Below are 71,829 nucleotides of genomic sequence, written 5' to 3' on the forward strand. Positions count from 1 at the left end.
AGCAACAAAAACATGAAAACCCAAAATCCCAACAGACACCAAAGCAGCCCAAACACCTGACCCACACTCTCTAATATTGGTTTTATCTTCAATAAAGCCTGGATAATGGAGAGACTTTTCAAGTGAATTCGATGTGCTGTAGACAGGGGGCTGCTGGTTTTACTTACAGACATTTAGAACCCCAGCTCTCACAGATTTCAAGGGACATGCACACACACACACACACACACAGATATATATATAAATCTGGCCCAGTATTATGATTAAACAAACAGCCAAATTCCTTTAAAACATTACTGTAAGCAGTTTTTCAGAACCTGAAAAACTGAGGTGCACAAGGAGCTGCACCTCTGAATTTAGGGTACGTCGCTATTTCTTTTCAACCACCTTGCAGCAAACCTTCCTCTCAGCAAGCGGAATTCCGGACCTGGCAGTCTATCACATGATCACACGGGCTTTTCTTTTTGTCATAAAATATTTGTTCCTTCTACCCAAGACCTTTTTGCAGGAACTCCCTGATCCCAGGCTTGTCTAAGAGCAGTTGAGTGCTGAACCTGCAGTTCTATTCTCCTCCTGTGGCTGCTTTATCTCCTGTTCCAGATAGACTTTTATCTCCATTGATGCTGCTCTCAGTGAGGAGCTGTTCCTTCACAGACTGACGTGTTCACATCCTCAAGGAGAGCTCTCAGTATGAGACTTGTTCCCTTCTGAATGAAGGATAATGCCATTTTTCAGGGCTGTACTTCAGCCACTCTCTCAGAACAGCACACTCATTTCTAGACTCACAGAAGAGCTGTCTCAGCTCCTTATGCTGCTGTGTGGAGATGGTCCCTTCCTGAATCCTGTGTGACGTGTAGTTGTGCCCTACAGACAGATCTCGTACAGCCAAACATTAATCATTGCAGTTCTTTGGTGTTTTGTGTGCCCTGGCAGGGTCCTGGCAGCCAAACCCCTGCTGGCAACCCCAATTCCCTGAGCTGCACTGACCCTGGAGCAGCCCAAACACCCGACAAACACTCTCCAACATTGATTTTATCTTTCATAAAGCCTGGATGATGGAAAGTCTTCGAGTGAATTCCATGTTCTGTATTCAAAGGATAAGTTCACAGATCACAGAATCCCAGACTGGTTTGGGTTGGAAGGGACCTTAAAGTCTGTCCTGTTCCACCCCCTGCCATGGGCAGGGGCACCTTCCACTATCCCAGGGTACTCCAAGCCGTGTCCAACCTGGCCTTGGACACTGCCAGGGATCCAGGGGCAGCCACAGCTTCTCTGGGCACCCTGTGCCAGGGCCTCACCACCCTCACAGCCAAGAACCTCTCCTCAATATCCCATCTATCCCTGCCCTCTGGCAGTGGGAAGCCATTCCCCCTTGTCCTGTCACTCCAGGCCCTTGTCCCCAGTCCCTCTCCAGCTCTCTTGGGGCCCCTTTAGGCACTGGAAGGGGCTCTGAGGTCTCCCTGGATCCTTCTCTTCTCCAGGTGAACACCCCCAGCTCTCCCAGCCTGGCTCCAGAGCAGAGGGGCTCCAGCCCTTGGAGCATCTTTGTAGCACCTGAACAGGTGGAACCAAAGCTCTGCCTCTTCTTTGGGTGAGTTACTGGTGCTGTGTGACCACACTGGGCTGTTCTGATGCTCCCAGTGTACAACACACACAGGGCACATCCCATGGACTAAAGGTGGCACAGCAGGTACAATCTCAGGGCCTTGGCAGACGGTATAGGCAGGCTTTAGATCAGAGTTCTCAGCCTCAAATCCACAGGTAGGGTAACTTAATTTCCTTTTTGTCCTGTTTTACGATTAAACTAATGTAGAGGCCCTAAACTATTCTTATTAAATAAAAAATTAGGATCTGATCAATCCAGGGAGGTTTGATGTACTTGGTTGCTACATTATAAAAATAAATAAAATAAAGAAAAGCAGCAGAATGAGGTGAGATAGACCTTTTTCCTGTTCTGGCTTAGCCTGTGGGAATCTGGGGTGCACAAAAGGAGGGGTGAAAGGGGCACCTCACCCTCCCAGACTCTGAGCATGTTCTGCCCTCGTCACCCTCCAAGGATGAGGAATGTGCAAAGGGCACCACAGCAGAGCCCACCCCAAAGAGAACAAACCTCTCTCTTGTTTTGTTTAAGAGAAGTCAAACCCTGATTTCATGAAGTTTGAGTATCAACATGGGGATGAAACCCAAGGGCAGGGTCTGTCATGGCAGGCACTGTCACCTCTTCCAGCCTCCAGCAGGAAATCCTCCAGCAGTCCTGGGCTGCAGGCACAGGTCAACCATGGACTGGGATTTCCATTTCTTGAAAAATTTCAAGCAACAATGTGGTCATTTCCAAAAACTTGCACTCCAATTCTACTGCATTCAATAATCCTGATAATAAATGCTGTTGTTGGGACCCCAAAGGTCTCCTCTGACCTCCCTGAGTCCCCAAAGTGCCAACGTTCCATTGGTCCTGTACAGAATCACCATGCTGAACTTAACTGCATCCCATTTCCTCTGGCACTTTTTGATAAACAGCCATTTCTTCAATGGAAAAAAATAAAGGGGACTCAGAGAAACTTCCGTAATGATTCAGTTGCATCAGACACTGTGCCAGCTCCATTTCCAGCTCCAGCTCCAGTTTGTCTGTCTGTCCCCTCTGAAAGGAAGTTATTACAGAGCAGTGTTTTTCCCCAGCTCAGACTGTTATCTCAGCATTGCACAAAGATTCTTCCAAGCAAAAAGAGAAAAAAAAACCCCAGTTCTCAAAGCATCCTTTTGGTACTAAAATAAAAAGGACCAGTTATACCATAGAAGCAGAGACACGACTCATGTACACAGGCTCAAGGCTCTCCCCCACCCCAGCACTTTCAGACAGATCATTTGGGCCAGGCTGAAGATTCTCTTAACAGTTAAAAATGAATGTTTAAAAAAAAAAACCAAACCAAACCCCTGTGGGATCGAATTCCTGCACAGTTCTGATCCCACCTACAGACCCTCCACATCACCATCAGCCACAGATACTCCAAGGCTCTGCCCTACCCCAGTGACTCTGTGCAGTTCTGCCCATGGGAAAGGGGTAAAACCAGCAGGGAAAAAACTTACCAGCAATTTCCTCCTGGAATGATGAGTGGAGGGAACACCAAGCCCACCACAGTTCTGGTGAGGACAAGCTGTCATATGGAGAGTGCTCTCCCTGACACAAAGATCTCCAGCCCTCCCGTCCCCCAGGGCTCCAGAAATTCCACCTCTGGCAGGCCTTGGAAGCACATTCCTGCCACCAGGCCATTTCCAGCTGTGCTCTGCAGCAGTGATTGCTCCCCAAGGGATTTCGGGTGCAACCCCCTGTGAGAAGTGCCTTGTGGGCCTGAACACCCAAGCTCTGCTGCTCACAGGCCCAGTCTCCTCCGCCAGCACGGTGGTGCCACACCTGCAGTGCCCCAGCTACAGGCCCTGAACAGCCTTTGGGAGAACTGGACCCAGTCCAGAAATCTCCTTATTCCTCAGGCTTCTGGGCTAACTGCAGGCAGGAGCAGCTGAAGGGAGTCCAGCCACAGGCAGAGCAGAGCTTGCTGTGGCCACCAGCCTGGGCTGTGCAGAGCCAGCTCCCGGTGGGCCACAGGGAAGGTCACGGTGGCCACCAGCCCGGGCAGTGGGGAGAGTCTCTCCTTTGTTGCAGCTGGGCAGGGCTGGCAGGAGAAGCTGCTCCACACCTTTGCCTCTCGTGTGAATCCCCATTGCTGCCCCTGCCAAGCCCCAAATTGTACCTTCAGTTCTTCATGCGCTCAACCTGCAAATAATTTCAGCTTTGGAAAAGCTTTGCAAAAACCTTGGAAAAGCTTTTTTTTTTTTTTCTTTTTGGTGTAACATTTTGACCTCCCTCCTCCTTCCAAACCTGAACAGACGAGAAACACCACAGCTTCTGCATTGCTTCTTTGGAAGGTGAATTTTTCTTGGCTAAGAGAACCCATCAATGCAGCGTGGATTCAGAGGGAAATAAAACAGCATTTCAAACTCTCTAAAAACACCAACATTTAATTTTATAACATAACCAGGGGTTTATTCCACAATATAAACTGCAACATTTGATACAAGCTACCCAAAAAAGGAGAAAGCCAAAATACAGCTGTGGCAATTACTTTACAGATTTTTTTTTTTTTTCCTGTCTTCTACATCACAGGGCCCTCAGTGACACTAGGATCTAACATTTGCTGTCTGTACATCAACCAATGCTAGAAGCAACACGCTGTTCAATTGTCATTCCAGTCACTGAAACCAGACATAGAAGTTATTGCTCAGATAAATAAACCTAGTCTACGAAAAACAAAGTGGAAAAAAACTAAAGTCTCCAAAGAGTTAACAGAGTAAACAGGGATTTCCTCAAAAGAGGATTATTGGAGAATTCAAGGTGCAGGGGTTTTTTTTGTTTGTTTTTGCACCCAAACCAAGCTGAATTAAATACGCCGGTAAATCCCAGAGGTAACTGAATGCTGTACAATAAAGGTGCATGTGTCAAATGCCTTCCCAATCGGTGGAAACCCCTGCAAACAGTCAGCATCTCAAACCTCAACAACCACAAACAGATCAAGGGAAAATACAAAAGTGTCAAAAATTGTTTTGAGTTCTGGAAAATGATCCCATAAGGATAGAAGTAGCACCATTTGCAATCTGGTTCTTAAACCAGCCCCTGTGGCTTAACTGGAAAACTGGGAACCTTCTTTACTCGAGTCCTGAAGGGTTTATGGGGGTTTTACTTCCGGTACTGGGCGTCCTTGCCGGCGCAGCTGGCGCAGATGTAATCCTCCTTCTCCGCCATCTCGGGGGAGATGCCCACACACACCTGGTGGAACCACTGGTTGCAGCTGCCGTCGCACTGGACCCAGTCGACCTGGTGAAGAGCAGACACAGGGGTCAGAGCCAGGCCAGGCAAAGTCCCCCTCACTTGTGGGTCATCCAGGGGCTCCTGGTCTATTTACATGAGAAACGTCCTGTTCCACAGCTGGCTGGTGCTGGACATTCACTGTGCTCCCTGCTCTCTGGGGCTGTGGGCAGGGCACATCCTCCCTTATCTCCCCACTGCTTTCTCACCTATCACAGACTCAGCCGCCCCTCTTCTCTATTTCCAGCGTGGATGGGCCTGAGCAGAGCCCCAGGCACTGCCCCCACCCACAGAGCCCATCCACACCTGTATCCCAAGAGCAGCGATGGACACAGTGTTTGCATGGCCCCACCTGCCCCTTCCCATTGTGTGCAGATGTTCTGATGCCACACGGCTGCTCCAGGGCAGGTGGGGTCAGTCCTGCCCATCCCAGCTGCACAGACATTGGCCCTGGGTTAGCCAGGGCCTCCCACTCCCCTCAAGAACAACTTTTCTGCAGTCAAACAGTCCCAGGGCAGCTCCCTGTCCCAGATCCCAGCACTCGGAACGCCACGCTGGGTCTGCCCCTCCTGACCTCATCCCCCTCGGGCTGGAGGCAGTTCACAGCTGGGCAGATGGCATCCTCATCCTCAGAGTCCTCCTGCTCCGAGAACGACGTGTCTGAGGGCAGCAGGTGGCTGTCGCTGGAACGCTGCAGCTCCAGGAGCCGCTCCCGCTCTCTCTCCAGTTTGTTACTGCACAGATCCTTTGAGTGACTCAGTTTCAGTTTCTTCTTTTTGGGTGTTCTCATCTTTTTTACTCTTGCTCTCTTCTCACCACAGAAGCTCTCTCTCTCAAAACGCCGCTTCAGTTTTCTCTCCATGTAACTAATCCCATCCTTTTTTCCTCGGCAACACTCATTCTATGGGAAAGACATTTTGGCAAGGTTGGAAGTATGCAGCTAACACCCATTATCCTGTTATTCCATACCCTGATTTTAGGCATAGGTTTAAGTACAACTGCAGTCTTTGACAGTGCTGCTTTTTCAGTAGCCTGAGATGTGTAAGAGGAGCCAAAGGCAGGGCCAGGCCCCAGGGACAGAACTTGGAGAGAAAACCATCCTCATGTCCTGCCTCTGAGCCCACAGCTTCCACAGCAGCTCCCTAGGAAAGCCTCAACACAGGTCAAGAGTCAAGTGTTCAAGGCCAGGATGGGACTTGGAACAACCTGGGCTAGTGAAAGGTATCCCTGCCCATGGCAAGGGGTGGAACAAAATGAGCTTCCAACCCAAACCAGTCTGGATTCTGCAATTCTATGAAATCAGGACAGATGATTTAAAGTACAGAGACTGACCATAAACACATACCTAAATTTCAAAAATGTATTAGGCCACATACTGTATTCAATAATCTGTAACTAATTTCTTATCAACTTCTTGACTCCTTTGAACACGGAAAATGTATTTTAATGGAAGTGCAGGCACACACACAAACCCCTGTAAAGCCCATGGGCTGAGGCAGAGCCCTTTCCCAGGGTGCCCCAGCTCAGTGCTGCTGTTGGACACTTGCCTTCTCATTTGTGGCTGTGCTGGGTGACTTCTGCTCTGGCTGCAGGGCAGGGCTCTGCTTCGTGAACAGGGTCTGGTACAGCTCCTGGATCTCGGGCAGAGAAACCTGCAGCAGCTGGGCTTCCATCATCAGCTCGTCCAGCTCGGTGCTAATGACTAGTGTGAAAGACAAGGAGACACAGCAGGAATTTTTCAGTGCCAGCACCAACAAGAACTGCACAGACAATGAAAAATCGCTGGTAGCACAGTAAAAAATGGTGAAAGACTTTAAATCTGCAACTGTATGAGTTAGTTCTTATCTGCTCCCTCTTGACTGCTCGTTTTTAACAGCAGGGTTAAAAGGAAAGATGAAGGCTTGCACTGTGGCTCAGCACCCTGCCATGCTCCCATTCCCTGCTGGTTCAAGGATAAGGCATTGCCATCATTCCTGGCAACTTCTCCTGCTTCGGGAGCCACAGGAGTGTGACAATCCCCTCACTACCTAATGAGTGGGGGGTAAGATGAACAAACTGAGTGAGATCTGTACAGGAAGCCATGAGAGGAGAGGATGTGAGGCGGAGAGGATGAGCCTGGTGACAAGGTCCTGCTCTATTGTCACTACCTCCTGCTGCTACTGGCTCCAAAGCTCATGTGGGGCTCTGAAACAGTCCCAGCTGGGGAGGCCAAAATCTTTGTATAAAGAACAGCTTATTAATTCAGAATAACTCAAATATGAAAAATAAACCTGGTGACACAAAGAACTGCCTTGTTTGATGTGAACTGTAACATTCCACTGAAATGGCTTTACTAACACCAGTACAGACCGAGCTGCACAGACATGAAGGTAAGTCTAGACTTGTGTCCCTGGAGCATTATGCATCAGGAGGGAAGAAATAGTAAATAACTTCTGTCACAGTCATAAAATGATGCGATTCACAGCTTGTCTGTTAGTCCAACCCACTGAGTCTGAGGTGAGGATGGTCCAGAGCCTGTGCTGAGTGACCCCAGCAGAGCAGAGCCCCACAGGGCTGGGGCAGCCCCAGTCTCTGACAGCTGGACAGTTGTGCTGCAGCAAAGCTCACATGGACTTGTGTCCTGTGGATTAAGTACCCCATGGCCTCCAGCACCACATCCCTGCTGTTCCCATCCACCTCCTACACTTCCCGTGGCCTCTCCCCTTTCCTTCCCCCTTCTGCAGCTCGGCTGGGGCACAGCCTGGGGCAGCTGTTCCTGTGGGAAGGGGCCAGCTCTCCTGATTCCTCTTGTCCCATTGTGCCACACCTTTTCACTACATATGGGAAATTTCTACCCTTGAGCAATGCACCCCTCTGCCAAAGCTGGACACTGAGCTCCAAAACTGCTGAGGAGATGGAGAAACCAACAGTCACAAGCCTGCTCAGCCATCTCCTGGTGACCAGGACACCCTCCCTCCTCCCCCAAACATAGGGAAAAAAAAGGAGGGAGCAGGGAGAAACCCCACAAAGCAAAGTGAAGATTACATACCATGAAGTGGGATGCAGTGCTGTCCTGTAGAGAATGGAGAATGCAAATAGACAGTTCTGTTATCCCAGTCATGAGGCATGGAGAATGACATTGCTCCAATTGTCTGTGACACCTAGAGAACAAAATGCAGACAGTTTCACTCAATGTGGAGTTTGAAGTGTGGAATAACTGTGATAGGATCAATACTTGTTTCTCTTACAGCTACTGGAATCTTGTATCTCACTGCTCTGGTCCAAAGACTGCAGCCCTGCCCTGCCTGGGCACAGACACGCCGACAGCAAAGCCTGCACCTCCTGACACTGCCAGAGGCACCTCACCAGGAGCCTTCCACAACACCCTCTGCCTCACTAACGCAAGTGCCTGGGCCCCTTGCAGAATATGGCTCTCCTCAATTCCCACTGCTGCTCTCAAGGGAATTTTTCAAACTCACCCACATTCCTCACTTTGGCCAGTGTCAAGCAGCCCAACTCCAGTGGTTATTGGAAGAGCTTCTTGTGGGGAAATGAGTGTTGAATTAGCCCAGATGACAGGGAAAACAGAACTGGGACAGGACAGGACAGCCATGGTGAGACACTGGCTTCACCAGAAAACCACCTCAAATGCATGGAGACAGAAGTTTCAGCTCACACCTGTGCTGAGGTACGCTGGGGCCTGGCTCAGAAGGGTCCCCGGCTCAGGCACACTGAGGGACCCAGGCAGAGGCACACGGTCAGATCCTCTTCCACCGAGCTTCCCAGGGACCCCTGATTTGGGAAATGCAGTCACAGGGACCTGGACTAGCTCAGCCAGATACACCCTGATTTGGAAGGTTTACTGACTTAAGGTCCAGACCCCTCAAAAATGGTTACACTGCTCTGGGTGGGAGAAACCTCACAGCTCCACGCTGAGCTACTATCATCATGCTAATAAAACTAAACTCACTGTTTCAATTTCTGGCCCAACCATCAACTTATATTTCCAAAATATTGGCCAGTTCTTTTCAGCTACACTAGCTGATCTAGCAAAAGGATACTTTCAGACCTAAATAACCAGAAAAAATCTCTTAAATACCTAAACATATTTTCATTTCTGTATCCTGACTTTCCTGCTTGAAAAATTTGGTCACCACAAGCCATTGGCACAGCTGGGTGAATGAGAAGCAGCTGCAACACCCCATCAGGCACGTGTGGCATGGTTTTTGTTTTAACATAAGTGAATGTGAAAACAGAAACACAACCTAACTGTAACCAGACTAGACTGGCAAAACTAAGGTGCTTCAAAATGTAAATAAAGTATACGCCATTTTGGGGTGTTTCATGCTCTTTATACAACACAGAGCTTTGATTTCTGGTATTCTTCTGCATTTGTTATCTCAGGAAAATTGTTTAACTCCTGTCCTTCTTTGTGCTCTTTGCTGAAAGATCTTCACTGAAAAAAGACAAACTCCCTCACTACCCCACCTGAAACAGCTGATGCGGCTAAACCCAGCAATATGAGCAGAATATTCAGCCTGGGAGGTCTAGTGGAAGTGAGGAGAAGCAGCAAAGGATGAAGACACTTTGTTGCAAACAACCTTGTCTGAGAGCCAAGCCGGTAATGCACAGGACAGTTTGTGCCTCTGTCGGTTAATTCTCAACACTTAAACCCCTATTTGAATACTTGTAGGAGCAGAATATAAAGACCAACTGAATAGTGAACACTCCAGAAACAATAACTCAGCAGCTCTGTCATTAGTGGTGTCACAGCAGAACACAGGAGCTGGAAGAGGAGAGGGGAAAACAGGCTCTTTGGGAGGAATTGTTCCTGGACTCCAGCAGAAGGGAACACGAAGCTGCTGCTGGGGCACACACACATCCTGGCTGAGGGGCACAGCAGGACCCAGCTCCTGAGAGCTCCAAAGCAGGAACAAACCCTCTGTGTTGTCGGGATTTGTAGGGAGCTACAGCAGACCCAAACCCGGAGCAGTGCTAGCCCCTGTCCTCGCCGACCCTGCGCTCCCCGTGCCAGGAAGCCCAGCCTCGGCCCCGCCTCACCTTGTTTGTCTCTGGCAGCTGGCCCGCCGAGGCTTGCCACCTGCTGTACAGTAATCCTGAGCCAACTTTGTCCTGGATGCGTTTTAGATTCCCTGAATACAACATTTGTTGTGCTCTGTGCTGCCAGTTCACAGTTCTCTCGATCATGTAGCGCAGGGCATCCCCCTCGGGCAGCCGCACGCGGATGCGCTGCAGGGACGCCAGCAGCGGCAGGATCTTCTCCAGAGGCGGCTTCTCGGAGCGGTGGCAGTGCGGGCACAGCCACACGCGCAGTCCCGGCGCAGCGCCGGGCACCGGCACGCAGCCGGTGTGGAAGAAGCCCCTGCAGAGCTCACACTGGATCATGGGAGCAGCCGGCTCCTTCTGGCACAGACACACTTTGAGCTCGGCGTCCTCCTCGCTTGACAACACCTTCACCTCGTTGGCTGCTCGCAGGGCACGCAGCGCCTCCATCTCCCTCAGCCGGGCTTCTCCCAGCGTGGCCATCTGAAAGGGAGTCAAAGGATGGCATCTCCAAGGGAACACTGCTTGTTACAAACAGGGTGCCCTCTGCTCTGTCACACTTCAGACACGCCAGCCTTCAGGGCTTTAAGTGTTGGAATGAAGCAGGGATGGGGATGTGAAGTGGTGGGGATGGAAGGGAAGCAATCAGGATTGGAGGAGCAGCAGTAGGGGATGTGCAGTGGTGTGACTTCAGTTCCCTTCCATTTTCTCATGAGGCCCTGAGATAAAAAGCTTATCCCTTTGTAAAATAATAGCTCCTAACCCCCTCTGTGTTCCGAGCTTTTGTGTTCTGTACTACAAAAATACAGTCTGCCTTTAAGCAGCTCAGATCCTGAAGTGCAAGTCTGGATTGCAGACACTGCTCTGGGAATATGTCTCTTAACAGTCTGACTCTGGGTACTCAGAAAAGCTTCCTGGGCCATTTTCACAAATGTGAATGTACCTCTGACCCCCACCTTGTACACACTTGCCCAGTGCTCAGGGCCACGCCCTGACCTATGAACTTGCTCTGGGGATTGTGAACAGCAGGCAAAGTTCAGGTGTACCCTGGATGTGCTGTTTGCCCTCTCTGCAGATGCTCCTGATCCTTTTTTCAGGAATCTTTAGCATTAGCTCCTATAAAGACAGCAATACATTCCAGTTGCATAAAGGCTGTTCAAACCAGCTGCAACTAATTAATTCTACGCATTTTATAATGTACGTAAACATACCAAGAGAGTTTATAAATACATACAAAGTGGTTATTTCCCACATCATGGCTTTCAAGCATAATTCCTGGACTAAAATCAGCTCTCGAAAAATGAGACAGCTCTGTCCATCCTGGGCAGACATGGGACTGGGGCACAGCACATTCCGACGTGCGCACAGGTGCTGAGCTGGGCTGGCAGTGTCCAAGACTCACTGTGGGAAGGTTCTGGTTCCCCTTGTGTGACAGAAGCAAACCCTGCCACACTGAATGACTTCCCTTTCCTGGGTGCAGCCCCTGGGTCTCCTTAGCCAGGGGTGCTGGAGTCACAGAGGGCTGGGTGTGACCCAGGGCCCAGCCCGTCCCCACAGTGCCACAGGGACACGACAGGGACACTGCTCCGGCTCTGGGGTCCAGACAAGAGAGGCCAACACCAAAGCACTGAATGTACAAGCTTCGAGTAATTGCCATAGGTTAAAACTTAGATGTCCCACAATTAATGACAATGAAGGCCCACCCAGCGAGCCCCTACTGCATCTCATTAGCCACCATAGGCCATCATTACCTGGCCAAGGTGGAGGTTCTGCACCAGGTCTGCTGGAATGAAGCCCTTCCCCACCAGCAACTGAGTCTGCTCCACCCAGAGCCGTGTTTTAGTGACTCCACAAAGCATGAGGTTTTCTTTAATTATTTAGAGTGCTTGTTTCAATTATAAATGGTGCTGGATTATTGTGTTCTTTGAAAGGATCAGACTTGGGCAAACCCTATCCCATTTTTAATAAGGTTTAGGTATGGTAAGGGAAAACAGGTCTCCATTTTTTGTTTTTCTGTGCTTTGTTCAGCTACAGGCACTGCCTGGCAAACTGTGAGGCTGCTTCATGCACAAAACAACACATGCTGTTTCCACTGAAAGCAATTTTAGGAAGTCTGAAGCGAACACAGAAAAGTGCAGTCCCAGAAGTCCTTCTGCAGAGCAGCACAGCAAGAACAGGGTGGAAGCCACACTCCTGCACAGGAGGCAAACAGAAACAAGGATTCAAGGAACTCAGAAGAAATTCCAGTTAGGAAAGATCTGACCACATACCGCGGACGCAGTGTCCTTGCTCTCGGAGAGCGCTCGCTCCAGGTCGCTCAGCGTCTCCAGCTTAGTGCTTTTCTTCTTGCCACTTGGCACTGGCTCCTTCAGCTTCTTCTGCTTCCTCTTCAGACTGAGCATTCCGATGTCACACCAGGGACACAATACCTGAGGGACAGAACAGCAGTGTCCCACCTGCAGCAGTGTTACACCTGCACTGTTCTTAATGCACCTTCCTGCCTGGATGCAGCCACAGGCAACTGATGAGAACTAGGGTTCCTGCAGTTATTCCATCAAAGATCTGAGGGATTAGGATGAGGTTATCTGGAAGGCAGGGAGAGCTGGAAGGCTGGAACTTCAATTTTGTGAAATGGCCAGACCCGAACAACCCTTGCGTTTCACCCAGACTGCTGGTACAGAGAGACAACCTCCACAGGACTGAAACTGCAAACCCTGGAAAAGAGCAGAGATTCCGGGGGCTGCCTTACATTCCTGTCTGTCCCAGCAGGAGAGGGCTCAGAGGGCCTCAGTGCAGGGCAGAGTGTACATTGCTCAAGGACTGCAGGTGTGACACGGCTACAGCCACAGCTCCAGAGGGCAGCACACACAGCCCCAGCCTCGCCCCTGGCACACCTGAACCTGAGGAGGATGGAGCAGGTAGGAACCTGCTCACCTGCAGCTTGGCCTGATGCACTGGAGTTAATCCAGTGCCGCAGATTTGTCACTATTCCCATATTCGTATGGAAAATGTTAGACACTGGCACTGCCTGCTCTCACTAGCCACTGATTAAGGGAAAAAATAGCTAAATCTTAAGCATTTAAAAAGTTTAAAACTATTATTAAAAGTATAGGTCACTAACAAAAGTTGTTATTACAATAGTTCATGTAATCCTAAAGCAGTTCTGCCAATCTACTGAATATTTACTGCTCCTTCCTGAGCGCACACTGAGTCCGTGTGCCTGCGCCGCGACCGATCCCCAATCCATGCCTCCTACCTCCAGGAGGGAATACGGGGAGTTCTCGCACAGGAACGTGTTTGCTGCACACTCCTTCCACGCCTGCACTTCGGCCACCAGGGCCTCCAGCCTGGGCAGGTAATCCAGGTGCACTGGGATGGACCGGCCTCTCGTGACGAGCTCCGCCAGCGTGTCCAGCACGGGCACACGGCCCCCGACCTGCCGGGTTGGAAATGAGGAAATGCTGGATGCACCCAAGACACAGCTTGTACAAATGAATTTAATGCTCAGACAGCTCAGTGACCTGCACTATCGGTCCAACATTTGTGCTGCACTTACTCATTGATTATCCAGACAAAACTAAGAACACATTTAGGGGCTGGGAAGCAAGAATACACTTGCCAAATGACCCTTTAAAAAGAAAACAGAACAAAACAAGAGTGCCAACAATATAAGCAGCCTCCCACTCTCACACTTTGCATTCACAGCAGGAAACGGAAATAATTCTGAAATCATAAAATCATAGAGTTATTAACATTGAAAAAAGATCTCCAAGATCAATTTCAGTCATTAAACCAGCATTGTCAAAGCCACCACTAAACCATGTCCCCAAGTGTCACATCCCCATACCTTTTAAATCCCTCCAGGGATGGCGACTCTACCCTGGGCAGGCTGTGCCAGGGCCTGACCACTCCTTTCAGCGAAGAAATTTTCCCCAATAGCCAACCTGAACCTCCCCAGGTGCAACTTGAGGCAGTTTCCTCTCATCCTGTCCTTTGTTGCCTGGGAGAAACCTCTGATTCCCCCAGCTCCAGCCTCCTTTGAGGTACTGCAGGGAGCTACAGCACCAGAAGACAAGTGCCAGACCAAGAGTGAGAACCACCTCCAGTATCCCGTGTGCCCCTCGGGAGCAAGCTCTGGCCATTCCCTTGGCACCCCACACCTCGGGCAATGCAGGTACCACACACCCAGAAGTAAAGTAGCACAAGAAGTAATTCCAGAGGTAATTTCTAGAACAGGCAGTGATGTAGGACTGGGGAACTATTCACCAAAACAACCCCAGCATCTCTAGCAACTTCCAAGTCCAATTAATTTCTGGGCATAGGGCAGCAATATGGGATACACCAAGAACTTCCTGCGAGCCACAGTGACCACAGGCATTTAACAAAACTTTCACAGAACTGAAGCAAGAATTCTTGGCACAGACAGAACTAGTTTCCCATATTCAAGAGGCAGAATTTTAGAGTCCAGACCAAGAAATTAGCAAACGCCAAGAAAAAAAATCACTCAAGTGCTTTCAAGACAGCCCTCAAGTGGAAGTTAGTATTACATGAATTTTATTCCTTCAAAATATTTAAGTATGGGAAAATTAGTTTTTTTAATAAAAGCTCAAAGTAACTTTTTATTAAAAGCCCGATTTAGGCCAGAGGGGCCTGAAAATACCCCTAAGTTAGATCAGAAAAAAAATGAGGACAAATGCAAATATTTGGCAACTTATACCAAAATGTGAAATCAGGGCTATCCCCAGTGCCACCCTGGTTTGATCTGGGCAGTCCCACTGACCCCTGGCTTGAGCATTTGCAAGGCTGAGCCAGGAACTACATCTGTATCACCACTCTGTACCTCAGTGTAGTACACAAAAATGTGATTAACAGGGAGCTGTTACTGAGCAACTGAGTAAAAGTGACCTGAAGGTGAAGTTCCATAATGCAGTAACTTTCTAACTTTAGATTTTTGCTAATAGCTCTTTTATAGATTTTATTGCAGGCAGTTAGCTGCAAAGGTGAAGGAATACAGATCAGAAAGAGAAGCAGGAATCAGGGAAGTGAGAAGCAGGGCAGTGAGCGTAACCAATGTCCCACAGCGGGTGCTCAGAATCAGTGTGACACCGGAGCATGCATGGGGTGTGGGGTGACTCTGGTGACATGAGCAGGGTCACTGTCCCTCCCCAGCAGCCAGGCTCACGTACCTGCAGAGCCTCCACCTCCTGCAGCCAGTCCTTGGCCTTCTGCACTGCGTCCTTCAGCGCTGCTCCATTTGGGAGGTAGGCTGGGATCTCCTCCAGTTCCTTCACTGCTGCTGCCAGGCTGCTCAGGGACTGCCGGGGCCTGGGGGAACACAACAGCCCAGAAGTGAGATGCTGCTTACTGAGGGGCTCTTCCACTCAGCTGGGTTATTAAAATCAGAGGGCCACACCAAATAATGATGTTACATTCAGTACTGGCTGCACCCAGCAGAGCTGGGGCGTCAGGAGCAGGGCAGGTTTAGAAATATCTGTTTGCTTACTCTGGACTCCTGCTAGAAATGTTCTCACATTTGGACTTAAGGAAGGTTTACCTTTTATTAACTTTTGAATGACAAACACCCACCAAACCCCAGACAAGCACCAGCTGAGAGAGTCTGCATTAGGTTAAAAACCTGAAATTGGGTTTTCTGTATTTCCCAGTTTGATTCTGAGGTTTTAGAGCATTACGAACACAACACAGCTGCCTATCGAATGTTAAACCCAAGCTTAGTCAGCAAAGTGCTATATGAAGTTATCTTAAAACACTGTGGTTAGTAGGGGGTAAGAAACACTCCAATACTCCAACTATGACAAAATTCAAAAAAAAAAAAGAATCTTGAGGGAAGAAACCTGGAACATAAGTTTGTGCCACCTTCCTAAATTTTAAGTACACTGGGCTCTTCCCTGTTTTACTTTATAAATCAGAAGGTAAAAACCACAAGAAAATTTTTCTTAGTAAGGATGTATTTGGCTTGTTTCCTTCCTCCCTGCACCAACTAATCTGGAAAAATCTCCTCCTTGTTAGTTAGAAATAGTCCTACATGGATCCCTATGGACTATGAAATTTTACCCACTGGTGGTACCTATCTGAGCTTTATCTGGACACGTGTCCTCCAGCCCGACAGCGGGGAGGGGAAGGTGCAAAAGAAGGAAGAGGCATCTTAAACCCCTTCCCTGTGGCAAAAGGAGAATTTGCACAAGATGGTCGAGCAACACACTCGCTGCAAGGCAACCGTGACGCCTGAAACCACTCCATCCCTCATGCCCCTCCGCCAGCCCTGTCCCTTCTGGCTGCCACAAGCTTTGCCTTCATGCTGGGAACTGGATGAACAAAGGGGAGCCCCTCCAGGAGTCAGGGCATTTCCATCTGAAACAACTCATGGAACTACAAAATACAACACTAAGATGTAGCTCTACCTGGCCTTTATCAGGTTCCTGGCTTTGTCATCCCAGTGCTCGGACATGGTGAGGAGCTCCTGCAGCTTGGCCATCGCCTTCTCAACGGCCGGGTAGGGCGCGAGCCCCACCCCGGAGTCTATGAGGCGCCTCATGTCATCCAGAGTGAGGGAGCTCTGCTCTGAGCAGGCCAGCTGCACGTCCTCCAGCCAGCGGGCCTGCTCCAGCCGTGTCCGCAGCTCCGCCAGCTGGGGCAGGTCCACGTCGAAGTCGAAGCTGACGTCCAGCAGCTCCTGCAGCTCTGCAGCACTGGGCATCTCTTCGGAAAGGAGCTTTTGGCTTTGCTGTTGGAAAGCTTCCACACGGTCAAGGAGATCCTGAAATACACAAATGCAACAATAAATCAGATGAAAGTCCTCTGCTAAGTCACTTAACCATGGAAGCGCAGGGTTAATGACGGGAGCACAGGGTCCTGGCAAACCCCCCACTGCAACACACGCAGTGCACAGGGCAAATTATCCCGAGGGCAGGAACACTGCAGTAGTGTCTTCAACACACAGTACTGGGCCAGCACCTTGTCATATGTAACATGGCCACAAGCTTGAGTATCCCAGAACAAGGCAATTCCAGTCCCAGAGGCGTCAGACAGAGGGCTCGAGGAACAGAAAGGATGTAAAGGGAAATTGAGTGTTCCCATGGGTGCTGCTGTCTGGCTTTGTTTTGGAATGGTTCAGGCAGCTGAGGAACAGCAAGGTGAGCATTATGAAGGCTTTGAAAAACACTGGGAAGGGCACAGAGGTTCAGGGGTTCATTCTTGCTGTACTGCTACGGCTTTTGAGCTGCACCCTATGGTCTCAGTGAGCCACAGGCATTTTACTCTCTCATGCAGGGCAACACCTTCTCTCTCTCCAGGCACTCAGCAGCTCATTACCCCAAAAGGTATCTCTGGGGCTGTTTGCACTTTCCCCAGGACAAAGCACAGTCATCCAGAGCAATCCCACAGTGAAGGCTGGGATTATTCTGTACGAAGCAACCCGCCAGTACTCCCAGTGCTGCCTGAAATGCTGTTCCTGCAGGAAGTTCTTCCCTCACAGCTGACACCTTGGCATTTTGCCAGTGAGGCTGTTTCCCATGGTGGGCAACCTCCCCCAGGATGGAATAAAACATTTTTTAGAGACAGACTGAATTGTGAACCCATCTCCAGTAATGTTGGTCATTTATATTAACGGCCTAATTTGCACAACTACATATAATTGAGGCTTGTTGAGGATGATACAAAGGAACACCCCGACCATATGTGTTTGTTATTTTCCTGTTCAGGAATGCCAGATGGAGAGGAACTGTTTGCATGTCTGGCATTTCCAAATTTCTGCTTTTCAACCACCAAGAAAACTTCACAGCTTCAGTGCTATAAACAAATAACTGTAAATAGGACTGTATCAAATCTGATCCACACACTGCAGGGCTGATAAAGCTTCCAAAGCAGCAGTCAAAGCTGAGTTGAACTGGTTTATTCCCACTCATTTACATGGCACTGTCTGGTGTCTCAGTGCTGGGTGGATACTTGAGGCACAGTTCAAGAGCTGGACACAGCCATCTCCTGGTTTCAAGTGTCACAAATATGCAAAGCCCTTCTCCTTTAAGACAGGAATTGCAGATGCACAGATTTTTTTTTTTTTAATTGCCCCTCAGTGTGATATGGAACATTTTGGCAAATTCTGAAACAAGATTTTGAATTGCTTTCAGTTTGCCTGAGGGCTGATCATCTGGGGAGCACAGAACCAGCACAGCTGGTGGTTGTGGGATCCACAGTGACCTGACTCCTGCCAGCAGCAGGTACTCTGATAGAGAGAGGATTTGGGCAGCCTGGGCTGGGTTTGGCTGGAGTTATCTGGGGGGTTTCCTGGAATGTGGCTTGAGAGCACAAAGAGGGATCTAATTACAAGACTGAGAAAGCTGATTCTGGGTTAACGAAGGAAAGTGGTTAAGAACGATAGAGCTGTCCCCTCAGAGCAGTGGGGAGTTTGAAGGCTCTCAGATTAACCTGGCTTTACTCGTAAGAGCAGACCAGTTAACTGACCCCAAACTCTTAACTTGTAGTTACCAAGGTCATCCTGCTCCTCCTCCTGCAATCCTTCATACAACATGAATGGTTTGATTTGCCTGTGCAGTATAAAACTCTGCTGACCACGAACAGCAGCTGCTCAGAGCTCCTTTCTTCAGCATCCCATGTGCACAAGTCAGCCCAGCCTGCCAGTGCCCAGGTATTAATTCTTGGAGCAAACAGTGACATGGCAGATGAATGCAGTGCAAACCCATCACTCTGTAAATGGTCCTGGCTCCCTTCCCGAGGCTTTCCCAGGTTACCTTGAGCAGTGGTGTCTGGCTGAGGACACAGGGCAGGGCATAGAGCTGCCTCACGAACAGCCGCAGCTCGTTCACCGTCAGCTGGTTCTGACACTTCCCTCCCCCGGAGCGGTACCTGCAATGACACCGTTCAGCTTTCTTGGTTAGCACTGAAAAACATAAAAACCAAAACTCTCAACATCGAGGCCAGGCTGGACAGGGATTGGAGCAACCTGCTCTAGTGGAAGGTGTCCCTGCGGGGAGTGGAACAAGATGAGGTTTAAGGTCCCTTCCCACCCAACCCATTCTGTGATTTTTTGATTCCCTGACATCTGCTTACGATTTCGTGTCAGCCAGGCCTTCTTCAGGAATAAGAGAATATTCACAAGCACCCAAGCAGCCCAGGGCTCACACACATGGGAAACCTCAGTCTGCCACTGCAGAACGAGCTATTGTTGAAACACTCATATTAAACAGGATTCTGGAACAACTACTCAGCCTTGGAAGGGCACTGGTTATTATGGAAAAAAATTAAGCTTTTTTTCCAGAACACAAAGCAACTGTGGATAAACTATTCAGTTATGTTGCAGTAGCTATTGTAGTCAGCTCTGCCCATGCCCACACCAAAAGAGAACAAATCCCAGTTCTGAATGGGTTTTATATTGACAGGTTGTGTAGGCACTTCTGAAAAATCCTCTCTACACTGAAATCAGCGTTTTTATTTTTATCTAAAAGCTTTGTATCAAATGAGTGGCTTATAAGTGTTAACAAATTGCCCAATATTAAAAGCTTTCTAAACTCAAGCCAGTATTAATGAGGTCTGAGAACCCTGAACAGAAAAGGAAAGATCCCTTACAATGCTGGCTCCAATTGAATCCACAGCACGTTATTTATACAAAAGAGGAGAACAGCCCAGCAGGATATGCCAGCATGACTGGAATGTGAACACTATAAAATAAATTTTAATTTACCATTCCGTGTTAAAAATAGGTATTTTTAACGGATACACAGGATCTCACTGGGAGTTCCAAACCCCAGTCAGCTGAACAATAAAATGAATTCAAAGCCTCAGGTACAACACAGGTTTCTTTACAGTCTGCTTTGTTCTACTGGTTTTTGAGGAAGCCCTACAGTCTCTTCCAAGAAAAGGCACAAGTTTTGAAATACATAAATATTTATGTACATATACACACACACATCTAAATGGCAAAGCTGACACAAGATGTTTTGAAAACCAGAAATTACATGAGCCTAAGAAAAGCCATTGACAGAAGCCCAACCCATGTCCATCCAGGGTTATTAATCACAAAGGTCTCCAAGCACAAATTCTCAGAGACTCTAAGGAACAGAGAAGGAAGGGAAAAAGACAGGAAAAACATGGCAACAGGGCAGGAACACTGCTGCCTTCCACTGCCAGGAGAACGCGGGCCACACTGGACTCTGGCCCCATTCAGATGTTCACAGAACATCTCCCAACCAGCATCTGTGAGGGTTTAATCCCTCAGCACCCAGAGGAAATAGGGATGTACAGCCTGTTTGCACCTCTTCAGGTACTGCAGAGAAGCTGGTGAGCAGGAGTCACAGGATTTACTATGATTTATTACCATCTCCCCTGGTCTTCTCCCCACCAACTGCTGTGTTTGCTGTACTGGAGGAGATCCTCCGGTGTCACTGACTGCTGTGACTGACAGGGATGGCCTTCCCACAGTAGAGAAGTCCCCTGCATGCCTCTTCCAAACTCAGAATCAGACCGAAATGGTCAGTCCGTAATGGAAAGTTTGCCAAAAGCACAAACCAAATTTTAGGCAGAATCCACAATCCTTCCTAACCAACACCTGGCACACGGCGTGATGGAGGCTGTCCATCAGCCTGCAGATGGGAGCTTCAGGCACATGAATCTGCATGTGATGTAACATGTATGAAGATTTTAAGCAGATAATTCTCTTCTTTATTTCTTTCTCCAGAAGTTATGAGCATCCCCCACTTCAATCTTGTAAGGAAAAAAAAATCAATTAACATGGGTTTTAAAACTTAAAAATTATGAAGACATGAAACTGGACTTTCTCCAGAAACATGCCAAAAAAGATCCAAGGAGAAATGGTGCAAGAAGGACTAAAACCTCTTCTAGAGCAAATAAGAATCTCAATGCAAGCAGTGCCTTGACACTGTGTACAGCAGCAGCACTGGGTGAATTACTTGTCCCAGTCTGGGATGCTGCAGGAGCTGGCAGGCCCAGCTGTGAGGGAGGCTGGGAGCCTCTCATGCTCACAAAAGAACACACCTAGTCAAGGAGATGAAGATAAAAATTGCTCCCAGCTCTCCCCAGGTCAAACAAAGTCAGGGACACATTCAGTGCAGGAAGGACTCATCTGGCACAGAGAAGCTGGGAATGGCCTGGCTGCTGCTCCTAGTTCAGCACTGGGAGACCTGAAAAGCACCAGTGATAGGAGAACACAGACTGGGGATGCCAGAAGAAGAGATGGCTCAACACCAAATGAAGGAGGAGATCAGAAGTGGACAAGTCCTTTGATGATGGTGCCTCAAGTCTCTGGGCTGGAAATCCCCTATCTGGCAGAAGTCATGCCTGTGAATTTCTCATTCCTTGTTGCAATATTTTTATGTTGCTGTGACAGAGGCTTCATCCTCCTGTGTGTGCAAGACAGCAAAGGTGAATTTTTATCAAGTTCCTACTACAAAGACTTACACAGGGATCACCACAAAGGAAGACAAGAATCACGTCTAAGTGTGACAGCAGAACGTTCCACCCCCAAAGTCCTTCCAAGCCAGCCTTCAAAGTACTGCAAGAACGCAGGAGTGATGAGCTACACAAGTCCTGGTGAGGCAGCTGACATGCAGGAACCACACGTGTGCAGTTCTACTGATGCCATGAAGATTTTTTGCCTTTTCTTTTATACCCCTGTTATACCTTTTTTACAACTTCTGTACTCTCAGTGCTTTTTCCCTACATTCTTGGACTTGTTTGTCAAGCTGAGAGACTCAACATTTTAGATGCTTCGTAGCTAGGGATCAGTGTGCCCCAGACCCCAAGGTCCTCTCCAGAGCACATTCTGCAAACTAAGATAGAACCATCCAGGGGAAGGTTCCTTGGGGAGCGAGGCTCACTCGAGCCTCTCACTGGGGAATCTTTGATAGATCTGCTAATTAGTAACACCTAGAATATTATACCAGATCTTTTTGGGTGGGCATTTTGGCGGGGTGCATTTCGGTGCATATGACCGGGACGTGCTCACCTAAGGATCCTTAAAATAAATACCAAGGTAAAATGTCCTTTTCCCCTTCTAACCGTGTTTGACTCTTGATTATAAGACCAGGAAAAGGCATCACTACCAGCACAAAAGGCAACTGCTCCAATAAACACCATGTTGTTCAAAGAAGCAGAAATGAGTGAAAATTCTCCAGATGGGACAAATGACAATTTTTTATGAAGTAATTCACATGTAAGATTGTTGGACATGAGCAATACTGTCCTCCACATATATAAACCCAACATTTTCTTAGAAACCACCATCCCGCAAGGCTCAGTGTGCCCATGGTGAGTCTGGGTGCCCTGATCAATGGCTTTCAGCTGAAGGAGGGCAGGGTTAGATGGGACAGTGGGAAGGAATTCTTCCCTGTGAGGGTGGGGAGGCCTCGGCACAGGGTGCCCAGAGCAGTTATGGCTGTCCCATCCCTGGAAGTGTCCAAGGCCAGGTTGGAGGGGGCTTGGAGCAATTTGGGACAGTGGAAGGTGTCCCTGGCCATGGCAGGGGGTGGAATGGGATGAGTCCCTTCCAACCCAAACCAGTCTGGGATCTATGGGTGAAGAATGACACAACAGAAGATGACAATTCATTAATCCTGAGAGAAAGGCTCTTACATCTATACAGGCATAACTAGATTTGTGCAATGAGGAGAACCAGCCTTGGCCTTCTGTTCTGGCTCTTTTCAACTCATTTCAGACACAGAGTGCCAGCGAGACCAGGCAGGCAGTTCACAAAGAACATGTTACCCAAACTCTGCCCTATCCTCAAATCCCCTGAGCAAATAACCCATCTAAAAGATTCAATGTAAAGAGCAAGTATTTTTTCAGAGCTCTCATACAACATTCCCACCAGCAGCAGCTCAGGGAGTTAAGGCACTTTGTTTTTCCACAACACAGAGGGTAATGAACACAATATCACCTGTACTGTGGACAGATTTACAGTGCCCATAGCACAAAGACAAGGGGACTGTATCTTGCAGAGTGTTACTTTGTCTGGACATACCACACCATTTTTGCCTTTTCAGGGAACACTGGAATGAATTTACAGATTAACTGTCAAACACAGAGGAAGAAGAGATTTGAAAACCAAGGATGTTCAACTTATTCTATGTAGTAAAACCGAATCTCCCTGTCAAAGATGGCTCTGCTGAGGAGACAAAGATTCTTTTAATTTTTAAGTCTTGCAGAGCACTAGCATCCATCAGTGGCTACTGACATCCATCTCTGATGCCCCAATTTTGCTGCAGACATGCAGTGGTACTTACCTGGTCTGTCTCTTGCCATTCAACAGCTGCTGGGCCACTGAGGCACACTTGTCTGCGTCCTGCGTCACCAGCCGGAGGTGTCGCAGCAGGTCGTTGTCTGGGAACTTTTTCATTTCTGATTCTTCTATCAAAGCCTTAAAACTGACGAGACCTGTTGGAAAAGACATTAAGTTAAGAAGTCTCCCTTTGTGATGCATTTTCCATGGTAAGGCTTAGAAACACAACCTGTTAAATGTATTTCTGTTTCTACTTCAGCTATATTTTGTGTCAAAGTGATTTACAGTCTTGTCACAGAGACAGCTTAGCATCATTTCTGGGACTGTAACAGCTCAAATATTTACTTTAAAACATGAAGTGATAAATGATTTATTTTGATTGTCACAGAAGAAAAAAGTTGCTATGGTTCAGAAACTGAAAAGAAAAGTCCCTTTTGAATTATGTGCTACAGGCAGCAGGTAAGATACTCACTTTTTTTGTTGTTGATCTTTGCCTCCAGGGCCTCGTTGACGTTGGAAGCCCACTCGTTGTAGGACTCCGCGCGCATCTTCAGCGCGTTCATCATCGGGTACAGCTCCTCCAGGGTGTAGCGGTACCTAAGGGCAGCACACACCTCAAACCTCCAGCAACACTGCAGGGCAGCAGGAGGGTGGAAGGAGGGGCACCAAGATGAGGACCCAGGTTGGATGGGGCTTGGAGCAACCTGGACTACTGGAACAGCCTGTCTCTGCCCATGGCATGGATGGAATGAGATGAGCTTTAAGGCCCCTTCCAGCCCCAAATCATTTTGTACTTCTAAGATGTGTTGGTCCATACAACAGAGAAATCAGCTGCTGTGCACTCAGGGTTAAACAATTAAGACCTTACAACCACACCATGCTCCTTTTGAGACAGTTTCATTGCTGCAATTGCTTGAAAAGGCAATTTCTGCAGGACAATTACGGAATTGTGAAACTGTCTTAGAGCAAGCTACATTCATACAGGACAAAAACGTACTAAACAGCACAGGAAAGTTAACAACGGGAAGGAAAAGCTCCAAACAGCAAAACAATACTCCTTGGCAAGGACTGGATCTAAGGGACAATGACCTGGTTGCTATAAATAAAAATGCAAACTAACTTAGCCAGCAATTTTTGCCATTCTAGAGCAAGAAGAGCTGAATGCTGAAGAGGCTTTGTGTGTGAGCACAAAACAGTCCCATTGTTGTGGGGGCACTGGCAGCAGAGATTACCAAACCACAGTATCTGCACAGACAATACTATCTCCAGATCATGGTGTTAGTTACTACCTCAAGCTTACCCCAGTTTGTATTTGTAGGTGGGACAGGAGCAGAGGTCCTCGACATGGTACAAGCACACCAACAACCCAGGTTTGCAGGGACAATAAACTGCTGACATGAAGCAGGTGGTTTTACACTTCAGGCACTGTCGCTCATCATCAGGGAACAGCTCAAACGTCACCCTCTCTGAGTCAGTCACTCCCTGCAAGAGTGTTACACCAAAGCCTAATGAAGAAGTGACTGTTACAAAGAGGTGGTTATTCCAAGCTAGAACATCAGAAGGTAAATTTATCGAAAGAACAATGAAGTTTAGATATAAGATATTAAAGCCAGGTAGACAGAAATCTTGGTTAATGAAAAATCAGCTTTTCTGGCAATATTACTGAAAGTACAAATATTACCTTAAAAGTGACATTCTGAACAACATTAAAGGGCAGGTACTAAAATAAGGTGCATGATCAATGATTCTTTACCCCGGTAGTCCTCTGAAATCCACAACTTAGGAAGGGACTATGTACCTCTAAGCCTCTGACACCCTGGTACAAAAACCAGCATGTTCTCATATCACTGTTTCAACTGTTACTTCATTCATTGTAATGAATTCCATCTCTCAAAATGTTCAAGGCCAGGTTGGATAGGGCTGGGAACAACCTGGTCTAGTGGAAAGTGTCCCTGCCCATGGCAGGGGATAAAATAAGATGACCTTTAAAGTCCCTTCCCACCCAAACCATTATTTCCTACAACTCACCAGTTTATCAACCTTCTCACGTAACCTCTTCTCCTCTTCAATCATAATAGCCATGTCTTTCTGGACTGTAGATGCCACCACAACGTCCAGGACATCTGCTTTGGAAGCCATTTTACAGATCATCTCGTCGTGGGAGAAGACGCAGTAGCGGTTGAGCAGCCGGTAATGCTCCACGCACTGCCGGCCCAGGGGCAGCTGCGGGACAGACACGGCATCAGGGGGTGCACTTGGGCAACGACAACAAGGTACTAACTCTGCGTGCTACTAACCAAAAACTGCCCCAAGGAAAGGCTAAGACAAATCCTTCTAGCGACAATATTCATACTTTGGAGTGTAAAACTAGAGAAATCAAGATCCCGAGTTGCGCACAACAGGGATGCTCATGGCTCTTTCCCAGTGGACTCTGTGGGTGTGAGCTGTGTAGCTGGGGGAGGTGCCCTCTCTTGTAGAGGTTGTAATTAAGGGCTACTAAATCACTAAACCACAGTGGGCTCAGAAGATCCAAGATAAAAATGCAGTGAGGCCAAGAAAGCATCAGGACAAGTACGTAAACCCGGCCTGTTTCCACCACTCGGGGGATGCCCCATCCCAGGCAGGTGCAGGGCACCCTGGGCCTTCTCCCTGACATGAACTGTGCTGCAGCACGAGAAACTGCTGGCTCAGGGACCACTGACATCCCTAAATGGCTGCAGGCAGAGCAGCCTGAGCTGGGCAGGTCACTCAGCTCTATTTTAAGGCCAGGCAGACAGTGATGCTCAGGGTACAATGAGGTTGTGTTGGGTCCAGTGTGAAACTCATGGAAGGGGGAAAACCAAACTAAACCAACTGACACGTGAGCACAGTCAAGTGCAGAAAACTTTCTTGCAAGATTAGTCATCTCCCAAGTAATGTTTTTTACATCTAGCAACCTTTTTAGTTGGGCTTTGTGGATACAAAAATGCTGCTAGAAAGGATTTTCTTGCTATTTTCTAAGTCCGTGAGAGACTTTTCTCTCTCACAGAAGAGGTAGCAGAGTTATGTAAACAACCAAACACCTGCAACCTTGAGAAGTCTTGTTTATGGTACAGTAGAAAAATATTTTGACAATGGATGTTTTAGGATTTTAGCCAATCACCCCCAAGGGGTGGCTGATCCTTTGTCCAATTAGACTATGAAAAAAAAGTCTATAAAAGAGTTTGTAAAATAATTAAATAAATCAATCTTGCTGCACAATTCCTGCCTGCTGGATCTTCTCTCCTCCTCCTCCTCCCTATGGCTGCGGGACACGGTGATGTACCCTAGGGGCCACGCCTGCGGTAATAGGGCTACACTTACAAATAGCCAAGACCTTTTGGGGAAAAAAAAAATCACAAGAGAAGTAATTTGAAATATCAGAAGCTTCAAAGAGTCTTTGTGAGATCAGATAGCACTGTGTGTCTGAGTCATTTGCTGTGAAGGTAAAATTACTTGTAACTTAGGACCAACTGTCCTCCATTCATGTTTATTTTAAAGAAGACAGAGAACTTATTCAATAACTCTAACCTAATAGCTGTAATGTGTGTCCATCTCTGCTGGGTCAGTGAGCTGAGTGAAGCTTACTGGGAATGATGTACTGCTCTGTAAACCTTCCACTTGAACTTGAGAACTTTCTGCTCTCTTCTCATTAAGGTGTTCTTCCCTAAAAACCGAGAGTACCTCTGCTATCCAAGAGGATGCTCTCACGTGAGATGCAATTCCTATGTTTTTCCCCCACAAGAGGACTATCAATGTCTTTAACTGTTATTAGCGTGTGTTGCATGTATCATTTGACTTTACCACAGAGGCTAAAGCAGAAAAGATATCCAAGTTGGATTTGGTTTGCAGCTGCATGAAGTACCTCTTAGAGAATTCCCAGGGCAATAAATTAGGAAATTCCATTCCAGCTTTTGATTTGAAATGGAACTCAGGGACACAAAAATGAGCAGACTCCAGTAGCACTGGTGCATCTCATACTCCAGGCATGCACGGGACTGTGCTGCAAAAGCTACATCAGCCCTAATGTATAATTCCAAACCAAATCCTCTGAACCAGAGGAAGCCCCCAGTTCAGTGCATGACAAACCCTTTCAGCAAACACCATGCTGCCAGTAACAGGCTCCTTCTGATCTGTGGCCTAGACTTGTGCATCAGTGATAAATCAGAGCTGTACACCAGCTAGGAACAGCTTTGGAACTGCTCACTTAGGGGAAAACTGGTTTGGAACGTACCCAATCGACGGTGCAGAAGTTCACAGCTTCAGCAAAGTTGAAGCCCTGGTTGAAGCCGCTGTGATAAGCTCTGGGAAAGGTGATCACAAACTCCCCAGCACACTGGTTGGTTCGGTACACCTGGGGGGACAGACAGGCCAGCGTCAGCTCACACCCAAACACAGCTGGCGGCTCAAGGAGAACACGGGTTTCCAATTCGCAGTAACTTCGGTGAGGACTTCCAAGAGTTTGAAACCATAAGCCCAAGAATTACAAGTGGCAGCTGATAAAGTGCCATGTAAAACCCCAGAAAGCCAAGGGTTCCACTCAGCCACACCCCACTCTGAATAGCTCTAGGTTGGCTGCCTGGGCCTTGTGCTCCTCACACCTCAGGGTTAGGGTCAACACAGATCCAGCTCTCTCCAATGTGCAGCTGAAGGGGAAGAGAAATTGGGAACCTTAAAGTACATACTGTTGTTCATCTAAGACTGTTGGGGCTGTACAGTCAGCATGAAAGCAGGTAGGTCTCTTCCTGCATCCTTCCATTTTGGAGGCTACCAAATCATAGGAGACACCACAAATTTTGCTACTTTTTCCAGATTTTCCTTCAAGTCCCAAGGCCAGCTCATCAAAAGCCAATTAAGTTGTAAAGGGACATAATTCCCATGAATAATCTAGTATGGAATAAGATGAAATTTGATGAAAAAATGTTTTTTAAATACCTAAGGACTTATCCAGGAAAAATAAGAGAATGTGGATGACAAATAAAGGAAGAATGGGGTTTGGGCCCTTGACAGAAACTCTGTGCCAAAAAAACAGTGTCTGACTGAACAGACATACAAGAGCTCCTGCCATTGTTTCAAAGGTAAAGCCTAAACCTTCCAGCTGAGACACAGAAATAGAAATATCCAAGATGGATCTCCAGAGAAGAGTCTGCCAGTCGATTCCAAAGGCAACAATGCCATTGCCCATCTGTTCACACTGGCACATTTTACTGGATAAGGAAGATGCAACACACATGGAAACCACCACACCACCTCTGTAATAAAAGTGGCTTCAATTATCAGCTTTAAGTAGCGTTCCAATCAAAGAGGGTTGGGTTGGGGGAGTAGCACAGGAGTCCGACACATACAGGCACCCCGTGGGCCATCAAAGTGTTCGGGTTCATTATGGTGACAAGTTGGTGCAAGAGATCTGGCTGGGACTCAAATAGCTCTGGAGCAAGTTTCTTCATTACATCCTCCAGCTGCTCAGCTGCGTACCCTGGGGCTCCATACCACGTTTTAGGCTCCCCCCTGCAAGATTATTAAAAAAAGTTAAATATAAGCAAACTTTAAGTTACATTTTTAGTCTTCTGCTTTAAAATACACCATGTCAAAGGAAGGGCATATCACCAGGAAGGAATGCAAAGGTTCTGTACCTTCCTGAATCTTCACATTTTACACAGGTCCCTCTTCTCCAGACCTGTTTTTAACTGCCTACACTTCTGAGCAGGTACTTCAAATATTCTGGGGGAGGGAGAAAAAGTTTGACGAAGTCCTCAGTGAAGTTCTGCTGATTCCAGCACAACTTCAAAACATAAGCTGCCTGTCTTTTCCCATGAACACAAACTCCCTCTTGGGTCCAACAACCAAAGCCAGCTCTTTCTGTCTTACGCGCAACTGCCATAAAAGCAACACATAGGAAGTAGAAATCAAACTTCCAAATTATGCAAGACTTCAAGGAGAAAAAAAAAATCCATATCCAGAGTAGGAACAAAGAACTTTCTGCACCGGCTTAACCTGATGCAAGCCAGCTGAGAGAATTAAGGGGATGCAGATGTGTTCCAGCAGATACTGTTTCAAGCTGACACTGGCTCAGCACAGCACTGAGATGAAAATGCCTCCAGGGCCTTATAAAGAATGAGTTTAGAAAAGGTATTTAGAAAGGAAAACAGACAGATCACCTTATTCCAAGACTTCTGAAGAGTTGGCAGACTAAAACTGACCCAACAGTATTCTTTTCTTCCATCAATCATTAAGCAATTGGGAGGATTCCAAAAGGAAAGAGTGCAGTGTGAATCCAGAAGCCTATTCCTCATCCCTAGGAGCTCATTCCTGTAGTCACACAGTCCCTGGGTCAGGGGAAGAGGGCAGCCAGCAGGACGGACTATGGAGGGGCAGTCACACACAAGGTATCACAAGTTGTTGTTACAGAGTATTGAATGACTTTGCAGCCTTGAACCTGGCCATCATCCCTGGGACAACTCCGCAGCCTTGGACCTGGTCATCATCCCAGAACAACTCTAGGAATCCAGGAAGACCAGCCACAGATGCAGCTAAAAACCATCCTGTGTCTGGGCTGGGCTAGTCAAGAGTTCTGCTCCCTGACAGGTGCCAGCACCAAGGAATGGGTGACAGATACAAACTGTGCTAAACTTGGAGCAGGATATTGGAACTGGGGGTCTCTGGACCGCAGGGGAACAAGTAACAGACAGGTCTAACGCAGGTGTTGAGGTGCCAGCAGCCCGAGGGAGCAGCAGTGGAGGTCACAGGCCTTTCTGCTCTGCCTCCTGACTGCTCCACATCCCTGCCCGTAGAAACGCTAGGAGCAGTGATGGCCATTCTTCCTCTGTTCAGGACTGACATCTTATTTATTTCCAAGCATCTTTAGAAGCAAAGATTTGGGGGTTTTTTCCCTTTTACCATTTCTAGAACTAACATAGGACTCAGAGTTCTGTAGAAGGACTATGGTCTTCAACCTGGGAAAGCTCTGCTGCTGCAGCCTGGGTCACTTGGGATAAGCTGCTCACAACACTGCACCAGGACACAGGCTCCTCCAAGGCCCATGGGAACGCTGAAGATGGACACACCATCCCTAGGACTCTCCCAAGAACCAGTCCTGCCTTTTGGAGTCTTTTCAGAGTTTGGAGCACTGTCTCTGCAGAATCAGGTTATTCAGACTGCTCTGGCCAAGAACAGCTTCAACCTCAATTGCACATTGCTCTCCAATGCAGACTTAAACTTCTGCATTGAAGGGAAATAAGGAAGAATATCTGCAAGTGTAAAGACATCAAGGACTTTCCCACCGGAGGATAAATAAATGGAAAGCAAGTCAAGCAACTTTCACACGTGTCCGGATGTATCACGTGTGTGCACATGTACGTGTATGCACTGACACCTTTCTGCCCCTCTGCAGACAATACTGCAACTGGGGGCACACTATGGAGGACAGAAAGCCATTCTAAGAACAGGGAAACTCTCCTAGAGAAATGAAATCTGTACTGCAAGCTCCTCTCCCACCCACAGTTTTCAGTCTGACTGAAGACTCAGACAATGAGGAAAAAAAAAAAAAAGCAGCAACACATGACAAGAAAGATCATTTTTACCATGTAATCCTGTCACTCCTTCACTCACCCTCAAACATTTGTTTTCATAACAGTAAGCACCATGAAAGCAAGTGAATTAAGTCACTGGCTCTTGGGCTGCACTGCAGCAGCTGCTGTTTCAAGGAGCAGCAACTGAACAAACAACCAAAAGGGACCCACTGAACAGCAGCTGAGACGTGGTTTTACCATTCTGCTTGAATACTCATATGAACTAGGAAAGAGAAAAAGCTTGACAGGTTTCAGGAAGAGTGACAACCATAATCCAGACTCCAGAAAAGATGTTGCAAGGTGAGAAGTTCAAGAAGCTCAGTCTATTTAAAATATCGAAGAGATGGCAAAGATCTGTCCTGATTACAGCTGACAAGTGTTGGCTTGATGAGAGGATTTATGACAGCATGATCCATCTAACAGACAAAACGTGCCGGAACTGAGTTGTTAGCTGAAGTTGGATGATTTTTAAAAGAAAACTCGCATGGTTTTTAGTTTACATTGAGTATAATAAAACATTTGATGGAGTATCTGCTGCATCTCTCATGGATTTTTTAAAACTGGGAATGGATGTCTCTTTCCAAAATATGACCTCTTGTCCAAAAGTAAATCAATGTAGGAATTACACTGTCAGATTTGACCCTGCTGCAACAGGACAGCAATGGTTACTTCAGCTGAGCTCTGTGAATCTGCTTTTAGTCCACTAATTAAGGGCAATAGGGAAGGAAAGGGAGAGTGTTTCCTAGACTGGGTTTATTCCTCAAACTCACCAATGCAGATAGTTAATGGAATAGCTCCAATGGTCTTCTATATGCCAACAAAATGAGGAAAAGCACATTCCTACGTACAGCCAGGGCAATTTCATCCCACAGATGTCCGCCGTGATGTGAGCAAGCACAGACTGCTCCATCACAGGCATGTTGTTTAAATTCCAGCCACTATCAAGGTATTCCTGAAAATTGAACAGAATGGTCACAGGTTTATACAACAGGAAGTGAAAAACCCAGGAAGATAAAAATGCTAAAGAGCAATAGAAGAAAAGCACTTTCCTCAACTGAGGAATATATGAAACAGGTTAATGACTCAAAGACTAAACCCCACATTGTCTTTGCCTGTTTCACAACCCTGCCCTGACCTGCTTTGTTAAAATGAGACCTTTATTTGATTTGGAAGTTATTTATTAACTACTAGAATAAACCTGTGGCTTTGAATGGCTGATCACAACAAGTTTTATTTATTCAAAACCCCAGTGTAGTTCTCTTCTTCAAATACTCTGCCAGATACACAAAACAAGCACTTTGTAACCCAATTCCATTACTGTGCTTTGAACCAAGGAGTTATTAAATGTAAAACTGCAATAAAAACGTTCACAGTGAACTCAAAGACCTACCTCTTCTTCTGGTCTAACTTTAAACTTCCCACCTCTAACTGGGAAGCCACTGCCAAACTCCTTTGAAGCAATGTCAGCTCCATATTCCACTGTCACATCCTCTTCAATGGTACTGACAAGTCTCCAGAATTCTTTTTCAACCAGCTCAGTGGGGACCATCTAGGTATGAGAAGAAAAGGGAGCATGTACTGAGGAATCAGTAGAGAAGCATGTGCGTCAAAGCTGTCCCAGGGAGGAATCTCCATTAGCTTGAAGCTTTTCCCCACTTTAAAATTGTTTCAACAAGAGAAAAACAACTGCAGCAGAGATGTAGTTCCAGGAGATGCTGCTGCCCTGTTCTCTCAGGAGTGGCTGACAGTCACAGTTCTCTTCCCTACAGACACTTCTTCTGAAGTGGGAAAAAACCAAATAAAAACACGAGCAGCTGGTGGAGTGAGAAACCATGACACCAGCAAGAACCAGGATTCACTGACGTAAATGAGAACCTCTGATTTGGGATTTCATCCCATTCAAAACCAGAGTCCCTCCCTTCCTCCCTCCCCAGAGTTATCTATTTTAACTAACCACACAAAGTGAACTCTACACAACATCAGGATAAAGCAGGAACATACGTGTACTGGCATGTTAAAATAGTCTGACTTGAAGGCATCTGCCATTTCCCCGAACGTGCGGAGGGTGTAGTCTCGTGCTGCTTGTTCAAACCCAAAGGCTTCTTGAGGCTTGTTACACTCCTGCAAGTGAAAAGGCAATCGTTTCTATAACATATTAACACAACACTGCGCTCACATTTACACAAATGGGCTCCTGTAACGGCTTCTGAGGGGTAAGAAGGCAGGACACCACTGAAATGAAAACACTGTCCCAAAGGGCAGAGTCAGAAGAAGAAACTCTACTTGATTCACCAAATTACAATTTTTATTTATAAATCTGCATAAACATTAATGAATTAATATGCCTAATTTCTCCTTACTCTAATAGAGCTAAGCAGGACAAGATCCATAAACCACTACACTGAAGACCCAGTGAAACTCCAATTTTAAGTACAGAGGAAAGGTGTCAGCTAAAATCCAGAATATTTTTCAAAGACACACCAATTTTTGGCTCAAAACAGTAAGTGTCAGCTTTGCAATATGAAGCATGCCCAGTCTTCATTTTAGCTTTACCTCTATCACCTTGTTTGCACAACCTTAAATAACAAAAAATTATATTTTCTATTCCTGTGATCAGTTTAAAAGAAACCACGAAATACATATTAGCCTTAAGCCTAACTGCAGTGATTTGTCAGATTACCTGAGCCAGACACTGGGGACACCTCCAGTCCCCTTTGGGAACATCATGGAGGGGTGGAATTAAACAGAAGGTGTGGTAACTGTCGTCACAGCCATCACACAGCAGGAGTCGGTCCTCGTCGTTCCCGCTGCCACACAGGAGACACACATACAAATCCACCTGCAACACAAAATTCCACAGTGGGAATGGGAGCACTGAAGGTAACTCAGGGTGAAAGCAGTTTGGTAACTCTCATCTGGGACACTTCCCAAAGCTTATTTTTACCTTAGCTCTGCAATGGAAATGAGACAAACACACCCTGAATATTCTTTCAACAGTTTAAATACCTCCCTCTGTAATTTAAGAAAAGACCACAAGAGCTGCAAGCCCTTCCATGCATTTTTTTTCCCAAATGCCAGAAGACTTGACCGAGTGCCAGGATAGCTCACATCAGCAGCACTGTGGCCTTGGCAGGCATAACCCAACACCTGCTGGGGGCTCACAAACCCTTTTCCCACGTGCAGCCTCAGGTGTTTCATTCCCCTCCGAGACCAATTGCATTGGAAGACAGAAATCTGGAGAGAAAGGGGCTCCTGTTGCTGGGAGTGCTCCTTGTTTTCCCCAGAGAAGGCACCAGAGCAGAGCTTTGGGTAGGGGGGCAGCTCTTAATTCTGGCAGAGCAGCTCCCAAGCCCCAAGGAACAGGCACAGGCACTCCAACCTGGGATGGGCTCTCTGCTGCCTGTCCTACATCCAACTCTCACCAGCAATAGCCTGGAATGCTCTTCCCAAACACAGAACAGTCATGAGGACAGGCAGAACCTCTCGCCTTATGGTGTTAAAAAAAGCAGCAGCATCTCCTGCTCCTCCCCACAAGCTTGTTTCATTGGGGGGTAAGGGTGTCAGGCTTCTGGTATTTGCACTCCTCCTTCTCAGGTACCAGCTACAGGTGTGGATTGAATGAGAACATGTTTGGCTTTAGGAGGGACCCAAGTCGTGGCATGGGCAGAAAGAGCCTCAGCATTATCTTCTCAAGAGTGAGACAACTACCACTGCCTTCAGGGGGTGGTTTTGGGGGATAGTTGGTGGCATGTGGAGAGCTGGAGCAGGAACAGGGCTGGTTTTGTAAGATGCATTTGAACAACAAAGCTTCCAATTTAGTGCTGGAATTGTGGAATTAGGGGCAGGTCTGTGGAAGTGCCATGTGCCACAGCCTGCACGGAGCTCCCCTGGGGTTAAGGAGCAGTGGAGAGGCATCAGGTCACACAAGAACCACTTCCACTGGACTATGCATTCAAAATGCTTATTTTGAGACTGTATCTTGGAGACAGAAAACAAGTTACTTTAGTTAATGAAACCTAACCCTCCTGTCATTTCTAGTCTGTAAAGCATGAAGCTTTGGCAGTGTTGATACTGCAGCAGGCACAAACACTGCTGTGCTTCAGCCCCAAGGCTCCAGGAAGAAGACAAGAGTCCTCCATGTGACGAAGTGACAGAAGGTTTTACTACACAGCCCAGAGAAACCCAGAAACGCCTGCAAAACATGCAGCTGCAGGAAGGCAGGGGGTACTCACAGCATTGGTGGGTTTTTTAGATCTGACTTTGGATTTGTCCTTCTCTGGCTCCCCAGAAAGTTCTTTCTTCTCAGGGAGTTTCACCACACTGCGTATTTCCTTCTCTGGGCAACAGAAAAAAAAGAAAGAAAATATTACAAAAGGTTTCAATGCTTAGTATTCCTTGTTATTGTTTATTTATTTCTTGTTAGACTGCATCCTACCGAGGTATTTGCTGAATTTTTATGCCCCCTACACTTGTTTCAGTCAGCATAAGGCAAGGCTTGAACTCCTGCAATGCCTCCAGAAGCCAGTGTTATCCAAAAATCCCAGCACACCACCACGAGCCAGCACTGGCTATCACAGCCCACAGTCTTTTACTACTTTATATGCCGTTTCAATTAATTTTAATTAAATTATGAGCAGCTTCATAAGCTAAGGTTTTGTTTCCATGTGATGTTAAAAAATGTCGACAAAGAGCTTCTTCCTTCTGCTCTTGGGGGAGGGAGGTTAGTACTTAGAGACTCCTTGAAGAAAAAAGAATCAAATTCCAAATCACCATAATCTAAACAAATTATTGAAAAAAAGATTTTGAATGAACAAATGGGACTGACAGATTGCTCAGGTAATTTGAATTATTAAGTAGTTGTAAATTGCTCCTGTATTTATTTGGCTAAATTATTTATCAACAAGCTTATTCTTCCATCTGATGGCATTAAGTATTGTTTCTCAGTCTCAAATAATTACTTCTTAAGGAGAGAACAAACTCAGGACTGTTGATAACAGCAATTTAATCATATTATGGGAATTTTATCATTAAGCTCAAAACATACTATCTTTTGCTTTCATGAGTTTAATTTCCTGATTTCAAATCCAAATTCTTTCCTAAAAGTGTCTGATATCTGATACACTCTTAAAAGAGTTTCTTCTATTTAAAGCTCATGGACTAAAATACAAAACAAAAACATGGTTCCAATCTCATTTCCGATTGCTCCAGAAGAGACACCCAAGATTGAAAAATTATAAGTTTTTTTCAACTGAAAATATCTTCTTCAAGAAAACTCAACTTACTTACAAGAAAAAAAACCCAAAAAATATTTCAAACCCATACAAGAACTTTTTACCACAAAACCCAATTTTAAAATTAACACAAAGTTGGATTCTTTCATAAAATACTTCCAATAGTTCCAACTGCTGATTTTAACTCTGGTTTTAAAACGTGTTTGTACAAAGTAACAGAAACTGCATTCACGCTGTGTTTCACTCACCACCATCACTCTTTGGAGGGGCACAACCCATTCTGCGTCTCAGATTGTGGGTTCTGGCTTCTGGAGGGTCAGTCTCAGTTTTAACATTGGTTGCCTTTAAAAAGGAAAAAAAAACCATCCTTAGCTCAGTAACAACCTTAGCTGGAGGACTCTGGTTTGCCACTTGTGTTTGGGGAGATGCTCACTGCCAGCTGCTTGCCCAAGCACAGAGCGATGAGTTTGGAATCTCGAGCTGGCCGTGGGAAAGGCTGGCCATGGGAAAGGCTGGCCATGGGAGTCCTGACTAAACAGCTTCTAAGGTCCCTTCCAATGCAAACCATTTCATGATTCCCTGGTATGAGACACAAACACCTCACTGAGGTACCACAAGGACTTGAGACTTGTATCCTGCCTTGTTCCAGGAAAAAGGCAGAGCCCAGGTGACAGTCAGAGAGAAACTCTGAGGACTTCAATTAAACTCAGAACCATTTGATACTTACAAACCACTACATCTAAACAGGCACCTGGAGTTCTGATATATTTGTCTTCAATTATTTACAAGCAGTTCAGAGAGAAATAACGCAGGGAACAACATGGAAGATTTGAAAGCAAATCCTACAAAATGTCCATGCCAATAATGATACCAGGATTTGGTTTGCTTTCAGTGGGACCCATTAAGAAGCAAAGAAAAGGAACTCGGTGCTTTCACAGATTTTCTTGTACTCTTGAAGAGCAGAACATGCTCCAGTCTCCAAAGCAGGGACCTTTGTTGGTACATCGTGAAACTTTCAACACAGAATAATGCTCTTCCATTTAATTCTTACATTTCTTCCCTGAAGTTTTGAGATAATGGGAGAACAATTCTCAAATCCCTCAGTGTTACGAGAGGATTCTCCAACACTGTATTTTTTAAGGAAATGAGGTCATACAACAAGTCAGTCACTCTCAGCCACCCTCTGAAGCCCGAAAAATGGGATGTGTGGCCCAGGTCTAAGGCAGGACTGGATACAGCCCCAAGTACTCCATGGGGTGGGAACTGTTTATTCAGTCTGGGGGTTTTTGTAGGTGTTGGTTGTTTGATTTGGATTTTTACAGAGCTGACATGACTTCCTCATCACTTTTCATGTTCTCTTTGCCCAAATGTCTCCATCAGACCAGGCAGAGGTCCCATTGCTTAAGATAAGCACAAACAGAAGTTGTTCACTGTGTGCAGCAGTTCTGCCTCAGGGCCAGTGTGCGCTGAGCCTCAAGTGCAGGGACAGAGCCCCAACTTCTGCACCTTCAGCTCCTCCGAGCTGTGCCTCTGTTTTGTGCTTTAGCTGATACTGATCTTCCTAAGAGCAGCCCTTGGTTTGGCCTGAGCCTTTTATCACATCAAGTCATCTCACTTTCACCTCCCCAGCACTGTTGTGGTCTTTCACACTGAACTGTTCTACACCAAGCACCTAAAGCCTTTGCATTTCAAAACCAGCCTAGACAGTCACTGTCCTTTTCCTTTCTCATTATGAACATTTTCTCCTGACTGTTTAGTCCCCAGGTGGGAAAGGGCAAGGTAAAACTGCGTGTGTCTCACAACTGCAAACTAGTGCTTATCCTACAGGCCACAAAAACTTACAGTACTTCCCTGTGGTTCACTTCTTTTAAATGTTTATGGTCAGCCTTTGAAAAGCAGGAAATATCAAACTGGCAAACATGAGAATGAATTTAAGATTCACAGTTTAAGACCCAGACAAATCCTTTTATATCTCATTAGAGCAAAAACTTGAGATGTGAACCAAACGTTACTCTTTTGCAACCAGGTCAGTGCAAATGCCAACTGCTTGGAGCTTCAGTGTTGAATAAAATGGATTTAATAACCTTCTCTGACTGCACTGACATGGAACAGCAAAGTTCACATTAACAAATCCTAACTTTGGGAAATTATTGTCTTAAAACATTACAGCTTAAGCCAGCCAGTCCCTGTTGCTCAATTCAGCCTTAGCACCGTGTGTTCCAGTTATGTTCTTAATTAAGGATTTTCCTTCCACAAAAATGAGGTGTACAACATCAGTGATGCTTGGGGCAAGAGCTGAGAGGGCAGCCTTGCCTTTTGGCTAAGGATGAGCAGTTGGTTTCCCCCGAAATGACAAAAATGTGCCCTCTTTGTCAGTGCCATCTGACACCACTGCCAGAGAAACAGCCAGAATTTTAGTGTATATTTGTCCTGCTGTCAATTCTAAAGAGACCCGTGACAACAAGTATCCTTCAACCACAGGCAGACACTTCAAATGGAAAGTTTCAGCCCAAACTACTGAAGTTTGCTCGGAATTATAAAACCACTTGTAACCAGGTATTTGAGTGGAAAGGCTTTAGAAACCCTTAATTGCAACTCATTAACTAAGCATAATTACAGGCAGAATTTGCAACAGCTAAGCTGTACCATTCGTACTAATAAAGACCAAGACCAGAACAATGGGAGTTAATAAGAGTCTGAAACAAATTGTGACCTTCCTAACTCATGATGTCACCACTAATCAGACCCTCTCCTGGGAATATCCTCCCCTACTCTTCATCTGCTCAAACAAAAGAAATAGGAACTCTCTAGAGACATGATCATCAGACTGAAAAGGCTGGAGCCAAAGTATTACTGTTTTCCAGCAACAAAGGAGACATGGGATCTCCTAAAATATGTCCTCACAGAAGATACTGAGATATAACCAACACATTTCATGCTTATCCAAACAAATATTGTTTCTTAAGGACATGTAAGATTGCACAAAACCACACTGACTTGATGGTATACATTTCTTCCTTATATTGCATGGGTAAATTAACACAAATTGATAGAATTCAGGAGTGAAAAATTAAATACAACAGCGCTAATGTTAAAACCAAAATCTTCCCCGCTCTAACACCTGGCTTCAACTCATGAGAGACGAACAGAAACCTTCCAGCACATTTAGAGAATAAGTGCTGCTCGCTGACTGAGGAACAACAGATCAAAGCTGCTTCATTTCCAGAAGCTGTCACCTGTCTTTTCATCTAAGAGTCCCACAGTATTCACAATCATGCTGAAAGCATAACCCTACTGTCCACACTCACCAACAGCTTCCACAGCAGAGCCTCCCAGAACTCCGAACCTCAGTAACACACTTGGTAAAGCATCAGACAATACTTACCCACTATTTATGCATTTATAAATGTTTAGGTACCCCTGCCAAAGTGAAGCAGCTGTGCCTGTGCACACACACACACGCAGCGCTGTGCTCAGGGTGCCCTCAGCATGCTCACCTCGGGCGTCAGGCGCTTGGCGCGGCGGGCGGGCGGGCAGCTCTCGGACGGCGGCACAGACTGCCGCTGGGGGATATCGTGGGGCTTGTACTCCTTGTCCTTCGTGTCACTGCTCAGATCGGGCTTCTGCAAACACTAAAGAGACAATTTGATTACTTCATTTCTACCTCCACTTGCAATACAAACCTGAACAACAATTTCCTGGCTCATGGAAAGAACATAGACAGGGCCCTAATAATTCCTGTGCTGAGTTAATAAACAGCACGTATGACAATGGTAACATTACCTACAAAGCACAAAATCACTTTTTCCTATCACTTTAATGACTACAATAGCCATAATAAAGGATCTTAAATAAAGCTGAAGTCATCCTTTAAGTGTTAATGAGCACCAAACATTTCTCTGTGTGGAATACCAAGCCTAACTATTCTGGCAGATGGGGCCTTTGCAGACTGGGTCACCAGCACTCTGGAACTGCTGAAGTGTCCTAACGTTGAGTGGCTGTGATGCCAACATACAGAGCAATATAAAAGTAAATTACAACCTATCAAACATCCCTGTCCTAACTGAAATACAGCTCTGCAAAACGGACACTGCAGGAGCTCCCTTCTTTCCATGTTTTGGAGAGGACAACTGCTGCATGAATTAAGGGCAGAAGGGAAAAGATGCAAGAACAGTTTTAGTTCTTTCAAGCTGCTGAATGAACACATTTAATTGCTGAAAACTGTGCATACCTCTGGCAAGAAACAGAATAATTAATGACAATTCCCCATTTGTCAAGCCACACAACACCCAGTAACAGCAGACAAAATGTAACAGTGTTTAATGAGTACACAACAAATCCTACAGAAAGAAAAAATCTCATGTTGCCAGGAAGTAATTCATGAAATTGCTGGATCCACATTTCCCCAGTTCTGTTACTCTGTTCCCATCACAAGCATTTACTCAGCAAGAGAGAGCAGTAAAGGACAGAGAGAACCACTGCAGTGGTGTGAGGATGATGCTGCTCTATAGACAGCACAGCAAACATACTTTTAGAAATAAATGACAGCCAGAAGGGGGGAGGGAAAAGGAGCAGAAAGTGTTATTTTTGAAGAGAAGTCTATGCAGAGAGAATGGTGTATTTAACAAAAAAGCAGTATCAGTCAAGGGCAGCAGGGTGTCATTAACCACCGCCCACAGACAGTCCACGACACTGATCAAAGAAACCTCCAGAACTGCTGTTTGCTTTCAGACTACCTTCAGTCCTAGACTTTGTAAACTCTAGATTTATACTCTGAAAGCAAATGGCTGACTTAATTTCAGCATTAAATACACAGTACCACCCAACTTTGCAGCTCATGCACACAAGCAGCGAGTCCTGGCTGATGCTCAAAGTTTGGGTCTGGAGCCCCAGAGCTGCAGCTGCCTCTTCACGAGAGCCTGGTCCCTTAAAGCTCCCACTGGAACAAGAATCACAGGATGGCAGAAGGGTTTGGATTGGAAGGGAGCTTAAAGATCACCTTGTTCTAAGCCCCTGCCATGGGCAGGGACACCTTCCACTACACGAGGTTGAGACCCATCCAACCTGGCCCTAAATCCTTCCATGGATGAGGCACCTACCAAAGCTGAAAGAAGATGATGTGACATCAACATCAGGGAAAGAAAGCAAAAAATAACAATTTCTCAGAACAGAAAATGGACAAGCAGAAAGAGCAAATGAACAGGAAAAGATTGAAAATGAGAGAACAGAAAAGAACTTCTATAAAATCTGGGTCCTTGAATCATTTCCTCATGTGAAACCCAACTTATCCGAAAAAAAAAAGTTTCTACTGCTTCTGATAACAGAGGACATATGAACCTTGAAAACAAAGCTCTGGAAGGCAAACAGCTTTTCCAAAACAGAAGTGTAAGAAAACCTTGAAAACCAACAGATTGTGTCTCACTTCAGTGCAGTGCCCAGACAAACAAAGAAAAAACCAGAAAAAAACCCAAACAAACCCACCAAAACACAAACAAAAAACCCCACAGAAAATCCCCACAAAACAAACCAAAAAACCAAACCAAAACAAAAAAAAACAAACCGAAGAAACCCCAACAAGAAAACCAAACCCCAAAAAACCAACTGAAACCTCCCCCACCCCCAAAACCCCCAAACAAAAAACCCAAAAAAACTCCCACCAAACCCCACAAAAAAAGGAGCACTCACTGTTCCTTGAAAAACATCAGAAGACATTTCTTAAATAATGATGTTTCACCAACTATTTAAGCACAAACATTTCCCAGTGCCTCTGTAACCCGAGGCAAAGGCAGTGGTATGGAATGGCTGTTAATTCACAATTTCAGCTGTACCAAGAGAACACCTAGAACTGTTCTAAGGATGAGAATTCCTCTGTACTCCCTCTACTCCTGCACAGACCTGATCAACTGTCTTGAACCAAGAGCACAGCTGCCATCTCTCTTCCCAACCAGGCTTTGGGGAGGTTGAGCTATTATCAACCATTCACCAGGAGCTCATCCCATACACTGTGATCATGATCTCGTTATATTCCAAGAAGATGGTTGCACACATGATCCTTCAACCCTCAGTGGTGGCAGAGAGCAAGTTAAAACCCATCAGCTGAGGCCACAAAGGAGTAGCTCCTTTAGCAGACAAAGGACAGAGCAGGAATGGCCACACGGCCTTCAGGATGTCAAAAGATGGGAGGGGGAGGAAGGGATACAATTCATTTCCTCCAGGTTTAGATGTTTATTAGTAGTAATTAAATTAGTAGTAATTTACACAAAAGCCAATCAGTCAAGCCTGATACTTGCAGAACACAACTGGTTTACCCCTACTACATGTCCATGGGGTTATAAAAACCACCGAACTCCAGAGGTGCTCATTTTTCTCCAGGAACAATGAAGGGTGCCAGAGAACTGTCTTACACTGAAACATCTTTATCAGAGGCACACACATCTAAATCTTTGGAAATAAGGCCACTAAAGCCTTAGTTTGGAAAAGAAACCAGATCCACAATTACTGAGTCAGCTGGATTCACTGACAAACAGAACTAAAACCACCTCGAGCCGCCCAAAATGTAGCTGCACTTTAACTCATGGAACATCTGGGCAATGCAGTACAGAAGATGCACTGACACAAGATTCTGGATACATCAGTTCATGCAGGGGACACTTCTCCCTCTGGGCATATAGTGTGACTCTCTGGGATGCCACGCAGTTACCACAGCTGGGAAGGAGAGGTACAGGGGTAAGAACCAGTACCAACAGGTTCACTGCAACTACTCCAGGCCTACACCACTACAAACACCCCAGGCCTGTCTAGTCCAATTTCAAGATAAGAAGAAAATAAATACCCCCTGTGGAGAGCCGCTTTGGGTATTAGAAACTGGCTGGTTTAAGGAATTTTTGCTGTTGGACTGAACATGAGCTTTAATAAAAACATGCTTTCCCCTCTATTCCCCTCTGAACAGCTCCAGAGAGTTTCACTATTTCAGCATGTAGACAGAAATAGCTCCAGCTGGAATATCTGTCAAAATAACTCCTGAAGCCAGTTTAATATGTATTGAAGCCACACAAACAGTTAATGCTATACACAGATCTAGATGAGATTAAAGTTATGGCACAGTCATTAGTCATTATTAGTGGAAACGACATAATTTCATATTTTTGGCCTTTGCAGGAAAAAAGGCAACAAATATTTCAAGTATTACCAAATAAAGAAAAAAAAATCAAAAGACTCAGTGAACACAAGCACTAATCTTGTCTGGATGATCATCAGAGCTGTGTGAAGAGCTTCTCTCAACAGGCTATTGAAGGAGGAAGCACATCTCCAACTGACAGCTGTCACACTGAACAGCTACAGCTTCTCCAAAGAACAGCTCAGGTTCTTAGATTCCCAGGAAAACACTGAACAGACACACAGTAACGGACACCTACACAAGAAGCATCTGGGTAAGCACCACTTAATAAGAACATGTGAAAGGAAGCCAAAAAGAATCTCATTTGAGATGATACTCAGAAAACATACTGCAAAACAAACTCACTTGAAAGATAACACTGTCAGGGGGAAAAAAAAATCAAATTAGAGTGAAAAGAGAGCTAAATCCAACATATTTCTGTGAATTCTCTCAGGTCATTCAAAAATCTGTGTCTACCACATATAGGAGGGGAGTATTTTAACTGCCTGAGGAGGGGAGGAGCTAAAAAAAATCAGTTAACCTTACGTGTATCACTTGTCTAGAACTGCCTCCACATCACTTTGAACAGATGTCACGTGGCCATTGCAAGACAGAGCTTAAAAAGTCATTTAAAAAGAATGTCCTCATCTAAGGAGGTTTTCCCTCTTCTAAAAGGGTTTAATACTGAGCAAACCATGAAGTGAGTATTAACTGCGTGACAGACGCTCTTGTGAAATTTCCATTTCCAGGATACTATGGTACCACGTTCACTGTTTCACAACTTTTAATTAGATCTTTCCCTGTGCAATGGTACCTCAAAAATATGGCAGCAAAGACAGGTGTAACAAACACAGAAGCTCAATAAAAACCCCAAAGAGAAATCACAATTTTCAGACCTAATACAAATGCCAAGTTTTCAATTAAATGCCTTTAGAAAGTGGTGCTGCTTTCCATTACTTAACAGGAATGTTTGAAGGAAGCCAAAATATTTTTGATCTAGCAGTTTCCTTAGCATGAAGATTTTTATCTTCAACTCAATTTTGTTCTTATCCTGTTTGCAAAAGACCCCCTTTTCTGAAGGGCCAGCAGAATTTAGCTGTTCTTCACTGAGAAGTGATTGTCACTGCCTAAATAAAAAGTCTAATTCTAACCTCTCTGGACTTACATCAAATCCCTCCCTCATTTTAGTAGCTTTGTGTAAAGGCCTGTGTTGATTTCTGTACACGGAGATATGCCTGTAACAGGATTAGGGCATTTATTGCTTAAAAAAAGTCAGCACTCCTGTCTTTGAAAGATCATCACGGAAAGAGCATTTCAAAGAAATAAAAATGGATGTTGACAACTGCAACCAATTTTGGATTTCCAAATAAATGACTGCTGCTCTAAAAGAACAGACCTATTCCTCATTAGAGATTATACGGCCTCCACTCTCAATCAACCCTGAATTTTGGTTTAATGGCCAAATCAAAGATTGATGACTAGGAAGGATGAAGATTTATGCTTGGAAAAAATCCCAAGTCACACTATTAACATCACTACAGCAGCCAGGAAGCTTTCTGCAACCTGTCCCCCTTAGTGAACGTGCCACAACACTGCCATGGCTTGGCACAGTCCCTCAGTCACTCTAGGCATGTGACACAGAACCACAGCACTTGTTGTGGCAGAGAGATGGACCTGGAATGTTCCATGAATATAGAAGTACTTGGCATTACAGAAATCATTGCAGGAAGTCTAAATGTCCCTTATCACGAGGCTTCTGTAAACTGGAGAGAGAAAATACCAACAGATACTGTTCAAAGCAGGAGTCAGAGGTCACCTGGAGGACTAATGCTAAAAACTTCACCTCTAATGAAAAGTTTGCCCATGGCTTTCTGAACTGCTGAACACAGCATCTGGTCAGTCACCTGAATGACACCAAGCACGGAATGCAGCTTCACAAACACTCCAGAAATTAAAAGAACCCTCACAGACTGGCTGCTACCTTAAGTGAACTGCAGGTGGTTTCAGCACAGCTTACCAAGAGACTCGCTCCTGACTGGAACAGGTTGTAGGGGTAGAGAATTCGCTCGTAATGCGCACGGATGTGCGAGCCCACAGCTTTGCCAGGAGCAAAGCCCATCCTCGTGGCTATTTTGGTCCATTTTCTCTCCTTGCAAACTACATCAAATCCTCCTTGTTCTGCAACTAGCTAAAAAGTGAAAATAAAATAGTCACATATTTAATGGCAAAATTATCACGTTCAAGGAAAAAGGCAGGACAACATCCCAATTGACATTTTAACCACAAAAAATACAGATTTAAAAAAAACCCCACAACATTGAAGTTGTTTTAAGGCAATAACTGGAACATATAAAACATAACCTATTCAGGAATTCCAAACTTGTTGGATTACTTTACAAATAAATCAGCACCTCTGTTCCATGTGCAAACAGTCGCTCAGCCTACTCTGAGAACTTATTTGGCTGCAATTTGTCACTTTGTATCCCAACACAACTTTCTAGCACAGGACACTCAGTTCTTTTCACCAGAAGAAGTGCTACAAAATAAGCTCAAAAATTCCCAATAAAAACTGCCCTAAACATAAAGAAAAGAGAAAGAACATATCCTTGGGGTCAGAGAATCCCATCTCTTACTATCAGTATACATGAAATTCTCCACAAGTTTAACAAGTTTCGTCCTAAAAGTAATTGGATTTTTTTTCTTCCGTATTTCTAATGGAAAATTTTTTTCTCTCACTTTTGTCATTGTTCAGGAACTTTCTCCAGTTAAGCCTAAGCTTATTCTTGACCAGTATACCCAAGTTCAATTTTAAAGAAGAGCTGTAAATTTAAGGTGATCTAGGCTCACAGGAAAACTTCCATGATAATGTATTACTTACTTTTCCTGATAATGTATTCTTACTCTTACTGTCCCATTAGCTATGTTAGCTTAAACAAAGGAATACTTTTTCCAGCTTAGATATACCACAAAACCTCCCCTGACCAGCTGTGATACCATCCCAGGAATTGAAGTAACATAGCAGCTTTTCAGGACAAGTTTTTCCATAATGGTCTTACTCTGTTAAGCTGAAATAAATCCAAGATCTTCCTCTCCACATGTGGAATTTTCAGTGTGCATCCCTGAAGCTCCCAAAACTTTGCAATCTGGTCCAGAAAATTCAGCTTTACACGAGTTTGGGCCTGAAATCAACCAACCAAACAAGTGAACTGCATGCTAAAAGCAGATGTAGGTTTTGTACCCCAACATTTACAGCACTGCAGACTCAGCTGCCTGCCCAGCTTTGCCCTCTGCAGGAGTCATTTTGCATTTTCCCCCTCTCATCATGTGGAGAAAAATAAATTCCATGCAGATACCATTGGTGGTATCTGCATGTTTCCTTGAGTCACCTTTTGTTACCTTTTACTGCACTCAGAAAAGTACTTTCTGAGAACAGCCAAAAGGTAAGTTATTACTGCTAAAGACTCCCTAAACCAGCTGCATTGTCCACATTTGCTGCATTATTACATTAATTACTGCAATAGTTTATTACAATTTGGTTTATTTGCAATAAACCAAAAATAAATCAATATTAAAAAAAAAAATTAAAGGGTTTTTTTTCTGTTACTCCTTCTCACTCCCAACTGTGTTTGTTTCACTTTTAAGCACACAAATGGGTCAGGGCAGGGAAAGCCTGGCTGGTTGCACAGCAATTACCACAGTAAGATCACTGCACTGCTGCTATGTAAGAGCAGTAACTTAAATTTCGACACATTTTATTTTCAGCACGTTTTCTGTTCTTAAGGTAAAAACTGGCCATGTCTGTACAGATTAGCTTGTCTGCAAACTCCAGGGAGCTCTGAACAGCCTGTGGTCACACAAATCCCCCTCTTAGCATTCTAAGCCAGCATCTGAGCCCTTCCCCAGCACTTCTCATGACCACGTCAGGACTTCAGAAACCAAGAATCAGGAGAATAATTAGGCACAGAGTCACCATCATCCCAAATGGTACCAGCACTGAGCCAACCAGAAGTCCTCACACTCCCCTTTAGTGTCAATTCACTGAAGCAGTGAATGAAAGTGCTTGTGAACAGCAAATTTCCACAAACTGAATCCAGATTTTGCAATTGTTTCTTCCAAAAGGCTGGCTATTTTTAAAGCACTCCAAGTGTTTCATCTCTTTTCCTTTTGAAAGACACTGTATGAGTGCAAAACACAGACACAGATCTATGGCCCTGGACAGTTTAACTACTTAGAAGCACCTGTGTGGAAAAGGCCTAAATTAAGTTCCTTTTTTAATGAGCATTAACATTATTTTTATGCCTGGAATGTTTCTAACTAGGTTCTGAAACAGATGGATTTCCGTGCTAATTAGAAATTGCTGTTCGAGGTCCAGAGTGCTGTCAGCTCATGGCCAACTGTGGCAAACATCACCTCCCAAAAACACACTGACACATTTTGGGAGCAGAAGTAATGTTTAGCTTTCCAGTTTACCTCCAGTTCATTGAGCCTCTGGATCCTTGGTGTGAAGTGAAGCTTGTCGACATCGCACGCGAACGGAGGCTGCCAGTCCTGGAAAACAGAAGGGTTCCATCAAAAGATCAGGAAAAGGAAGGAAATTTCTGCAGTAGTCAAAAGCCAGGTGAGCCTGAAGCATGAAGAGCCCCCACGGCCTCCAGAGCCTCCTCAGCCCCACCAGCACATGGAACTTGGCGTGGTGGGGGCTCAGCAGCTGCACTCTGACCCGTCAGGGAGCCAGGGCTGTGCTGATAACCAAATCCCCTCACTGGGAACAAGTCAGAGAGCAGGAATGGTGAGATACGTTGAGTGTCATTGTCTACCCCTTGGAATCCTTCACTGTGCCTCAAAAATAGGTAATGGGACCACCAAATCAGGTACACTTTGGAACTGAAGACTTGTTCTGCAATGTAAGCCTCCACAGAATCATGGAATCATTGACGTTGGAAAAGCCCTTTAAGATCATCAAGACCAACTTCTAACCTGCCACCACCATGTTCGCCACACCACCCATGTCCCCAAGTGCCACATCCACACATCTTCTGAACACTGCCAGGGATGGTGACTCCACCACTGTCCTGGCCAACCTGTGCCAATGCCTGACAATTTCCTTGGCTGCAAACATTCAGGAAGAGCTGGAATATGACCAATTTAAAAAAAGATTATTATTACTTTGATAAAATACCTGCAACTGAAGTGTAATTTATAAACACAACTATAAAGCCGTTTTATCTTTTAGATCTCTGACATTTACTGCACATGCTTGGTTTGGCAATACACGACTTCACAAAACCAAATTATATTTGATTTAAACTTGACAGGAATTTATTATATATAAAGTTATCTTGTTATCACAAATTACAGAATGAAGATAATGCACAAGTGAGCTACTGCCAGTGTAGTAGGACAGGAGTAAGACAGAGCTTTGCATCAAGAAAAAGATCAACACTGGGGGACTGAGACAACTGAAGTAAGACCAGCATCATAAGCACATATTTTTTATCTTAGATTCACAGAGAATGTGAAAATTAGCGCAGAAAATAAATGCTTTCCAAAGCAATTATCTTACAAACAAACATGGAGCAAGAGTCACTGAGAGCGTGGTGAAGCTGAAGAGCGAAGAGGGCCACCAATCCATACATGCTACCAAGCTGGCATTGACTAATCCAGACCTCAAAATCGGTAATAAAGGTTTTCTGATCCTGCAAGGCACTTGCAGCACACCACAACTTGACAAGGCTGGCTGAAATTAACATTTGAATTGGCAATTAGACAATGGTAGGGGGTCAGGATGACAAATTATCCAGAGGACACTCAATCCTCAACCAGTGGGACACATTTCTCGATTATTTTCCTGCTTCTAACCACAAGACTGTCTGATGCCCAATGACACGTTCTTGAGAAAGCCAATAACACGAACCCTTCTTTTACTGCCTATTTTCTACGCCAGAAAACCAAATGCAATGAAACTATCAAGTCTGAGGAAGAGAACTGACACTCTTTTCTAATATCTTGTTTGATGAATCATTTGGGGCCCTCAAGCTGTAAGATGAGAAGCATAACTGGGAACAGTTGGGCAGGATTTGAAGTATTGTACTTCAACAGGACAAATCTGACTCTCAAGCTGAACCAACTGGTTACATCATTAGTCACAACTCCAGAGTCTGCTCTGTACCAAAGAGAGGGAGACAGGAAACAGGCACCGAGACCAGGAGGGAACACAGTGGTGATGACACACAGGACCCTTGAGACATGCTGGGGACTGAATTAAACTGCCCAAGGGAGAATTGTAGGGAGCTTTGCTTAGGCCGAGAGTAAATGAAACCAAGAGGGCTGTGCTGCCTCACTGCTTTGCTAAGCAGTAAGCCAAGGCTGTCTCTGGGTGGACTGTGCATTACCCCAAACCAGATCCTCTAGTAAGGCTCTGCAGAGGACAAGAACCAGCAATAAGATGAACAGGGGCAAGAATTCAGCTCACGTAGGCAATGACACCACCTCTCAAACTGTCACCCCTCCAGGCTGCGCTTCAGGGCTACCACTTGCAGTTACTGCACTGGCAGCACGTCAGAGAAGCCAAGCAAGGGAGGGGACAGCACAGGAGACTCTTCTGGTCAGGCCACATGTCTGCTGGCACAGGCTGCTGCTTTGGGCAGAGCCCAGAGGAAAGCCTGCATGCCACTGGGCACAACAGGAGAAACAGGATCCCTACCTGCTCCTACAGGCTCCAGCTCATGCTCAGACTAAAGAAATCCAGCTCCAAGGGCGCCTAGGGCAGACACAGACCCAATCCATGTCAGACAGCATAGAGCAGGCTAGTCCCCTCTGCTTATGAAAGCAAATGAGGAAATTTATGTGCATGATCTTAAAGAAACAGCTCATCCACAGCATGGCACCTGAAACATCCTGCTCCAGAATTAGCTGATTATCTCCATGATCTCCATGTGTCTATTTATTACTGACTGGTGCATGTTTGGGGACAGTCTTTCCTGTTTGGCCAAAGACACTGGCTCTGGCAAAGCACCAGTCACCTACTGCGCTGGAAGAGTAACACGACACCAGACAACACAAGCTGCCACAACAGGCATTTCCTACACCCGCAGCTTTTAAGTTTACCAATGACTGAATGACCAACACACACACCAAGATGCCCTGATGGCACGTCAGCTGTTTCTCAAAGATAAGCTTTGGGAGCTCCATTTCTTCAACAGCACTTTCAGTAGGTGACTTCAGCCTATCAGGCAGACAGGTTCATCAGCCAGAAACAAACATTTCACAGCCCTAAAAGTGTTTCACTTTTAGCAAGGAGAAAGTCATTGGAAGAGCTTCTGCTGGGTGATGGTAAATTGGCTTAATGAGAGGCAACACTGGATTGACTCTGGCTCCTGAGGTTTTGAAGCAAGTACCATAGAATAGGCTGAGTCGGAAGGGACCATCGAGTCCATGAGGACCATCACGTCCAATTCCTGGCCCTGCACAGACACCCCAACAATCCCACCCTGTGCCTGGGAGCGTTGTCCAAACGCTTCTTGAACTCACACAGGCTTGGAGCTGTGCCCATTCCCTGTTCAGTGCCCAACCACCCTCTGAGGGAAGAACCTTTTCCTGATATCCAACCTAAACATCTCCCAACTCAGCTCCAGCCATTCCCTTGGGTCCTGTCACTTGTCATGAGAGGGAACAGATTGGTACCTGTCCCTCTGCTGCCCCTCGTGAGGATGCTGAAGGCCCCAGTGAGGTCTCCCCTCAGTCTCCACTGAACAAACCAAGTGACCTCAGCTGCCCCTCACGAGGCTTCCCCTCCAGACCCTTCACCATTCTCGTGGCCCTCCTTAGGATGCTCTCCAATGTCTTTTTTATATTGTGGTGCTCAAAACTGCACCAAGGACTTGAGGTGAGGCCGCAGAAGTGCAGGCAGAGCTGAGGGAAATGAATGCCATTTATAATATATCACATTAGATTATTATAAAACCACTCCTGGCTTTACAAACATACTACAGCACGTCCTCTGAACACAAACTGTGTCAGATGACACTGTTACAGACCCACAGTCATCCACCATCTGGAGAAATGACAGCAGGTATAGCACACAGTCCATCCTGACTGTCACTGAGTCATTTTAAAGTCACAAAAAGTTTATTTTGGATCATCCAAACTACTCAAAGTTGATATAACCAATAAGGATATTTATCTTTCTCTATTCCACAGTATGGCAAGTTCCTCAAGTCCAAAACAAGATACTTTCAACCCTTCTTTAACGAGTGTATTATTTACTCAACAAAAATCTTGGACACATTTTGAAGCACAACTTACCAAGCCAAATGCGATGCTTACTTGCAGGCCCATGAAAAGACATTTGTGTGTGACAGAAATGCCTTTATGCACCTTGGAAAGGCAGCAGCACCACGAGAGGGAGCTTTGTGGTGCAGGATTCATTTGCAAAGCTGCTGAGCCACATGAGGAGCTTTGCTGGGGAAGAGACCAGTCACCACCCCCAACTTTCCAGGCCCACTTCCCTAAAGCTCATGCCTGGGAATCAATAAGACTTTCCCTCTCCATCCAGCTCCTCAAAGGAACTGGTTTGGATTTCCCTGTTTTAAAAAATGAATAAAAATGTTTAAGAAGTTCAGTTTTAAGTGTCTTTCAACAGTCATGCTGAGCACTAAGATTAAGTATACACAGAAAGCAAGACAACATCAATTTCCTAAAAAAATCAGGAGTTCTTACTCCACCAGGACTCTTCATCTGAAGTGACTCTATTGTGTTCTGTTGTCCATCCCTGACTGTTATAAGCCTGCAAGGGACAAACAAAATCCTGTGCCCACCTTAGCCTGCACTTGTTATAAACCTGTCATCAAATCCAGGCAAAAATGAGACTGACTTCAAAATTTCAAAGTCTTCTATAAACTTGAGGGACAAATCCAGCTGTGCAGAAGGCACACTCTAAGGATCACATTAGTATTTCAAGCAGTAATGCAAACTACAAATGGTCAGCAGAATTATTTCTGTGATTTCCATATTCCGGCTCCTAACTGAGCTGTTCCAGGGATGTCAGGCTTCAGAGCATTGCATTTCAGCTGGCAAACCTGCACCTCACCCAAACTCACTAATTAAAATTTAACCGCCCCCACCTCTGTGAATTCAAGTGAACAAGAAATCACCACTCTCCCTGGTAAGCTGTTCTACAAGTTAGTTGGCTTCAGCTTTTCTTCTTCCCTTATCCTCATGTCCTTTATAAGCAAATCCCTCATCTGCTGGCTGCCAAAGCAGCTATTCCTGAATCCTTCCTGGAAGAAATGTTTCAAGACATTTTTCAATAAACAAATACCTTTTTCCTTCTCTTTACAGAACCAGCTTTCCAGTCCTGCAAATAAGAGGGTTTTTTCCTTCGGCTTTTTCCTGAAGTCTCTTATATTTTTTTCAACATCTTTTGAAAACTGCAAGTAGCATTTTACTTGCAGTCTCTCCCATGTCAGACACAAGAAGAGACAGCCCTTTCATTATTTTGCTAGACAGCAGCTCATAGTAAGATCCAAAGGAATATCTTAGCAATTCTTGCCAGAGAAACACATTCATTCAGCGAACTGCAGCAATTCCCCCCTTCCCGGGATGCCCACCCTGTGAGCCTGACCTACATTCTTTGTTCCCACATCTATGATCTTGCCTTGGCAAAGGTGTTCCATGATTGCTGCCTCCGAGAGGAGGGGAGCACACTCGGTGACTCAGAAGGTCCCTTTCAGTCTCCTGGTTTTATGACTACATTAAAAACACACTTGGAGCTCAGATGGCAGAATCCACACAAACCCATTATCACCCGGCAGTGGGTCAGCCACAAAGCTCCTGTCTAACGGGAACTAATCCCTCTGTGACCCTGTTAAAGGCTAACATTAGTTGGGAACTCCAATCATCAGCTAACCCAGTTTGTGATGAACAGTCCCTCTTTGGTCATTTCGAATGGAGGAGATTTTTCCATCAACCCCCCCGAATTCCTCCTTGCCAAGAAGGGACCCTGGGTGCACTAACCCACCCTATGCACAGAACTCTCCAAAAAGAAGCCTGGTGGAGTAGTTCTTATTTGAGACAAAACTGGGCTCTGTTATGTACTGCAGACTAGCAAGCGAGAACAGACACAACCACAGATCCTTCCCATCCAAGAACCACAGCCAAGGATGAGTGTACAGCGGGAATCACCTCTCTAGATCCCAGTGTTTCAGTGCCAGCTCCACACATGGACAGAAATAAAGGCTCAGGTAAGCTGGAGATGATTCTCAAGCGTCAGGGCCAGCTGCCTCTTGGGACCCAAAGGCAGAGAGAGGACAGAAACTACACACAGGGTTTGAACCTCTAAACTCAACAGGCAGCTGGGCTCACACACAGGAGATGCCAGTCTCCTCTCCATGGAGGCACCTGCATGCAAGGAACAGATAAACACCACTGTACCAGCAGCACTGCAGGTACAGCTGGGGATGGATGGAGTGCTGGGATCAGCAAATCCCAGATCCCTGATTCACTTCACAGCACTGACTCTGAAACAGAGCATCCATCACGACTGGGGCCAGACCCAGCTGTGGGTGTCCGAGGGTACCAGACCCCAAGAGCTGCTGCCACCTCCCCTCAAGGCACAGGACACCAGGGTCAGACCTTTGCTCTAATCCCCAGTACATTCCCGGGGTGTATGCAACTGGCACAGACAGAGACTCACTGAAAGAGACTGAGGAAAGGAGAGGAAACTCTCATTGTCTTTTAAGCCCACGCCAATGTTTCAGTGTTTCTGAAGAGCAGAAACCACCCATGGTGACCACAGCAGCACCGTGCATGGCCACTGCCACTAGTAAAATAAATAATAAACTAAAATAATTCTTTTGCATATTTTATTGCTAATTAGAGATCAGTAAATAACCTACTCTGAATTTATCTAATTCCACAACATGACCCCTGTGATGAATGTGACAAGTTCTTCATTTAAAGCCAGCATTTCCTAATGACCTTCGGTGGCTAATCTACTTTTCTTCACATGAATTGACAACAGGGGAACAGGAACCTCAGCACTAAAATATCTCTTCCCCTCCCAAAACCCCATCCATTCTTGATCCCAAAGTTCCCAAAAATGGCAGATCCACCACCATCCTTCACTTTCCCCTTCCACCTGATCCTCTGTCAGTCAGAAATGCTGTTTCCTGATTCACCTGAGCCTGGCTTCTGCTCAGCAGGAGCAGAGGCTCGGGCTTGGCTCGCCAGGACTGACAGATGCTGCAGCACCTCTGGTTTGTCCCACTGAAGCTCACTTACGTGTTGTAATTGAGTTATCTCTGTGTTTTCTCTTTGATAAAATCAACTGACTGAGCCTCTGTGTATTGTCAAATCTGAAGGATCATCACCATCAGCTTCCTGTTTCAGACAAAGTATCGCAATTCTCTGCATTAATTCCTGTTTTAGTGGTGGTTTGTTTTACAGCTCCAGGACCAGATTGCCAGAACCCTCAGTCAAGCTGCTCCAAAACAGAATTGGTTTTCGTTTTTTCTTTTCTCCATAAAAATGAAAATAAATCAAGCAACCAGCTGAATGAGAAGCCTGAACAGACCTTAAGAGGTTTAAACAACACTTAAATCAATGTTGTTCCTCAAAGTATGTCCCTGGAGGAGCAGTTCCAGTTCTCCCAAGCCCTAAGCCTTTAGGTTTCACCACTCAGGCTTTGCTAAGGTTAAATATTTCATTATTTCATGTGCAGAACTTTTATGATGCTTCTCTGTACCCTCTCCAGTTGTCAAATCTTTTTTAAATCCTGCAGTGAGTGTGGGATCCTGAATACAGAATTTTCTACTCTCGTGCTGCCACAGAGGCAAAATCCCCCTATTTATCACCGAGAAACTCCAGAGCTGCATTCACTGGCTTATCCAGAGCTCCCATTCCACCATTACACTGCTTTCCACCAAGGTCCACAGTTATTTTTCTAGACTCCTTCCTCCTCTAAGACGCTCCATGATCCTTTGTTCCAAAGGTAAACCCTCTCATTGAGTCCTACTTAAACGATTACTGTTTCATAATATCCATTGTTTATTGGGCAACTGGGATCCCTCTAAAGCAACGAGCCACCACCATAACTCCATTTGGAATCATGGCTTTTGTTCTTCTAGACGTGTAATGAAAATTACATACCCTTGGCTTGAGGTTGTGAGACACCATTAGAAAGGGATCCTTCATTACAAACACTCATTAATAGTTGAACTAATTTGTGAATTGGTGTATTAATTTTGCACAATAATAGTTTCTATAATTAGAATACTGAACACACTTAACTTCTAGATCTCAGACAAGGACAACACAACTGATTTAACCAAACACATGGTCTCATGGAAAAAAATAAAACTAATTTGATCACACCAGTGTTCATACAATTGTATTCCATACTATCGCCTTCCAAGTTCCTATCCAGGACTATTCCAGTCGTTCTTCCGCTCTGGAGCTAGAGGGGGTCAACTCTTGCACCCAATAAAGAACTCAAACCAATAAGGAAATTAATTCTCCCTGTTCTCAAGTTCACCAGTATTCCAGGATATCCTGAAAACTGACAGTCAATAATTTCAGTAACTCCAGGGTCAATTCCTTCAAAATTCCAGCTCTGCTAATCCAGACTTTCTAATCTTTAAATGTTTGGTTTAAGTGACTTGGAAGCCTTAACAGTACTTCTCCATATTCATGTTATTTAGAGCAATGAAATTTAGCCTGGATGTTCTCAATTTTCATGCTTGGCCTTAGGAAAGTTATGATGTTCTAGTACATTGTACAATGTTGTGTATTTTGAAATGGATTTATATGGTAAGTAAGGCTTAAATAATCATTATTTATTATTTCTTCACAGCAGCAAAGCAACGATGCAACGAAGTGAAGCAAGAATCCATCTTCAGGAAAGGCTTGGAGCATTTGATACCTCTCCTGCTCCACATGTTACCATTAATTCTTGAAGCTAAGCTTCACATTTGTTAGACTGTTTACTTCCATTAATTACTATTAACTACCTATTTTGAAGAACAACTCCATTCTCAAGCAATACTTCATCTGACCCCCTAAATGCCCCCAGTGATTTGCAGAGCTATCACAGGCTTCTAGAATGTAAGGCCTTCACTTGACATGCCAAGTTTTGGAGTAAACTTAGTTTATTCCAAACGACCAGATATTGTTTAAATAAAGAAATCCTAATAAAAGGTATTTTTGGTTCATAGAAGAAATTCTAACTAAAAAATGGCTCATGATGGACTGTGAACAAGTTGTACCCCACCAACTCTCCTACATCCAGCTGCCCCTTCCCCCCAGATCTGCAACAGACCCAAATTTAAATCTCTACTTTATGCAGCTCATTAACTGCCAGGAACAACCACCATCCGAGCACTTTGCTGCCAATGGGGCCCTCTGCTCATGCTCCATGCTGCTGACAAAAAGCCACAGAGAACAGTGCCAGTGAGCTGGTTATTGCTGCATCCTCCACCAGTCACTGCAGCATCTCAGAATCCCCAAATAAGAGCAAAACTCAGTCACTGGTGGTGGCTGGAACAAACTGAACTGGAATGAAGAGGAAGAGAACTCCTTTTGAGTGTTCAACTGGAAACTTCCATGCAGAAATTGCACCTCCTGTTATATTCCTGGACATTCTTCCATCTTGTGAACATGCAGTGATCACCCAGAATCCTCTGTCTTCCACCCAGATGTCTTCTGTACACCAACTACCTCGATACCCCCTCACTAAACAGGTCACCGTCCTCCAAAGCTGCCACACAAGAAGCCACCGCAGACGTGGTTTTCTCTGGGCCCACCTGGTGCCCAGCTAATGCCAGCAGAAAGGGACTGGAGAAAGCCCTGCTGCCGGTCCTTTGGAGCCCAAGGAGCTCTCCTGTGCATGCTCCAGTACTGGAGCATCAAAGCCAGCTCCAGAGTAAGGGCTTGTCCATGAGCAAGTGGGGAAGCTACAGCTGGGCACCATCAGTCTCGCACAACGTTTTGCCATGTTGCAGCTCAGATACAGAAACACAAATTCATCTGCTGATAACTGCACAGCAGTTTAAGCTAAAATAACGCCAGCCCAACCATCAAATTTTCAATTCCTCTCTCGGCACAGATCCTGACAGCTCATGGTGCTGCCTACCTGCTTCCCGGCACGTAACCAGACTGCACACGCTGGCCAGAGATTCCCTCAGATGCAGGAAGATTCCAAACCTCAGCCATCACCAAACAAGGCATCCAGTTGGAACACACACACTGTTGTGCAAACAGCAGTACAGTCTTTAGCTCACGGTATTACAGACCCCTCGATTACACCAAAAAGAACAATAACTGAATATTCACTGCGGCTCCTGATCACAGGAGGAAGGCCAGGAACTACGTCAACTTAAAGGCTTTTCTGGTCGCTTTGGAAGAGCTCCCTCTATGCTCCAGGCCGCTGAACCAACCACGCACTTCACAAGTCATCCCAGGCATTATCCAGGGCAGATAAAGCCATGGGAGCTCAGCTTGCCCAAAGCCAGGCTCCAAGAACTACCCATGCTCAGCCCTCAGCAGCTCCAACTATTTTCATCCTGCTTCTAAATACGCTCAAAGAGCTGATCACACGGCCAGGCAGGCACACCACCTGGTGTAATATCTGGTGCAATACCTGCCCCTTCAGGAAGCAAAGACGAGAGCAGCTGAAAATGCAGTTGCAGTAAGTAATTCAGTCCTTTTTTGAGGGCTGTTGATTTATGATCTCCAACAGATAAAATCCTACGAGCAGCTTTCTGATAAGGTTTTGGCTTTTTAAACAAGCAGCCAAGAAACACAGATGAGATTTTTTTAGATGAGATGCTTCTAAAACAAATAAAAAGACACCCCCCTCAAAAACAGAAAAACCCAAACAAACAAAAACCCACCAAAACATCCAACCAATCAAAAAAAGCAGTTCTGGTCACAGTTGCTGAAACACTGTTGGCAACTTAAAACCCCAAAAGATCTTCTCAAAAATACTACAGAACTTCAATGGTGACTCTGTAACAAAAAACATCTTAGCCCCTTAACTCTGAGCATCCGGCTGCTCTGCATGAAAAGAAGCACTGGCACGTTCTACCAGGACACAAATCCAAGAGCGGTCTTCACAGAGCAATCCGGGATTCTTCCTCCTGAGAGCTGAAACACCTTCCTTCCTCTCCAGCAAGATTCACATTATTCACTCTGCTACAAACATTTCTGCCACCTCAGACACTACCTCAGCAAGTTACTACTATTTTAATTCAGAAGGAAAAGGATGGACACCAACAGGCGTCCCAGCAACAACCAAAACACCGAAGTGAGGAGTGTGTGTTTCTGAACATTATTTCTTTGAAGTCAAAGTCTCCCTCGCAAAACTTCAGCTTGCAGAACTGTTCTGTCAGTTTTCCCCCTTGCTGGAGGGAGATGTAAACTCAGTGCCTGTTTAACATTCTGGTTGTTGCCGTCATGTTAACTGCCTTACCCGGCTGCACCACCCCAGACTCGCACCACGCTCCACTTAGGGAAGAGCAATTCACTCAAAATAAAGATGATTCACACATTGTTTAATTAGATTTTTACTTTGAGAAGCCCCTCTCCTCACCAGTGCGGGTGTTCATACCTTTAAACAAACTAACAATTCTGACTATACAAACTATGGTTCTAAGACCATCACAACATTTCTCAGTAAATTGAGTGGACCAACAAAAGGAAATCAGAATTCATACCCTAATTTTGAGCTTACTACATCATCGGTCGAGATGATGATGATGAAGATGAAGGCTTACTACTTCTTCCCACAGTGGATTGCATTCTAAAATGGTGGCCATGTCTGTCTAGGCTTCAGCTCGCAGAGCCACCAGCCAAACTCACGGCTGCGGAGTTTGGTCTTGTCCAACTTGAGAAACAGTTCCCTGTGCTAAAAGCGCGCCGAGGCCGGGGAGGCCGCGGCGGGGCCGGGGGCGGCGGGGAGCGGGTCCCCCCGGCCCCACACCGCCACAATGCCAACATGGAGGGCAGCACCCCGGCACCTCCTCCGGGGCTCGGCGGGGCCGCTCCGGGCGCGAGGCCCCGGCCAACCCCGGGAGCCGGGGAGAGGCCGGGCCCGGCCGGGGCAGCTGCCCCCCGCCCCCGCTCCCTCCACTGCCGCTCCGGCGACTCCCCCACCGGGCGCTCCGACACTTGGGAGCCAGTTCGCGGGGGGAGCGGTCGGTCCCTTCGGTCCCCTCAACCCCGGCCCGGTGAAACTTCAGAGCGGCGGCGGGGGCGGCCCCGCCTGCCCGGGGTCACCTGCGCGGCCGCGGGCCGGGGGGGGCCGGGCCGGGCCCCACACAAAGGCCGCTCCCGGCGGCGCCATGCGGGCACTCACCGGCGGCGGCCGCACCTTGCAGATGCCGGTCTGCTCGGCGATGGGCCGGATCTTGTGGATGAAGGCGAAGGGGTCGGCGAACTCCTCCCAGCTGGGCTCGAAGACGGGGCACTCGGGCGGGGGCAGGAACTCGGCCATGGCCCGGCCGGGGCGGCCGCTCCGCACCGCTCTCCGAACAATCTCCGGAGCCGCCGCGCTCCGTGCGCGTCCGCGGGGGGGCCGGGGCTGGGAAAAGAGTCCGCCCGGCCCGGGCAGGGGAGGGGGCGCGGCTGCCCCGCCCCGCCCGCGCCTTTGTGCGGGGGCGCCGGGGCCGGACCGGGGAGGGCCCGTTGGGGGCGGGGGGGAAAGAGCCAGCGGCGGATCCTCCGGAGCGCGGCCTGGCCCGCGCAGCGCGTATCCCACGCCCGCTACCCGGGCTCCGGCGGAGAGCGAGGCCCCGAGAGCGTCGCTCACCGCGGCCGCTGGGGGTCCCTCCCGGTGCCCCCCGCCCCGCCGGGCCGCAGCTCCGCGCCCCCCCGCTCCCGCCGCCTTTGTGCGCTGCCCCTCGCCTTGTGCGCGCTGCGGCCGCTCCCCCCAGCACCGCTGGTTCGGGGAGGCCCCTGAGCCGCGCTCCCCGCCCGCCGTGCCCCACGCGCCCCGGGGCCCGTCCCGTCCCGCCCCCCGGGGCCGCCGGCGCTGTGTTTACATGCGCGGAGGGATCCGCACAGCTGACAGCGGACCACGGCCGGCGCTTCTTTTTTTAAAGAGCCTCTCCGCGCGCCGCCATTGGCTGCGCCCGGGACGCGTCACGCGCGAGGCGGGGCCGTTCGCCTCCGCGCGGCCGCATTGTCTGCCCCGGCCGCGGAGCCCCCGCGGCCCCGGCCCGGCCCCTTTGTTCGGGGGGAGCCGGGCCATTGTCCTGGCCGCCGGCCCCGGGCAGCGCGGGGGTAAGGAGCGGTCCTGTTCCTGAGGGAGCGCGGCGAGGTGCTCCCCCTCACGCGCCAGCGGTTACCGGGGCCCCCCCGCCAGGGGTCCCACACTGGGCGGTCCCGTCCCCAGTACCGGCGCTGGGAGGCGGTGCCGGGCGGGGGAGGGGCGGCCCCGCCGCAGCAGGCGCCGCACGTAGCGCACGTGCGCGGGGGGGCGGCCCCGCTCCCGCCCACGGACCGGCCCCCCGCCCCGGCACCACCCCCGGGCCCGGAGGGACCCCCGGGCGGGACCCCCGGGAGGGACCCCCACACCGCCGGAGCCGCGGCTCCCACGGCCCTTGAAGGCACAAAGTCGCCCTCGGTATTTCCAAGTCACCGGTCCAGAGCGGAGCCAACCTGAGCGCTGTCACATCCGACAATGAAACAAACGATTGCAACTTTTGAGATGTGCACACAATGCTCAGGGCGTCATTTTTTGTAAAACTTCACGTACTGGCTTCAAATTTCCCCTAAAACTCAGAAAAGCGTCCACTTTAACTGCAGTGTCTAGAGAAGTAAAACACCCAGTTCCAGAGCTGGCAGCAGCTTACCCCACTGCACACTGCCACAACAGGAACGCTCATGGGCTCAGCTCCATGTCACGCAGCTGCTCCCACTGCACAGGAACACCTTCCCCAGGAGAGGGGATGAGGAGGAAGCTGTCAGCTCTCCAAGCTGCTGCTCACAATTACAGTAAATCAAAAATTTGTGCAAAGTCCTCAGGGCCAGTTTAAGACAAACCTAATTCTTCCCAAAAATGGAGGAAAAAAAAGAAAGCAGGCACAGCTTTTGTAAAGCATTTGTGCAGGCAGTGTCAAAGGGAAAGATCCTCCGCTCTGAGCCGTCCCCGCTGGAGCCTCCCTGGGTGGATGCAGAGGAGCAGGACCCACACCCCGGGGGCTGTCAGCCACAGCTCAGAGAAGGCTGCCAAGGGCACACAACAAGGCACCAGCTCCGAGCCTGGCAGCACAGGCTGCTCTCCATCACAGCCTGGGCTCAGGGGCTGTGCTGGGCCAGGGCCGGTGCCAGGCCAAGCTCTGAGTCAGCACACGGCCCAAGGCAGCACAGCTGAGCTCTGCCAGTGTCACCCTGGCAGGGATGATGGGGCTTCAGGAGATCAGGCAGGCTCAGCTTCTGGGAGCCCCAGAGGGCCCTCAGCCAGCAGGAGTGTCTCCAGTTTGCAAGAGGCTCCTGCCCTTTCGTTCCCTGAATTTGACCTACATCTGACATAAGTCACAGTATCCCCTTCCTTGTACAAAAGCAAGATCAGGTTTAGACAGGGAACTTCAACCATAGATGTAAAATACACCATTATCTGTTTGTCCTTCCATTTACACCAAGAGACCCTACAGTCCAAATCACCAAATACCACCATCTGGAGAGAAAGCAGCTGGTTCACCTTCCAACAGCTGGGCTGCAGCACATCCCAAACTGGAGGGGCTCTGGCAGGGAGGAGAACACTACCTTTGAAACTTTGGGTCTGAGTGTCCCTGAGTGGCAGGGATGTTTGAACAACAGTGGATTATGGTGTTCCACAAATAAATCCATTTTTGCAATGGTTCCCCTGAGGACTCCTTTCATCAAGAACTGAAGGACCACATTCAGCAGGACTGTTTCTGCTACTTCTGTCACATCTAAAGGCCTCCCATGGGACCGTGATGAAAAAACACTCAGACACAGGTGTTTTACTTAGGTAGTTCTGATGGAGGAGAAAAAACACTTGCTACAAAGATCTGAAGATGAGCAGAGCAGGGAGATCAAGGGAGGACCCAGGGATAGAAAACAGGTGCCTTGAAGGGAGGGCAAGGTGGCTCAGGGCTGGATAAGATGGAGATTTAAGGTAAGCAGGAAGCCCTAGAGGGTCTGTGTACCCCATCAGGCATCTTACTTGTCTTTCCTGCTAACCTTGCTACCTGCTAATGAAAGCACTTCATCACCACAAGTGTGAAGCTTTGCATGCTGCCTTCTCTGTATCTTCCCTCTGCTGTGAAATCTGCAGTGTTTGTTCTGTTCAGGGGATTAGTGTGGCACAGCACTGTCTGGCTTAGAAACCCAATTCCCCAAGTGTTAGAGGCACAAACTGCAGGAAGGAGAGCAGATTTCCCTCAGTTGGAATGAGAGTGCAGACATTCCTTCTTCACGGTTCAGTTGACTGCCATTAATTAACACCTTTTATTAGATAAGCTTTCTCCAAGCCTGTTCTATTTGTGCCCTGTGAGCAGAATTCCCCCATTTGCTGGAGCTCAGTGTTAACCCGGGAGCAGCTGCAGGGCTTGTGGGGACAGTGAGGAATAAGGGAGCAGGAGTCCAAAACACAGTGCAAAGGCCATGCAAAGGGGTTGGCCCAAGGTGAGGAGTGCCAAGGCTTCCAACTGAAGCCAAGCATTCTTCACCACATCAGGGATTCATTCTTGGCAACTCCTCCATCCTCACCCAGCTGGGAGCTCCAAATAGAGCATCTGTCCTGAACCATTCACATCCGACTGTCCCTTCAGATGCCGCTGCAGCGCAGCTCTCCTCACACACCGTTTGCCTGCAGGAGTCCCATCAGCCTGGAGGAATATTTAGCAAATCTTTTGTGTTTTCTTGGATGGGCACCATACTGTGAACTTCCCTGCTAGTACAAACCTCCCCTTCATTCTCCTGCACCAGCCAGCACCTGCCTGGAGCACCTTGTTCACACAGTGTATATTGACTTGTTTGCATTTATGTATCTGACTCAGACACTGCAAAGAAGATCACAGAATCCCAGACTGGTTTGGGTTGGGAGGGACTTCAAAGCTCGTCTTTTTCCACCCTCTGCCATGGGTAGGGACACCTTCCACTACCCCAGGTTGCTCCAAGCCCTGTCCAGCCTGGCCTTGGACACTTTTCAGAGATGGGGCAGCCACAGCTGCTCTGAGCCAGGACCTCCCCACCCTCACAGGGAGGAATTCCTTCCCAATATTCCATCTAACCCTGCCCTCTGGCAGTGTGAAGCCATTCCCTTGTAAATACTCTCTTCTTCATCTTTCCTGTAGGCTCCCTTCAGGTACTGGAAGGCTACAATTAGGTCACCCTAAAGCTTCTCTTCCCCACACTGAACAATCCCAATTTTCTCAGCCTTTCCTCATAGGAGAGGTGCTCCATGCCTCTGATCAGCTTCACAGCCTCCTCTGGACTCACTCCAGCAGCATCACATCCTTCCTGTGCTGAGGACCCCAGCGCTGGATGCAACTCTGCCTGTGGGGTCTCATGAGAGCAGAGTAAGGAGCAGGTTAATCCTTCCCCCTTCTATGTACCTGCCCCTGCCATCCCAGACCAGCTCTCCTCTTCAGACAAAGGCTGGCTACCAGTCCCTTGACCCAACACCTTTCCATCCCAGTCTGGGTCTGTTTGGTTTAGTTCTGTGTCACAGCAAGAGCTTCTACTGCAGCCACTGTTCCAGCACCCACTGAGCACTGGTGCCATCGGCCTGGCACAACAGGAACACTGAGAAGAGCAGCTTTAGGAAACACCATACCCTGGACTTCTGAGTAGACAGAAGATATCTGCTCTTGGGACACTAGAAAAGCCAAGCAAACAGCTCCCAGAGGCTCCACAATGAACAATACTCGGGGAAATATGGTAGCATTCCACAAGCTCCACTCCAGAATAACCCAGAACCGAGCTGGAGGAAATCCTGCCCAGGAGGTGCACTACCGTGTCCAGGGACAATCAGCACCACACAACATGAAGTTGAAACTCCACTGAAGCCAAAGCCCTCATTTCATCAGCAGTTTGGCCTAATTAAAGTTCTACATGTTTAGAGGAGCACAGGGCTGGGAGAGATGTGCTGAGCTTCCCTGCTCTTTGAGAAAATAGGTTCCTGGGAACAAACAGATTTAGTAAGCAGGATCTGTGACAGATCAAACCAAACCAGTTTTCCTGGGCAAACCAGCAGCCTGTACAAACCTGCAACACAGTCCAAGTGTCATAATCAAGGCTAGAGAAGGGGTTTACATTTTCCAGCTGCTCCCAGAGATCGTGATGCATGTCAGTCCTTGAGAAACAGGGCTATTAGTGACAAGGCACTGCGATCTTGGGATCCTGGTCAAAATTATGGAGTATTCTGAATACACCAGGCTCTGGACATTTATAGCATAGCTCCCAGCTCAGACACTGCACTGGATCTTGCTCTGATGCCAGGTCAGACTGCCTGTCTCGCACTGTGCCCTGGGTGAGGCTCAGCAGCAGCATTCGGATTGGGAATTAGGTACTTTGCTGGCAACTTTTGCTACAAGAGAACCATTGGTTTCAATCTAGAGATGCCCTGGTACATCTCTGCCTTTCCTCCAGAAGCTGCCCCTCCATGCCCCTGCCCCTCTCCACCCTGGCTGATCCCCTCCTCCCTGTGATCCCTTCTGCACTCCGGGGGAGCCAAAGAGCCCCAGCAGGTCTTAACTCCTCAGGCTGGAGATGTCAGTACAGGAAACCCTGCTGAGGGGCCTGCGGAGGGGGCAGGCAGGAAACCTGAGCCTTGGCTGTGGGCTGGAACCAAGTGGCCGAGGACGGAAGTCCCCCAGCTGCACACAGCTCCAGTGGGGACTGCCAACAGCCAGGTAAGAACAGCTGGTGAGCATGTGGAGCCAATATGGAAGCTCCTCTGCAGTTATGCAACTACCTTCAGCATTACTTTTATTAATAAAATTCTGTTAGTGCCTTACCCTATCATTAGCTGCTATTAAAGCTGAGTAAAACCTTACTCCAAATCCTTGCCCAGACTACCCTAAGAACAAGAATAAGCAAACCACAGCTGTTGGAAGTGCTGGAAAGGCAGAGCTGAGGTGCTGTTTCACACGCCTCACCTTGCTCTCGGGCAGTGGCTGACTCACACTCATTTGGGTTGTACCTTCCTGTGCTTCAGCATGCAAGTGACAGCAGTGTGGGACACAACCTGCTTCCAGGCAGGACATGCAGCAGGTGGGATTCTCATGGTGTGGAAGCTGACAAGGGACTTGTCACCAGTGTGTAGCACTGACAGTCAGTGAGGGTGAGGCTTTGAAGTTCATTATCTTAAGGCAGGTGCCTAAAATAGGTCAGAGTAACCTCACCCAACCCCCGCCTTGCTGCTCTGCACTGACTGTACAGGGAGCCTGGGGTAACTTGCTCAGCCCCAGGCCTCAATGCTTGAGAAAGTGAAGCCCTGACAACAACAGAGCAACCTGGGAAATGCAATTTGCCACAATGCATAAAACCACAAAGCCTGTATCTTTTTTCTTAGAAAAAACACTAACTGAGATGTGAAAATGCAGCTTCTCTGTCCCAACCCCTTGGCTGCAGTAAAACAAAGTACCATGATGACTGGTCCCCCAGGAGGATCTGAACTCAGCTGTGGTTTCTGCAAAGGACAAGCAGAAGCAGCAGGAACCCCCCCGCAACTCAGCAGACTGTGTCCTGTGCCAGCCCTGCACAGCCCTCTGTCACTGTGTGCCACTGCATTGTGCCACCTCAAACAAACCCCTGCCCCTCCCACGATGCCGTGACACCCCCAGGCCCAGGCAAGGAGAGAAGCTGGTTCTGCAGAAAGTGTTTAATTAGCAAACCTTGTTCCTAGTCAGGCTTCCTGTCTCTGCTACAGCTGAAATCCCCCTCGGTTACCCAGACATGCTCCAGGACTCGCTTTCAGACACACCAGGGGTGACATCACCAAGGCAGTGAGGAGACTTCATTAGCTTGGGCAATGGCACAGGATTCAGGGATCCTTGTGCCTGGGTACCAGCGCACCCACATTCCAGAGGGATTTACATTCTCAAACTCTCCCACCAAGCTACCAGCCAGGTTTCAAACAGCAAGTACTCACAAAGCCATCTAAGCACCTGTGGATCACTTAAAATACACAAAAAATTTACAGTCCAAGGTTGAACAGACAGACAAGGAGTTGTCTGTTAAAACCCAAGTTAAAACCGGGGTTTTAAACCACTCATTCACTGATGAAGAGCCATGGAAAAACTGCTCCTAAAAGGGATTTAAAGGTGCAGAAATAGTTGCAGATCACTTGAGTACAACGGAGAATGTGCAAGAGCTACATGAATTAAGGCAGAGAAGACATTTCAGTCAATGCTGATGACAAAAGTAACAATGTCAGCAAAGCAAACATGGCAAGAACCCACATGAATTGTACCAAGACAGACTGATACTGAATCTGGAAGATGGCACACAGGTTGAAAACCAGCTGGGGAGCCAGCAGGCATTCAAAGGGGAAAGGGTGGCATTACACAACCTGGCAATGGAAAGAATTGAGGAGCTCTACAGTCAAAAAATCAGGCCTCCAAATGCAGAGTTCTGAGGGAGTTTCACAAAGGAAACTTGGCTTACTGTCTTCCTACCTGGAACCACACACATCTGAGGAAGATATTGTAAAAGATTCAAAGTCTCCAACAGATACTAGAGCATCTTTCGCAAGGAAGTACAAGATTGAACAAGAAAAGCCTTTAGTGACCCCAAGTACAACAGTAAGGATTGCTCTTGATCTGCCAGCACCTACAATTAGCAAAAACCAGGGCGTATCAGCACACAGGTGCTTCAGAGGAGTGTCTGCACTAGTCAGGTATTGAGTGCTTAACACATCCAGTCCAAAGTAAACCAAGTCTAAACCAATACGGGGTGAAGCTGCCCCCCTCAGCCCCATCAGGCAGATCCAACACATGCAGACACTTACCAGACATTAAGTACTTGCAGGCAGTGACAGTAACAAAGCCAGTGCACATATGCTCCAATAGACAAAGCTGGAACCAAAACACTCTGTTAGGATCTGCAACAGCAGTGAACAAGCAAAGAAACAAGCACAGAATTTGAAAACACAGAGAGGAAGATAAACACTAAACACAGCAACAAGTAAAACAAGAAACAGGAGTACTCTGCATAGAAGTGCCAGTAACTTTTGCTGGAATGATAAGGGAAGTTAGGGAATAGGAACCCCCATTTCTGGGTGCCATATGTTCACTGCAAGGCATTAACGCCAGATTCAAAAGCATTTGTGGAGAACAGCAGAAACTGTTCTATAATGTACTGAGACGTGACTGGGACACTTCAGTGCATGCACGGGCTCTGCCTTCCACATAAACACACCACGGAACTTGTGAAGAAAAAAGGCAGACACCATTCTGTCCCAGTCAGCAGGGAACAGTGGAGCCTGTGGTTCCACAGCAGCTGTAGCTGAGCCCTGGTACCCCACAGTTCCCTGCTCCAGCACCCAGCTGGTCCTACATTGAGTTCAGGGGAGCAAAAGAAAACTGGGCCCTTCTTGCCAGAAGGGATTTTATTTTCTTCCAATTTAACACAAAGCTCAGTGCCAAGGGCAATGTAAGAGTGAAAACATGATTGCATGGGTGAGACAACAGGGACAGTGATAGCCAGCAGGTAAGATATAAAATACAGATATATATGTGTGTGTATATATAATATATTCAGATATAAAAAAAAGTAACTCAGCATAGGGCACTGCTGTGGCAACCTGTGCAGAATCTCACAGAATCAACTCCAGAACTGCTGGAAGGCAGCACCAGGCTCAACATAGGACATCATAATCTCTTGAGAACACTGCACACCAGCAGCAGCCACCCAAAGCAGGTTCCACAACAGGGTTTGGAAATAACTGAAAAGCCACAAAGATCCCCACTCTCAGCAGAACAACTGAAGTGCAGCTTTTGCAAGTGGTGGTGAGGTAAGAGCAAGAAATGCATTTGACAGTTGCAGCCATAGAGCTCTAAGAAAGGGAAAAGTAACACGAAGATGCTGAAGGTCTTTGAAGCCTTCTTGAAGAACATTGCTTGAAATTACTCCCTAATTTGAAGCACTGCAACAAGTCCCTTATAGCAGCCACCTCTGAAACACTGACAGCCAGTAACCTCAGGGGTTCTTGTCTTGGAGACAAGAAGTCACCCAAAGGACAGATGAAAACTGCAGGATAAGAATGACAGAAACATTGAGACTGGAAAATCAGAGTCCAACCATTTCCCCAGCACTGCCATGGTCACCACTAAACCATGTTCCCAAGTGCCACATCCACATGTTTTCTGAACATTTCCAGGGATGGTGACTCCACCACTGCCCTGGGTGGCTGTGCCAGGGCCTGATCAGCTGTTTGGGAAGAAATTTTCCCTAATATTTAATTTAAATCTCCCCAGTACAACTTAAGGCCGTTTCCCCTTGTCCTGTGTCCCTGTTCCCTGGCAGCAGAGCCCAACTCCCCCCAGCTGCCCCCTCCTGTCAGGGAGTTGTGCAGAGCCACAAGGTCCCCCCTGAGCCTCCTTTGCTCCAGGCTGAGCCCCTTTCCCAGCTCCCTCAGCTGCTTCTGAGCCAAGTCTCATTATGTTTGAGCCATTTTAGATGGAAAAATTTGTCCCAATTTAAGCCTTCTGAAGTCAAATGCAAGTTCTGGACTTGACAACAACAGGCACTTAGAATTAAGTCAGTTTTCTGAGTTTTCTAACTTGAGAATGGACAGAAAAAGCCCACTTCTCCTCTTTATCTTCTTTCTCCTAATCCCCTTGATACTGCAAAAGGATCCCACCAGCACACCTAGCTCAGGCTACAGGTAAGTCTAACAGATTCAGTGCTTGGAAAAGTCAATCTCACCTGCCAAACAAAAGGCAGTTTGGGACAGTTCCAGACTGCCCAAGTATCTCCCTCCCTGATCTGGCTGATGAAGTGCCCCAGCAGCAGAGCTGGTGTGTAAGGAGCAGAGATAAGTCTGCAGATAGAGCCCAGCAAGAGCATCTCACCATTTCAATCCTGAACTATTTAGAGATAAAAGAACTGCAGCTCGTGAGGAAGCCACAAACAGGCCCTCAGCACAGCATGATGGCAGCTCAACATCCCCCATCACCTCCCAAGGGGAGCAGAGCTGAAGGGGGAGAAATCCCTAATGCAACATATTTGGGGCAGCCTTTCTGGAGCCCTGATTGGATCCACATGGACACAAACCCGCCAAGTCATCTGGAACATTTTTTTCAACTTCTCCCTTAACATCTGATCTCCAGTCCCAATCTTAAAAAGTGAATGTCAATATTCTTTGCCTGTGATCAGGATTTGCTTCCCACTTTTTGAAACCCCCCAAAGAAAGGCTTAAACCCTTGTTCCTCCCTCAGCTTTGTGGCTGATGTATCAAAATCACAGCTGCACATATTGGGCCAAAATTGAGAGACCACTCATACACTTACTTGTGTCACACAGAAGCCTGGAATAGTTCTTAAAGCCAAGATGAGCACGTCCATGGGCTGCAAGACTTCATTTTAAAGGGACTCAGATCCACCTCCTTTCTTTCTCATAAAGAGTAATTCACTTAAGACTTCCCAAGTCTCTCTGAATTTCTAATTAACTATTCAGCATTAGAAAAAAGTAATTCCTAAATGTTTCTGGAATGTTTTCTGGATCCTCAAGCTTAGTATTTTTGGCTATTATTTTCTAGTAAACATTTGGAAAGAATTTAACTTTTTGTGCCCAAGTACTACAAGCTCTTGACACAGACCAGGGAAACCAAAGTAATGCTGCAGAAAAAGCAGGAAACACGCTCCTTAAAGACAGCTGGAAGGTTGAGAAAACAGGGTAGTATCTCAAGATCTAAGAATACCTTTCAATAACATGTTTTATATCACATGAAGCTGGCCATGCAAAGGAGGGTCTGCAGAAAGCCAAGGAACATGGCAGCAGAAAGATGGAGACCAGGGTTTAACAGACTCAATTCACTGAAAAGCTCTACAGACAGCACCACTCCTCATGTGACTCTTGCCCTTTTTATTTAGTGTCCTGGTATTTCTCAGCATCTTGTCAGCCAACACCTACAAAACCTTCAGAGCAATGTAATTTTTCCCACTTCATCATGCTCTCATTCCTCTCCCCATTAACAGCCAGTTGAGACTCCACATCTTTAATCTACTTGCCTGACTTTTAGGAGAAATCTGTAGATCAAAGTCTCTGCACAGCCTGGAAGTTATGTTGTTAGTCCTCCTTCTAGTTCAAACCCAGATAGAGCAAAGGGATTAATCATTATCACCTCTCCAGCACACAGAGAAACCCCTACAGACCTTCCAGGGAGTCCTGCAATATGATGGAAAATTGTTCTTCAGCTCTTCACTGCTGAATTTACTTATAAGCCCAGTCCTTGTTTTCGGAGTTCAAAAGAAAATGCTTTTTTATTTGAAGTAATTCCTTATAAACATGACAAAACAGGCAAGATCAGGAGTCACCTAATTCAGTATCTTTTTCCTGACAGAAGACTCTGTGTTTTCCCAGCCATAGTAGCTCACAGCTCCTATACAGGATATGGCATCTCCACATTTAGTACCAAACTGGTTTTTCTTCCTAAACTTTTAAGAGTTATAAAAGAAATACGACTTCAAAGGTACTACAGTGAGGGTAGTGAGGCCCTGGCACAGGTTTGTCCACAGAAGCTGTAGCTGCCCCATCCCTGAAGTGTTCAAGACCAGGTTGGATGGGGCTTGGAGCAACCTGGTCTAGTGGAAGGTGTCCCTGCCCATGGCACGGGATGGAATGGGATGAGCTTTAAGGACCCTTCCAACCTAAACCATTCTGTGATTGACAAAAACCTGCAAAATATTTGGAATCTGCAGTTGATACAAAACTTCAGCAAGGCCAGTGAAAAAACCACCCCATGGCACTGAAACAGCTCTGCACTATAAATAGTGACCACTACAGCTTTGTTTCTGTGAAGCATCTCCCACACACAGGAAACCATGGCCTGGTGCAGAGGCAGACAGGTTTATCTGGCAGAATAGAGGCCCTGAAGCCCAGAGGCAATGGGCACAGGGCAGCACATCAGCAGCACTGTGCTGCAGCTCTCAAGCTCTCTGCTGTTCAAATGTTCACAGGGATTAGACTGCAAAGCAGAGAGTCAGTACAGAACGATGCCAGCCTGGCTTGTCTTGGGGAATTTGCCAGAGTGGGAGCAGGATGCCAACAGGGATGCCAGCAGGCCTATCGAGGCTGAAGGCCTGGGACAAAACAACCAAAAATTGTGCTAACACGATCCTGTAAGTGGGCACAAAGTAATGGAATGGGTGAATGGGTGAAGGTTACCTATTTGACAGAGCTTTAAGTATCTGAGGCACAAAAGTTCTGATATTACTTGAGATCAGTTTATCTGTAGGAAGGAGGTAGAGGCATGTGGGCTTATGTTACCTCTGCTGCCCTAAACGAGATTTTTATCGTACAATTACACTGTGGCATGCTTACTATAGAAATTAGAAATGTACATAATTATATACATAATATAGATATTAGCACATTAAAGGGGATTCAGATTGCTTTTTCAGAGGGCAGAGTGGGTGGAAATCAGATTCTGCTGCACTGCATTCTCCTGGAACAGCACCAGAACCATCCTAGAACAGATCTTACAGATAACACCAGAA

General features: G+C 46.8%; 1 protein-coding gene across 1 annotated transcript; it reads right to left on the minus strand.

Moving 5' to 3' along the window:
- Window positions 1-3,998: 3,998 nt before the first annotated feature.
- Window positions 3,999-59,758, minus strand: KDM5B (lysine demethylase 5B). The gene is made up of 27 exons (XM_042015913.1): window positions 59,493-59,758; window positions 47,612-47,689; window positions 46,198-46,320; window positions 45,159-45,329; window positions 39,483-39,617; window positions 36,234-36,327; window positions 34,987-35,090; window positions 33,435-33,593; window positions 32,756-32,875; window positions 32,145-32,303; window positions 31,525-31,706; window positions 28,532-28,694; window positions 27,421-27,540; window positions 25,197-25,391; window positions 24,469-24,650; window positions 23,641-23,765; window positions 23,173-23,323; window positions 18,667-18,781; window positions 16,321-16,676; window positions 15,088-15,226; window positions 13,158-13,337; window positions 12,172-12,330; window positions 9,899-10,384; window positions 7,887-7,998; window positions 6,406-6,560; window positions 5,433-5,759; window positions 3,999-4,867 (listed from the first exon to the last, which is right to left on the minus strand). The coding sequence occupies exons 1-27, from the start codon at window positions 59,628-59,630 to the stop codon at window positions 4,730-4,732; spliced, it is 4,566 nt and encodes a 1,521-aa protein (XP_041871847.1). The 5' UTR covers window positions 59,631-59,758; the 3' UTR covers window positions 3,999-4,729.
- Window positions 59,759-71,829: the final 12,071 nt, after the last annotated feature.

The sequence above is a fragment of the Corvus kubaryi genome, unplaced genomic scaffold (genome assembly GCF_017639235.1).
Source record: "Corvus kubaryi isolate FWS band 111438036 unplaced genomic scaffold, C.kubaryi_AGA036_p1.0 split3-37355, whole genome shotgun sequence".
NCBI lineage: Eukaryota > Metazoa > Chordata > Aves > Passeriformes > Corvidae > Corvus > Corvus kubaryi.

What these genes read in the sequence shown, in the direction of transcription:
- KDM5B (XM_042015913.1), bottom strand. Translation starts at nt 59,630, where the DNA reads ATGGCCGAGTTCCTGCCCCCGCCCGAGTGCCCCGTCTTCGAGCCCAGC. An exon ending in AAAGATCAACAACAAAAAAA is followed by an intron (nt 23,324 to 23,640) that starts GTGAGTATCTTA and finishes CTTTTCCAACAG; the next exon opens with GTCTCGTCAGTTTTAAGGCT. An exon ending in GCACTGCATCCCACTTCATG is followed by an intron (nt 6,561 to 7,886) that starts GTATGTAATCTT and finishes CTTTCACACTAG; the next exon opens with TCATTAGCACCGAGCTGGAC.